The sequence below is a fragment of the Sinocyclocheilus rhinocerous genome, unplaced genomic scaffold (genome assembly GCF_001515625.1).
Source record: "Sinocyclocheilus rhinocerous isolate Xijiao unplaced genomic scaffold, SAMN03320098_v1.1 scaffold1687, whole genome shotgun sequence".
In the NCBI taxonomy this organism is placed as follows: Eukaryota; Metazoa; Chordata; class Actinopteri; order Cypriniformes; family Cyprinidae; genus Sinocyclocheilus; species Sinocyclocheilus rhinocerous.
In genome coordinates this window covers 1230243-1296559 of record NW_015660051.1, presented here as the reverse complement: position 1 = coordinate 1296559, position 66317 = coordinate 1230243, and the positions used below count along the sequence as shown (strand labels likewise).

At 37.7% G+C, this 66317-nt stretch overlaps 5 protein-coding genes and 1 non-coding gene across 9 annotated transcripts in view; 3 read left to right on the top strand and 3 right to left on the bottom strand.

Moving 5' to 3' along the window:
* Window positions 1-5938: 5938 nt before the first annotated feature.
* LOC107724841 (BCL-6 corepressor-like protein 1) lies at window positions 5939-25317 on the bottom strand. Of its 3 annotated transcripts, none has more exons than XM_016533918.1 (12): window positions 25137-25317; window positions 18536-18619; window positions 15860-18436; window positions 13699-13834; window positions 12582-13022; window positions 11877-12088; window positions 11033-11302; window positions 10334-10500; window positions 9758-9903; window positions 9550-9627; window positions 7771-7945; window positions 5939-7691 (listed from the first exon to the last, which is right to left on the bottom strand). In XM_016533918.1, the coding sequence occupies exons 2-12, from the start codon at window positions 18539-18541 to the stop codon at window positions 7382-7384; spliced, it is 4518 nt and encodes a 1505-aa protein (XP_016389404.1). In that variant the 5' UTR covers window positions 18542-18619; window positions 25137-25317; the 3' UTR covers window positions 5939-7381. The 3 variants fall into 3 exon arrangements, with proteins under 3 accessions (XP_016389404.1, XP_016389406.1, XP_016389405.1); XM_016533920.1 differs by having other exon boundaries at window positions 12594-13022; XM_016533919.1 differs by lacking the exon at window positions 25137-25317 and adding an exon at window positions 20436-20592.
* A 2011-nt stretch (window positions 25318-27328) lies between these two features.
* On the top strand, window positions 27329-27401 carry trnav-uac (transfer RNA valine (anticodon UAC)). Its single transcript has one exon. It is a non-coding gene; the product is annotated as a tRNA-Val (tRNA).
* A 3464-nt stretch (window positions 27402-30865) lies between these two features.
* On the top strand, window positions 30866-42387 carry LOC107724843 (cleavage stimulation factor subunit 2-like). The gene is made up of 14 exons (XM_016533922.1): window positions 30866-31033; window positions 31600-31678; window positions 31764-31933; window positions 32010-32146; window positions 32851-32970; window positions 33192-33314; window positions 34556-34658; window positions 34747-34809; window positions 37636-37780; window positions 39012-39169; window positions 39693-39817; window positions 41677-41715; window positions 41882-42025; window positions 42176-42387. Exons 1-13 carry the CDS (start codon window positions 30955-30957, stop codon window positions 42002-42004), a joined length of 1464 nt encoding a protein of 487 aa, XP_016389408.1. The 5' UTR covers window positions 30866-30954; the 3' UTR covers window positions 42005-42025; window positions 42176-42387.
* Window positions 42388-42506: 119 nt separating this feature from the next.
* LOC107724830 (cytochrome b-245 heavy chain-like) lies at window positions 42507-47877 on the bottom strand. The gene is made up of 13 exons (XM_016533905.1): window positions 47824-47877; window positions 47581-47676; window positions 47295-47405; window positions 47124-47208; window positions 45840-45991; window positions 45052-45233; window positions 44828-44954; window positions 44646-44738; window positions 44319-44560; window positions 43742-43904; window positions 43444-43590; window positions 43217-43341; window positions 42507-43126 (listed from the first exon to the last, which is right to left on the bottom strand). Exons 1-13 carry the CDS (start codon window positions 47866-47868, stop codon window positions 43000-43002), a joined length of 1695 nt encoding a protein of 564 aa, XP_016389391.1. The 5' UTR covers window positions 47869-47877; the 3' UTR covers window positions 42507-42999.
* Window positions 47878-50098: 2221 nt separating this feature from the next.
* Window positions 50099-59072, bottom strand: LOC107724833 (membrane transport protein XK-like). Of its 2 annotated transcripts, none has more exons than XM_016533908.1 (4): window positions 58864-59072; window positions 58291-58794; window positions 52349-52614; window positions 50099-51423 (listed from the first exon to the last, which is right to left on the bottom strand). In XM_016533908.1, the coding sequence occupies exons 2-4, from the start codon at window positions 58689-58691 to the stop codon at window positions 50627-50629; spliced, it is 1464 nt and encodes a 487-aa protein (XP_016389394.1). In that variant the 5' UTR covers window positions 58692-58794; window positions 58864-59072; the 3' UTR covers window positions 50099-50626. The 2 variants fall into 2 exon arrangements, with proteins under 2 accessions (XP_016389394.1, XP_016389395.1); XM_016533909.1 differs by having other exon boundaries at window positions 58291-58770.
* Window positions 59073-64866: 5794 nt separating this feature from the next.
* The window catches only part of LOC107724824 (ADP-ribosylation factor-like protein 13B), a 4696-nt gene continuing 3245 nt past the window's right edge, over window positions 64867-66317 (top strand). The window contains exon 1 of the mRNA XM_016533901.1: window positions 64867-65190. Coding sequence (XP_016389387.1) covers window positions 65171-65190 — 20 coding nt within the window. The 5' untranslated portion in view covers window positions 64867-65170. The remainder of the gene's footprint in view (window positions 65191-66317) is intronic.

Below are 66317 nucleotides of genomic sequence, written 5' to 3'. Positions count from 1 at the left end.
TAAAAAAAAAAAAAAAGATTGATTCAGTCAGTGTGGAAGAACTTGACTGGTCTCTGCAGAAAGCCAAGTCCTAATCCCAGCTGAACACCTCTGGTGTGACTTTAAATGCAGACCTTGAGCCAAAAACTCATCACCAAACACCAATGACATATGGGCAAATGTATTGGGACACCCCTTCTTTAGAACAGAAAAGGGCACTTCTTGGATAAACTGTCGGATATTAAGTCCACAGTACCAAAAATGCCCATATAATTAAGACAACACCTGTATATTGCAACACACTTCATACACTGGCAGTGTGAAAGTTTGCACATAGTCACACAATGGTGTGTGATCTGTCATAGATCTAGGTTCACAAGGGCCACATGCTGTGATGGCTAAAAGACATTCTATACTTAACATCCAAGAATATTTGTCCCTGGCAGACATGAGTACTTCCAGTATAGCAACAGATTATCGAGCCATGCTAGCCAGGCTATAAATAATTAGAAAGAATAGAATTAGCGGCACCAATCAGTGACGGTTCTGCTCTGTCATTACTCAGCATGCCTGGAGAGTTAAACTAATGCAAGGTCAGTGTAACAAACATCTGTTTTCACAGATGCATAAGAACAGAATGTTCTTAAGTGAATATATCTCATTTTGAAAAACTGTAAACCAAATCTGGGTTAAGTAGGACAAGGAGAATGGTATCTTAATTAACATGTAAGCAGCGCCCGCTCAGGTTGTCTGGCATTTCTAACCGTCTCTGCGTCTCCATAAAAGAGTGTTCAAAAGAATGCTAAAAAGGAAGTTCCCCAGTGCTGTTTGAGAGAAGTAAAACTGGCAGGACCGCCCCATTGTGGAAGAACTCTTACATAATGTCAGTTTGAACAAAGACGAAAACTTGTTGCCCCCCTGAACGCAGATATGTAAGAAAGGAGGGTGACAATTAGATTTAACCCTTTAAACCTCTAATGTAATCAAGTGACTTTTAGACTGTTGTGTTGGTCACATGTTTCAAGGTTTATCTGGTGAGCAACTCTGCAAAGACTTTGTCCAGCAGAGTTATCTAATAAAGATAGTCAAAACATGTGCATTATTTTAATAAATAATACTGTATTTGAAAAAAAAAGGCTTTTCCCTTTTGTTGTATTATTTTTAACAAAGCAGTTACTCCCATATGGTTGCACATGGATATTTAACTGTCAGTATGTCTTGTCTAGACGTGCCCTAGATTTAAACCAATCATGGTTTAGCTCCAAAGGGGCCAACCAATGGCAGGTAGCAGTTCTTGTGGGTTTGGTGAAGGAGTGGCTCTGAAACCTGAGTCCACATACAGTATATGATGCAACTGGAATTTTCATGGTGTTAGAGGAAAAAGTCATGACTGGTCATTTTGGGTAATTCTAACACACTTAATCCACAAGCCGAGGTTTGAAACAATAAAGATTTCTGTAAAAACCTAAATCTTCATAGTAGTTGTCTGTTTTAAAATAACGAATGTAGTGACACAAGTGAACCGGAGTAACCTTCAGTTAGTTTGCTTTGCTTTGTAAATCAATCCCTGAATGTTTGCATGCTGGATTATTAAAGAAAGTTCCCTTGTACAAGTGTTGATTTTTGTTAACTAAAACTATTAAAAATCATTTCAGTAATTGACATAAATCTGAAATAAAAATATAAATTTTAGACTTAAAACTTTAAGAACTTACTTAGCCTAAACGTACAACGTTACTATAAAAACATAATCATATAAATAATACTAAAATAACATTGTATCTTTGCAAGTTAAAGATTTCAGAGCACTATGTTCGTCCTGTGCTTGACTGACTGACTGACTGACTGAATGTATGTTTCGTTTACCGTGGCGCAGATGCAGAGCTATAGTCGAGGGGTTAACTGAAGCATTTTGCCTTTGGTTTCAGACTGTCCCCAGCGCCATCCTTAACTCATCTTTCTCTTGACTCTGTCTCACCTCACCGCTGTACCGTGCTGCGATTTCTATTCGCTCTTTTGCATATAAATGGCCTCTAGCCACTCAGCATTCTCTTCCATTCCACTGCTTCAATTCAGCACCAGGCAACCAAACGAACCAACTATTGAGAGTACTGAGTCGAGTTATGCATATTATCTTGCATTTTCTAGCTGTGGAAGGACTAAGGACTGACTAGCCATTCCAAACTAACTGACTCATGTGTTGAGATATACGTGGGTGAAAAAGCTAGGGGTATTGACTTGAAATGAATGAAAACACGTGGATTAATTCTCTTACGTGATTCATTTGGACATTCTCTGCTCACGTAACTACCGTCGTTGGTAGCGTAAGAGAGGTAAATTACAGGACTGTTTTATTGTGTAATGACATTTTTATTACTTTATAACAGTAAGGCATGTGTCCCTGTTGCAGAAGAAGGCTGACTCAGGAATTATCTGACTTGTTCCTCAGCATAACGCGAGGTCTCCTGAGGCCTTTGTCTACGCAGACAACTCTCATTTCTAAATTCTGTCTCGTCTCTTTTCCCATGAGCACTACAGTGCACTAGTTTCTCAACAAATTGATTGTCCCTTCCTCCAAAAAAACTGCATCACCTACTTTGGCTGACTTTTTACCGTTGTGAACTGCCCTCCAAACCCTTGAATTGGATGTGTAGGCATCTTTCTTAGTGATACAACTAACCAAACTACTGTTCAGATGTGTGGGTCGATAAGAATTTAGTTTCTTTGTTTTTGAAATAAGTCTCTTGTGGTCACCAGGCCTACATTTATTTGAACAAAAAATACAGCAAAACTGTAATATTGTGAAAATGTAATTTATTCCTGTAATGGCAAAGCTTTTTTTTTTTTCATCAGCCACAGTCTTCAGTGTCACATGATTCTTCAGAAATCACTCTAAATATGCTGACTTGATGCACAAGAAAGCGTTTAATATTTATTAATTCTATAATCGTTTTAATTTTACTATCAATGTTGAAAACAATTGTGCTGCTTAATATCTTTGTGAAAACTGTGATAGTTTTTAGGATACTTTGATGAATAGAAAGTTCAAACAAAATAACGTTTAAAACAGAAATCGTTTGTAACATTATTAATGTCTTTATTATCCCTTTTAATGAATTTAATGAATCCTTGCTCAATGAGTGCTAATTTCTTTCTTTAAAAAATCTTACCAATCCCAAACTTATGAATGGTAGTGTTGGTCTATATTAAGTTGAAAAGTGCAAATATATTGCTTATTTAATATAATTTAATGAGCAAAATGATTAAAATTAAATTAATCTACTTTAGCTGAAAATTTTCAATTTGATTACCTTCTCAGATCATTAGCAGATAAAGTATGGTTAGTATTTAGTGCCCCCTAGAGGGTTTCTCCAGCACAGGACTATGGACTGCGTGGTTTCAAATAGCACTTTTTAATATAAAAACAGAATGATGACATGTTTATATTGATCTTTTATCTTCCAAAATTCCTAAATGACCTTTTAATTGTTAGTGAAGTGTAGTGTGGATCAAATCTGTAGGAATTATTTAAATTAGTGCATGATGATAGAATTTGACTTGCTTGCAACTGTAAAAATATGAATATCCCTTGCGATTTTTATTAATAATAAATTAAATTGATTGAACATTGCCATCTTTGATCATACTGCAGTTGCAAACCTTTATATAAAAGCAGTAAACCACGTGAGGCTGGTGTTAAATTGGATCTAAGTGTCTATGGCTAAGTCTGGAGATTTCACCTCAACCAATGCTACAAACACACTGCAGATCACAAGCAACACTTCTGACAATCATGCTTTATTCTGGTTGATTTCTTTTAAAAAGAATCAAATGAACAGCTCTGCTCTTTGAAAAGAGATCACTGAAGCAATATGCCTTCTTCAGTCAAAACCAAATACTTTCTTGTCTCGCTGTATTTCCGTAAGTAGTGAAACTAAACTCTATCTTTACATCTCTCTCTTAATTTAAATATTTATTGGTTTCAGTTCAAACAAAACTTCATTGATTGTCAACACAAAATCTAGCTTAGCAGATGCAGAGCTATAGTCGAGGGGTTAACTGAAGCATTTTGCCTTTGGTTTCAGACTGTCCCCAGCGCCATCCTTAACTCATCTTTCTCTTGACTCTGTCTCACCTCACCGCTGTACCGTGCTGCGATTTCTATTCGCTCTTTTGCATATAAATGGCCTCTAGCCACTCAGCATTCTCTTCCATTCCACTGCTTCAATTCAGCACCAGGCAACCAAACGAACCAACTATTGAGAGTACTGAGTCGAGTTATGCATATTATCTTGCATTTTCTAGCTGTGGAAGGACTAAGGACTGACTAGCCATTCCAAACTAACTGACTCATGTGTTGAGATATACGTGGGTGAAAAAGCTAGGGGTATTGACTTGAAATGAATGAAAACACGTGGATTAATTCTCTTACGTGATTCATTTGGACATTCTCTGCTCACGTAACTACCGTCGTTGGTAGCGTAAGAGAGGTAAATTACAGGACTGTTTTATTGTGTAATGACATTTTTATTACTTTATAACAGTAAGGCATGTGTCCCTGTTGCAGAAGAAGGCTGACTCAGGAATTATCTGACTTGTTCCTCAGCATAACGCGAGGTCTCCTGAGGCCTTTGTCTACGCAGACAACTCTCATTTCTAAATTCTGTCTCGTCTCTTTTCCCATGAGCACTACAGTGCACTAGTTTCTCAACAAATTGATTGTCCCTTCCTCCAAAAAAACTGCATCACCTACTTTGGCTGACTTTTTACCGTTGTGAACTGCCCTCCAAACCCTTGAATTGGATGTGTAGGCATCTTTCTTAGTGATACAACTAACCAAACTACTGTTCAGATGTGTGGGTCGATAAGAATTTAGTTTCTTTGTTTTTGAAATAAGTCTCTTGTGGTCACCAGGCCTACATTTATTTGAACAAAAAATACAGCAAAACTGTAATATTGTGAAAATGTAATTTATTCCTGTAATGGCAAAGCTTTTTTTTTTTTCATCAGCCACAGTCTTCAGTGTCACATGATTCTTCAGAAATCACTCTAAATATGCTGACTTGATGCACAAGAAAGCGTTTAATATTTATTAATTCTATAATCGTTTTAATTTTACTATCAATGTTGAAAACAATTGTGCTGCTTAATATCTTTGTGAAAACTGTGATAGTTTTTAGGATACTTTGATGAATAGAAAGTTCAAACAAAATAACGTTTAAAACAGAAATCGTTTGTAACATTATTAATGTCTTTATTATCCCTTTTAATGAATTTAATGAATCCTTGCTCAATGAGTGCTAATTTCTTTCTTTAAAAAATCTTACCAATCCCAAACTTATGAATGGTAGTGTTGGTCTATATTAAGTTGAAAAGTGCAAATATATTGCTTATTTAATATAATTTAATGAGCAAAATGATTAAAATTAAATTAATCTACTTTAGCTGAAAATTTTCAATTTGATTACCTTCTCAGATCATTAGCAGATAAAGTATGGTTAGTATTTAGTGCCCCCTAGAGGGTTTCTCCAGCACAGGACTATGGACTGCGTGGTTTCAAATAGCACTTTTTAATATAAAAACAGAATGATGACATGTTTATATTGATCTTTTATCTTCCAAAATTCCTAAATGACCTTTTAATTGTTAGTGAAGTGTAGTGTGGATCAAATCTGTAGGAATTATTTAAATTAGTGCATGATGATAGAATTTGACTTGCTTGCAACTGTAAAAATATGAATATCCCTTGCGATTTTTATTAATAATAAATTAAATTGATTGAACATTGCCATCTTTGATCATACTGCAGTTGCAAACCTTTATATAAAAGCAGTAAACCACGTGAGGCTGGTGTTAAATTGGATCTAAGTGTCTATGGCTAAGTCTGGAGATTTCACCTCAACCAATGCTACAAACACACTGCAGATCACAAGCAACACTTCTGACAATCATGCTTTATTCTGGTTGATTTCTTTTAAAAAGAAACAAATGAACAGCTCTGCTCTTTGAAAAGAGATCACTGAAGCAATATGCCTTCTTCAGTCAAAACCAAATACTTTCTTGTCTCGCTGTATTTCCGTAAGTAGTGAAACTAAACTCTATCTTTACATCTCTCTCTTAATTTAAATATTTATTGGTTTCAGTTCAAACAAAACTTCATTGATTGTCAACACAAAATCTAGCTTAGCACCAGTACAATAAAACTGTACTTTAGCCTGTTAAAATACTGTTCGCATTGTGGGAAAACAAAACAACCTCAGGGTAAAGGGATCATTATATGTACATTGTCAAATAAAGCACCAACCGATACGAAGCAATTTTCATACATCATTTTCTGATACACACAAAAAAGGTCAAATATATTAATAACTATTAAATTAAGCACAAACAACAATCAGTGTAAATAAAACACACCACGCGCCACAAAGCACGCTGAAATCTGGTACACCAGGAAAAACTGGGAGACGACCCCTTCTCCTTCAGCACTGGAAAGCAGTTCAAGACCAAATCTAGAAAAATGGCCCTAGAAAAACCTTTAAAAAAAAAAAAAACACTCCACAGGCTTGTTGTTGTTTGTTTACCACTTAAATGGTTGATATCGGCCGATACCTGCTAATATCTTAAAAATTCTACCAGTGGATAAAACCAACAGCTCATCAACCAAAGCAAAAACGAAGCAACGTCAGATGTCACAGGAACACATCCCGTGCCTGCTACGATACAAATGAAATAAAGAGAAGGTGTAATGTTTCTGGCAGAGCTGCAGTGGTGCTGAGGAAAGGAGGGCCGGGGTGAGGAACATATGCTGTAGGTTAGGGGGCTTCTGGGATCCGAGAGAGGCTCGATGGTTTACACAGGAACCATCTGGCCCAAAGGCATTCCTGCCACTGTTAGCTTGACGTAAGCCTCTTAGCTACACACATTTAGTTTACCAAGATAAAAAAAGACTTGGATTACCACTTCTTCTAAAGGACCGTCAATAACGAACAAACATAAAACCATGTTAAGGATAAGTTACAACCAGATGCGTTCACCCTGATGTCAAGATATACATATATATTTACTTATAGGTTTATTTTAAAAAAAAAGGAATTATTGAAGAGTGAAAAAACAAAACCCTACAGAAGGAACCTGAAAGTTGCTCCCCAGTGGAGTCCGTCCCCAGCCTTTCTCCCTGGGCTAAAGGCATGGCAAAGTCGCTCCCTAGGGCCCCTTTCATTACTCAGGGGGTCTGTGAGAAGAGTGTCTGTGAGGATATAGGACCTTTCTGGCTGATTCTGAACATACAAAGTGCTGGTACTAGTAACAGGCCATCGGATGCAATGGCAAGGACCCGTGCACGACTGTGGATGGCACCTCGCTGCTCCATGGCTGCAGAGCAGGAGATGTAGGGCAGGAGTCACTATCGACTGCAAGGTCTGGCATTGGGCCCTGACTTGTCATCCTTGTCTTCTTGGAGGAGCTGTATGGAGGAGCCTAGCAGTCCCTGTAACTCTGGTACACAGCGCACCAGCTCGACCGTCTCCTCCCTCTCTTCATCGTCCGGTTGGAGCTCATCTGGAGCGATGCAGGTTTGACTGACAGAGATCTGCTTCCACAGCTCTGCCTGAGCAATGCTCGCCACCTCAAACTGAGGGTACCGAGCCCGGAAAATACGCGCTGACATCTTTAGCCGCTTCAGCACGTCTGCCAGCAAGAACCAGTTACAAAACCTGTGGAGAGGAAACAAAGAGCAGAGAGTTAGTTAGGTGCATGGTGACCGTATTTTAAAGTGCTTCCACTGTCACTTACCCCTGCATTAGTGATACTTGGACATGGTAGCAGGGTAGGAGCGGCTCGGAGGAGAACTCAAACAGAAGACAGTCTGTATCGGTGTCTCTCTCCTTCACCTGCTCACTCAAATTGTCCTCGCCTTCTTCCTCGGCCTGAGACAACAGGAAGTCCCAGCAAGGTTCCTGTTCTGTCTCTGTAAAAGTTTAAAACAAATAAAGACAAAAGCAAATATCAACCTCTAGTTACAAGACCTCACCACGGTGTGTTTATAGCGCTTGTGCTACCCTCTAGTGGGCAGCTTTGTCACCTAATAGTTGGATCACTTTCAGCATGAATTAGGGGAAGCTTCAAGAGGGTCTAGCTGCAGCCTTGCACTCTCAGACACTTGCGCTTCCGCTAGCGACGTCACTTGCAGTCTTTAATTTTTTTATTTTGTTCTATTTATTGATTACTTTTTGTTTGAATAGCTCAACATTTTACAACAGTAGCCAGCTGGTGAAGACAAGAAAAAAGAAACTAAATTACAATGTCACTTGCAATCACCACTTGCACTCTCCGATACCTGCGACGTCACTTGCAATCGACACAAATCGTGCGTGTTGCCAATGGAGACAAGACGCTGTGGTGATTAAACGATTAAAACTAATTTAGTACTATAACATACAGGGTCCTGCAAGAAAAAGACAAGACCCGCAAATCCGTAGCGGAGAGTGCAAGTGGCGATTGCAAGTGACATTGTAATTTAGTTTATTTTTTCTTGTACCACCTGGCTACTGTTGTAAAATGTTGAGAGATTCAAACAAAAAGTAATAAAAAATAGAACAAAATAAAAAATAAAGCCTGCAAGTGACGTCGCTAGCGGAAGCGCAAGTGTCTGAGAATGCAAGTCTGAGAGTACAAGTGCGAGGCTGCAGCCAGACCCTTCTCGGAAGCTTGGACAGTCGATTGTTCTTGTTATGCCACCATCATTTAGCGATTTGGAAGAAAGATGATTAAAAAAAATTAAAGGCAGCAAAAGTCTGACAATATATTTCATATCTGGGATTCAAAATCTAATTTAAACCTGGGAATAAAAAGGTTTTTAAAGAAATGTTATGAATATGAACATTACCAGTAATTTTTATGAAAAATAAATATTGAATATTCTGCACTTTTACACTAATCAAATAATTTCAGACACTGACCATGTAACAGAAAGGATCATATATTTCTGTTTCCACTGAAGAAAGATCTCTCAAAAAAAGATTTCTCAAACCATGCTGGAGAACATGATCATCAGGTTTTGCACTTGTGGGGTCATCTTAAGTACATGTTAAAGCAAATACTGAACAACATTCATGTTGATTTTTCAAATAAACATTTTACTCAAATTGATATGCTGACAGTTATGTGTAATGAGAAAATATTTAATGACAAAAATATAAGCATTTTCACTGGTGGTCTTTTTAACCCCACTTACATTACTGTTCAAAGGTTTGAGGTCGGTAAGACTTGTTTTTGAAGTCTCACCAAGGCTACATTTATTTGATCAAAAATACATTAAAACATAATTTTGTGAAATGTTAATACAATTTAAAATTATTGTTTCATATTTAAAATCTTATTTTTGAGGAAACTGTAATACTTTATCAGGATTATTTGAGAAACAAATGTTCAAAAGAACATTTACTGTTTTTAAAATCAAATTTTAATAACAATGTAAAAGTCACTTTTGATAAATTGTATACATTTATTAAAAAAAACACCTTACTGAAACCATACTTCTGAATGATAGTCAATAAACCTTCTATTTCTTACCAAATACAGAGCTACTGTAGAAATCCCACTGAAGACTAGGATCTTGGTCTGTTCGTCCCTCTAAATCTGTGAAATACTCTGGATAAACAAACACAAAGACAGTTTTAATCTAAATAATGTATCAGGTTGCTTTTGGTGACCATTCTGCAAATAAACATTAAAGTTTAGCAAACATATATGCAAGATTTTGAAAATGTAGTTGTTTTACCTTTGAGGAAAGTTTTCATCCCAGGACTCTGGGCTAGTTTAATTGCGGACTGACCAGAGTAGGTTGCCAGTGTGGGATCTGCCCCATGATTTAACAGCATCCAGACGGCAGCCAGATTATCAGCTGCTACTGCATCATGAATCGGGCTGCAAAGTTAGAAACACAAGTTAGTATACTGAAAATTCTCCATCTAAAGTTGAGCTTATTGTTACTGTAGATGGGTTGCAATGATGAAAAAGGCAAAAACTCTTACAGGAAATGGTAGGAGGAAGAATAGTTTCAGTTTTGGTAATTGGACATATTTTGTTGGACACATTGTAGCTGTGGGTGGACATACGTGATCTTATTTTGTACAGATTCTGATACTAAAAATACATCTCCCAAATTTAATGTGGCCCATTAGCTACCTACCATAAAACTGTCATTATGTCATTACACAATTAAAAAAGCAGTAGCCCAAAGCTGTCTATGGGGATGAACAAAACTTGGTGCCTTTCAGTTGTAATGAATATTTCAAGTAATAAATGAACCGTTGATTCTGTCTATATCATATCCTCAATGTAACCCGCTGCTCACCGCGTTCCATCCTGTGCACTGCAGTTAACATCTGCTCCATGCTTCAGCAGCACCTGTACGATGTGCGTCCAGCCACGTGCACAGGCCTCATGTAGTGCCGTGTAACCCGCGTTGTCACGACGGTTCACCTCTCTTACATCCTTTTCCAAGCAATATAAAACTACATCCTGAAAATAAACATTTATATATGTAAAATGAGCAATTGATCAAACAGTCAGTTACACCAACATCAGCAGATGTTGATGTAATGCAAAAAAGCTGCGTCACGCGGATACTTTTTTTCCTTCAAATCAAAGCATAAACAACGTAGAAAACATATCCGCATAATGCAGCTGACACTTCTGAGAGCCCTCAGAATTCATCAAAAATATCTTAATTTGTGTTCCGAAGATGAACGGAGGTCTTACGGGTTTAGGATGACGTGAGGGTGAGTAATTAATGACAGAATTTTCATTTTTGGGTGAACTAACCCTTTAAGGCTGTTAATCAAATTATTTACAAATTCCTAAACTGGGGTTTGCAAGGGAACTACAAGGGGTTTGTGAACTGATGAAAAGCTATTAACTAATTAAATCCTAAAAAATAATAATAAAACTTTTTTTTTTTATTACAAAAAATATTTATAATTATTATTATTTATTTTGTTATAATTAACATTACAAAGTCAGCTAGCAAACAAAAGGGCTATGAATGCTTTACCTGGTAACCTAATCTAGCAGCTCTCTGTAACAGCGTCTCTCCTGCATTCTTATTGACAATCAGTCGACGGACTTCTGGAGGCACTGGACGGCTTGGAGTAGATTCAGGGATTCCTGATTTCCCGGCTGTTCCTTTTTTACCAGACAGTGGTGAGTTTGAATGCTTGGGAAAAGCATAAGGAGTAGTTGGGGTTTTCTTGGCAGCTGGACCATCCTCACCTGACATGAGGGGCCCTGTGCGTTTACCCAAGCTGCCTTTTTTAGTCTTGAGCTGAAACAAAGACAAAGACAAAGAGAGTCATGCATGAGGGATGTGAGATTGAGGGCAGGGCAACTGTTACATGGTCCCACCTAATAAAAACAGCTGTTTTAACAAAGTGGTTTACAGTGACTCGAAATGCCACTAGGGGGCAGCATAAGACTAATTGAAAAGATGTATAGCTTTAAAGCCTGGCTCACACTATAGGTAATTTTTAGCCTGATTTAGCCCCGATTTCCCCGTCCCGAGAATCGGAGCAAAAATCTTGTCGAGCCCCTCGATCGGTCCCGATGATCGGCGCGGATTATCTGGTAATGTAAGGCGTTCACCGATCGAATCTTGCAACTCCCGATCTGCTCGCACACAAATCGGGGCCGCCCTAATCATATCAAACATGTGAGGGAAGATAATCTGCAAAGATTCTCCTTATGTGTGTGCTGCAACCAGATTTCATAATCGGTTAGGATTTTAAAACTCCTATAGTGTGAGCCTGGCTTAAGAGGGAAAAATCCCTAGAAATCACAATTTTCAGTTCAAGTGTTCTAGTTTCAAATGCTTGAAAGTTTGAAAAGATGCTTCAGCTAACCTTTTTCTGGTTGTCAGTGTCACATAAGTGTTTACTTTTGAACTTCCTCTTCCCTGAGGGTTTGTGGTCGTTAGGCTGTGCGACGGGTGGACTCTCTTGAGGTCGTGCCGAGCCCGAACGTGTGAACAGGGTCCGCCTAGGGCTGATGTCTGGACTGGGCACTTCGCCGGTCAGTGTGGCACTGAGACAAGGGTACACACCCATCTTCTCATCTGCAATGGCATAGACTGACATTTCAACACCAACCTTTATTACATCATTCCTAACACAGCATAGATAGATGGACATATAACTCCATTAAATAAATTGTTTGCAATCAAAAACAAGCTTCTGCTAAATAAGACTTGTCTACCTAAGCCCTATTCGGACAGGACTATTTTTCCCCCCAAAGAGGTAAGTGTTTCACAGACATACTTTCACCTTCAGACCTTTGGTAACGCCCACATCCAGACATTGGACACTCCCAATTTAGTAAAAACTGCACAGATCTGGATCATTTTCAGTATTAATAATTGTAACTAGAAGGTTTTTTGGAAGTTTAAATTGTGTGAGATATTGTTCCCCAATGGGAAATTCATTCAACATTTATTTTAATTATGCTACCCTCAACTGTAGCCCACGGACTAAATATCAAGACCAGGAAAGGCAAAGAGAGAATGACGTTCTCAGCAAAATGTTCATCAAGCCTCAGACATCTTTACTCACTAGTGGCCTCACAGTCTTCCACACCCAGCTTCTCCTCCTCTCCATCTGCCACCTTATCTTTCTCTGTGATGTATTCCCCGTTCTGATATTTACGATTCTTGCAGCGTTTCCTTTTCTTTATTGAAGAGGTGTCTCCACGCTTAGTGGGCCTATTCTTGTCCGCATCCACCTCCTCAGGCAGAGGATTGATTCGAGGCCTGCCGCGGGGCCGGCGGACTGGTACAGGGGGTGGTGTAGAGGGGGGATCGAGAGGGGGAGGAGTAGGTGGAGTAGCGAAGCTCCAGTCTCGGAGCAACGCTTCATCAGTCCGTCTGCGCCCTCGTCTCAGCCGCGGAGAGGCCTCCTCCTGGGAATCTGATTCCTTACTAGGCCAGCTCGGACTGCTGAGAGAGCTTGAATCTCTGTCAACCTGAGGACTTCTGCATGGACTGTTCTCTAAATCTGTGATTGGTGACAGAATTCAGAATTATCCATGAGAAATACTCTTGATATTTAGGAAACCATTCCATTGTCTTAAATATGACACAGAAGAAAAAAACCATTGTTAATAGATTAATTCAACCAAATAATGTAAAATCGGTCATTATTACTCACTCCTTTGTCACTTCAAACCTGTATTTTGGTATACTGTGGTGGAATCTTTTATGCAGGTCTTTTCCATACAAGTTTACAGTGACCACAGCTGTTAAGCTCCAAAAACGACACCCAAAAATAAACCCACCAAAATCCTACGCTAGTTGTGTGCTATATTCCAAAATTATGCAGTCGATCATTGAGTTAACGAGCTGAACTTGAGAAGTGGATAAGTGCATGAATTCTTTTGAGCTGGTTCTTGGCAATTTAGATCACACATTGGACTGAACGATTCATTCAAGTATCAAACTGATTAATTCAAAAATTAGAGTTCACCTCACTGAGTCTTCTTTTATTCGTTCTTTTTTTTTGGCCTTTTTTTGCCACTTTTGGAGATTAACAACCAGGGTCACTTTAACCCATCGTTGTAAGAAAAAACCTGCATGAAAATATCATTTTCTTTTAATACAGAAGATAGGTATGGAACGACATGAGGATGAGTAAATGACCAACCTTTTACTTTAACTACAAGCTGGGTCAGTACCTATTTTGTTTGAGTCGGAGTGCTCCATATTAGCTGGACAGTTCTTCCCTTTGCGAGTCTTTCCCCGTACTTTAGGGGCTGAGCTTGTTCCATCTTTCAGCACACTATTTCCAACTCCAGGCAACGCATCTTTCTTCTGATGAAGTACAATAAAATGTGTTGAACAAAATTATAACTGAACATTTTGTCTTTCAATATAACATGCATATTTGTAATTTAGATTAATGGCCATTTAAGCAAAGCAAAAATTTCACAGGAAAATCTAATTGTCTATAAACCCATCACTAGCTCATAGTGGTAATGCCATCATTTCTCACCAAGCGCTTTCACAGGGCTTAGACTCACGCAGCTCATTTACACAGTAGAACGCACGTCACTAGGCTACTCCCACAATAATCGCATGTTAACTTCATTAATTTAGTCAGCTCAGATTAAAAACAGAATAATATAAATCCTTGTAATTAAACAAAACGACAACCTTCCCATTTCTGCTTCAAAATCCTCTAGCAATGTCTTGTCCACTCTAGCAATGTCTTGTCCACTCTAGAGCAAACTGAATGAAAAATCAAAATGATTGTCTGTGGTACGAGATTCTGTTAATGTAGGCTTATTTTGAATAGCCTGTTAAAGCAGAGGTGGCCAAATTGAGGGCCTTGAACTGAGGATCATGGGCGAAAAGCAAATGTTTCCTTATATTCACCTCAGGGCTGGACAATAATTCAATATCAATATATATATATATATATATATCATTTTTTCAATAATGGTGATATGATTTTTAAACACATTTCCAATATTTCAATATACATTACCAGTATTTCCCATACATTGATTTATTTGTGGCGGCCCGTCACAATATCAAAACTGACTGCCACAAACACATTTTGCAAAAGGCTTTGACAGTTTGACTTCGTTGAATAAACATGAGCATTGCTGTTTCAAAACAAAGCTCTGCTTTGTTTACAGCCGTTACCGGGGAAACCGTGTTTCTGCCATGCCAAAAGCGCCTCCTGCTGGCAGAGAATTAATTTGCATTTTCAATAAGCCTGTCTCCAGCATCAAGTTTTTGTTGTTGCTCACTCTTTTTTTCTGTTTTCTGCAGCAAATCTGAGCACTTTTGTTTCAATCTATAAGAATAATCAGCCTATGTCATAGTTTAAAGTTAAATATATTAATATTAATAAGGTGAGTCAGAGAGTCTTATGTTTATTTGACGGTGATTTCATATTTCTTGTTTGTATGAAGGCTAAATACAAATAAAAGATGAACATTAATTTATTTGTGCCATTTTTATTTCAAAAATATTATATAATTTTATAGGAGGAGGTTTCATAGACTTGACAAATTAATTTTTCAGAAGTTTGTAGGTACAGACATCCATTATGGGCTTTCTTTGCAGTTTTTCTGAGGCTTTTTTTAATATTGTTCATTTTGATATCAGAATTATATTGTATCTACCGAAATTAAGAAATGTATCATGATTTAAATTTTGGCCATATCATCCAGCCCTAATTCAACTATATTATATTAACATTTACTTTCTTTAAATCCAATTCATTTGTATTCTCTACATTCTAATGCAGACATAATATATTTCTCCCCCCTCTTGTGATATGACATGGCAGGCCTAATTCAAAGGTCATCAGGGGTCAACTTTGGCCAGCAGGCCCTGTTTTGGGCATCTCTGCTTTACAGTTATCTTGACATTAGACTGCATGAGGGCTGAGCAGCATGATGATATATACAGAATGGTTGAATGTGGCTCAAACAATCAGAGCTCAATTAGACTGAACTCAAATGTTAGTTAATGTGAATCCGTTTCTCACTTATACCTTTTGCACTTTTTCCATCAAGTACCAAATAAAAGAGAAAATAATCAAATGAAATAAATTACCTTTTATTTTTCAAGTATTCAATTGACTGGACTGTGCAAACATTATCACATGGTTTTAAATCATTTTTTCTTTGCTTAATTTCCAGTGGAAATTATTATATTGTCATATATTTTGCTTGTGACATAAAAATCACACATGTTGTGATATCAGATTTTGGTCATATTCCCACCCTTAGACTGAATTAAGGAACATTTTTAATGTAATCAGTCATGGCTTATGCAACTGACGCCGATATTACACAACTGTCCAGAATAAATAAATCTTACCTTTTTATGGGAGGGGCCTTGCTTGACTGATTGACTGTCTTTATCTTTTTGCTTCTTAGTAACTCTCATAGCCTTTTTTTGCACTTCAGAAGGTGTCTTCTCCTTGGCAGGCTTTTTCAGGTTCTTCTGTTTGGTGGCAGATACTTTTCCTTTGGATGGTATCTCCTCTTTGGCTCCATTAACTTTTGCCTCTCCTTCTGCTTCTATGGTCTGGCTCTGAAGGAGGGATAAGGCTATCCCTTCAACCTTAACATGAGAAGAAAGCTTCTTCTCTAATGCCTTCTCCTCTTTTGCCGTCTCATTCTCTAACTGTTGAGCCAATTTCCTTTCCTTCCATTCTCCTTTAACACTGGGAGCACTCCTTTTACTAAGGGTACCAGATTTCATTTTTTGTCTACCATCAGATGCTAGATTTTCTGTCTGTTTTGCCTGTTTCTCTCGTCCCTTATCCTTGGGCACAGAAACCTCCGGTCTGCTTAGAGCTGCTATGTTGTCCGTTTGTGGAGAGGTTCTATCTGACTTGATGACCTGTCCTTCTATGGCCCTGAACAGGGAAGAACCAGTGGTAAGGGTCTGCTGCAACGTGGACTCCTGACACCTGTTCTGCACGCTGACTACCTCAGGCCTCTTGGATCCCACAGAAGACAGATTACAGTAGTTCTCACCAGTAAGTGCAGTGGTCTCGAGAGTTTTCTGCTTCACTATCGACTCCAGGTTAGACAGGGGGGATTTGGCCTTCTCCCACTTTTCATCCTCTACTTTAGTTGGACTTAAGTGGGAGTTATGGAACAGGGCTCTCTCACAACCGAGGGTGCTCTTCGTCTTTGGGGCTTGAGTCGGACTTGGTCTCTTCTGCAGGGATGTTCCTTGAGAAAGAACACAGGGTGGTTGCCACATGGATTTAACTGGAGGTGTAAACAGGGAGCCTCCCTTTCCACGAACAGATTTCCGGTGGGGCTGTGAATTTGATGTAGCACATAATTGGGTGGATAAAAAACCTTGTTGAGTACCTGTCAAGAGCTTTCCACCTTTATTATGCTGGGCACATTTAACAGCAAATGGCGCTTGCCTCTCTCTACAGACCGGCTGCTCTCCTTGGTCAATGATGGAGATGGTTTCCTGTTTGGCAAATGTCTGAAGATCCTCAACAAAAGCAGCACTTTTTCCATCTTTGCTGCGTAAAGTAGATGCTAGAATGGGGCTTGCCACACCTACATATGTACCAGGGAGATTATTCAAGGAACTAGGAGATGAGCCTTTGGCCCACGATGCGTTGGGTTCCAAAGCATGGTGATTAGTTAGTTTTGAAGATGATTTCTGAGTTGCACCATTTCTTTGGGTGTCATATGTACTGGATGATCCAAAAGAGGCAGAGTGAACCTTTTTTGAACCAGCAACATTTTTCTGAGACTCAGCAGAATGATGTTCCGTGGCCACTAATGGGCTATTCTGAGCCTCTTTAATGCTTTTTTGTCGCTTGGACTTTGCAGACAGATCAAGGGGCACGTCCCTGGACTCAACGGGGCAGGTAACATTGTGATCCTCTGGAGTCGACAGAGTTTTTGGTTTCAGAAATGTCAACGAGGTTTTTTCTGACCCTCGGTACATTGAACCTCTTTCTACAAGGCTAAGCAGCTGATTTTGAGTGGTGATATTCGCCAGAGCCGGGCTGCAGCAGATGGCAGCATTGGGAGAGATGGTGTACCGGGATGGTGGAGCCGAGCCCTGCGTGGCTTGCTGTACTGGAAGGGCTAGAGCTGGGGCTGCTACAGAAGACATTGTGGCTTTATGCTCAGCCCCACCTTGAAAGCCCTTGGACAGAGAGTCACACCTGACTTTGGATCCTGAAGACTGAGGCTTCTTATCAGCACCAGGTCCTCTCCCCACGGAAAAATGATACGGGTATGTTTTGATCATAGGTGTCACACTTGAACAAGAGCTTTGTGCTGTGCAGTCCTTTTGAAACTGGCTAGCAGTGGCTTCTCTCAGTGCTGCAATCTGACCTAACCCTGGTGGCAATGTGATCTTACAGAGAGGAGAAGAAAAATTGGAGGGGGGAAGGAAAGCAACAGGCTGCCCGGGTTTAAACAGTGTGGAGCACTGGAACCCCAGAGGAACGCTTATCACAGGCTGGGTTGGTGCTGGTGCGTTAGTCTTCTTGTTTAGGTTTATACTAGAGTGAACAGAGTTCACAGGGTCCTCTGCTGTGACCTTTTTTCCACAAGGCCACTGGTGAGTGGAGTAGATGCCAGCACTGTCAATCTTGCTTTTGGGAACCTCAGTCCGATCGGGCAATGGTGTGCTCACGGGATCAGTGCTGAACACATTGCTGAGAGGTTGGGAGGGGGGAACTGGGGGACAATGATTTGAATTGCTGGCTTCTGAGCAGACGTCGGGCGTTTTGCAGTCTGTGGTCGCCCTCAGTTTGTTCTGCTGACTTTGAGGTATGTCACCTCTAAGTTCAAGAGGCAGTGTCTGCTGTGGATTCCCCACCATGCTCTCAGACACCTGGGTAGGGGCACCGCTCTCTCTGCTCACCGTCCCTCCATCCCCTACATTCATTGGTGAGGGATCCACCTGATCAGAAAAACAGTGAGTTAAGTTTGACTTAGGGTGAACGCCAAAATGATCATGAAAGAGTCAGAGGGGGGACTATAACAATGAAATATATGTTACCTGCATAGGCGTTTTCTCAACACATTACTCAGTGTGTGTGGACAAGTGATTTTTATGGGATTCTCCTCTGGGTATTGTACAGTTCTGTAGTAGAAATAGATAATTTTCAGCTTTAAAAAATGCACTAATTAAGCATACAGAATTATTTCAAACAGAAAGTCAAAACTTGGAACATTAAAATTACAGTTTTAAATGTTTAAAAGCCTTAAATCTTTCATTAAACAACAACATACCTAAGCCATGATGTTGATTTTATACTTATTTTCAATTGATTCTTTTTTCTTTAATATACTTATAATTGATTGCAGAAGATAAATGTTGTGTTGTTCAGCCAAGGTCAACTCAAACCTCATTCACTAAATTAAATGTAAAATATATATTGCCATCTACATTACACATTGCAAAGATGTATTTGAACTAAGCGGCAACTGTAATCTTGTTAGCACATTAATTAAAAATGGTTCAGTTGGTAATACATTCACCTGACATTCTTACAACTGATAATCCCTATTAGTAGTGCAGAACTACATGTACCTGCACATTACTTCAAGAACTTCCAAATTATTTTGAGTGATATGAAATATTTCTAGTCACCAAGTTAGGGTTTTCAAAAATCCTTCCCATTTGTCAGAAAAAGAATCCAACCGATTCGACTCAAAATGACAGAAATGAACACTTCTAGAATTTTAACAAAAGATGGACATGGATGAGCTTTAATTATGATCGATGAGAACGTTTTCATGTTTTATGTCTCTTTTCCTGTAATCTAACAAAACACTAACCGTGAGGCCACAACATCACTTCTCTTGCTACAGTCAGTGATTTGAGACAGGCTGGAAACTTCCTGTGAGTAACAGAGGTTTCCTTAGTCAAGATGTCACAATTTCCTACAGACAACAGCTTGAGTAGGAATAGATATTATACTTAAGAGTGTTCAGATTTAAATAACAGATTTTAAAAGAATACAATGATCTGATTCCAGCGATTTCCATTTTGAATTATACGTTTGCAAATGCATGTTGCCATCTTCTGCTGTAGGGGAGACTAAATTGTGAAAATGTTAAGTGTGACCCGTGACTCTCTCTGAGTTTGTGAGTTAGTCAATTTTGAGTATGCAAGGGAGTGCCTGAAAAATCAGTTAAAACTGAAACGAGCAAAAACCTCAGCTCCCACGGCTGAAGGAATCCTCTTAACCCACACTGCATATGACAACAGGGTGGTCAAAGTCTGCATACTCTAATACCCCACCTTTTTAAAGAAGCAGAGCACCCACGATCAGATCCCAAAACCTCACACAGGTGGGAATGGTTGAGTGCACGAGAGGCCACAAATGCCAAAGGTTGAGGATAAAGGATGGAAGGCCATGCAAAAGTTGATGCTGGTTTTACTGCCTCATTACCTCAGTTGGACAAACTGCTGTAGATCAAGACAGCATCAACAGTGCAGAAAAAAACAGAGCAAGCATTAATGGGATGCTGTGTCTAACACAGGCGCTTTACCCTTTACAGACATTAGATAAAGGCAAAGTATCTCATGTCCAGTCACAGAGTGTGCATTACTAAAATGTTTGCTTATAATGAGGTGGTCAAGCTGTGATTTAATCTAATTCCAATAGCGCTGTGTGTCTGGCCTTGCAAAACTCCTATCAGAGACCAACAGATCAAATCATATACAGGGTTTACACTTTTTCACAAATTAATTTTCATGACCTTTCCAGTCATCCATTATTAGTTTTTTACTAATTACGATTTTTAAAGATTGTGGTGGTAGACTCCCATTTCTATGTCAGATAACAGCTTTTCAAATTAATAGATCAAATTAATGATCATAATTCTGGTTTTACTACATATAAAGCCTAGGCAATGTAATATTTTAGAGCAGAGCATAAACTTAAACTCACTATAGAAATGTCCATGACTTTGCCATATATCTGGAAATATCAATACAAAAATCCTTGGTATTTTCTGGATTTTTATGTTGGTGGAAACCCTGAATACAAAATCAAACCGAATGATCTGAACCCGAATTAAAGTTGCACATTGTTGCATTCGAGACGAAATCACCCCGATGTCTCTCGAGGTTATGTTCTTGATTTAAAAAGAATGACATGAATAAGACCAGATATTACTTCAGAAAATCAAACTGCATACATAACCATCACACTTAACCAAATCTAAATACCTAAGTCTCAAATGCAAACATCACAAACACCGTAAACTCCTGTTTCGCATCAGAATGCAGGTGAGCGCAGCAGCTCCACGTTGTCGATACAGGTGACAGCTGTCTTAAAATACGAACAGCTCATCTTTCGGACTTCAAATGAGATGTCTAGCATAACCGAGCCGTACAGGCCTTTAGCGAAAGTCTGATGATTGGAAAGTTTATGTGTTATATACGTGATTATATCTGCTGCTAAAGATAGAACCGATCATTTTCGTGCAGACATTTTTCATCTTGAGGCATCTCAATTATTGAAAACGCAGGATCAGTAGGAGTGGGACTGCGTGTTTTTCTTCAGCCCTCTTTCGTTTGAATGGGGTTACCAGCGCAATGATAAACGGAGACGAGGAAATAAGCATCGTCTCTCTTCTCTAGACTGGAGCTCAGCACACCCGCGGTCTCCCAGTCAGTCTGTCGGAGCTCCGCAGCCCGGAGCTCATATCTGCACAAAGGGTGATGCAGAAAAGCAGTCGATGACCAGCCAATGTCACGTATCCACAGCAAGCTTAATATTAGGTTAGAGCATCGTCCTAAAACAGAGCAAAATGTTTGTTTCTCTGACCAACCCACTCGCTCGTTCTAGCTGGAGCTACTAAAAACCATATCACACAATACAAGAGACTCTCAGGTGACACGAAACGCCTCAAAATGAAATGGGAGTCAGTGATAAATATCGCCGATGTTCACACAAAAAAACAACCAAATGTAGGTCCCGCGATCGGGGATTAGCCGAAACAGACGTTTTCTTTCGGAGAAAGAACCGAAAGCCTACACGGTCCGTGTGGCCACAATGTAGTTAAACTAACCGACGCGTTCGTACTGGCCGAATCCTGTCAAACTATAAAGTGACCGTTGGTTTTTCGCCAAGCGCGAGCCGAGCTGTGACGTCTGAATTAGAACTCGAGACAAAATACACGGGCAGAGAAATGTCACGCGCACATTTAGGTTGGATGAGATCTGCTTCGCGAGGAAACATCGTACTTTGGCTGTCTCTCCCCACACTGCCCTCGAGGAGTGTTTGGAAACTAATAGGGTCGCCGAGTTTCCCGTACGCTCCTTATTATTATCGTCACTTGTGCTGCGTGACACGCGGGGACAGCGTTATTTCGTATGGAGCAAGGTGTACGAAACTGAAGGAGCGATTTTCAGATCCCTGCGCAGCGAAGTCTCCCCTCAACTCGGTCTGCATTACTCTGCTACCGTACGACACGAAATGTTTCCATAGGGTTGTAGTGCTCCGCCAGCCACGCCCTGATCGCGTTCCCCCTGAGAAGGGAGGAGCGAAGACTGCAGGTCCCAGCATGCACCGCGAGAATCCAGCCGCTCAAGGGGAAAGGAGATCGCAACGGTGCGCTAAACTGCAAACCCTACCCGAGTAACAAAGTGAAAATACACACCCTCTCTCTCTCTCTCAATTAAACCGTTGCTCTCGGACCCAACACGCGAGGGTCGCCGAGTAGCACGTGCATGTTTGTATGATCTCGCTTTCAAATTCGCACACGTGGGCTGGCACAAACAGAGTTGAGACAAACATTGCAGAGGAATTAATAAAAACCCCTGCTCGGTCTCGAACTATTTCAATAGAGCCACGAGACTGATGTCCACTACATCGATCATCAATAGTAGATGCACATGAAGGTCCACACTAAAGGTGCACACTGATGGGTCGAGATGTTTATATTTTCAACCTAAATTAAACGGATTCTCAATATGAGAAGCCTTGACTTCTTTGTTAAAACGTGCTGCATCTACAAGAAGATCTTTAACGCATAAGTTAAATGTAAACAATATCATGTAGCCAAATCTGTCTACGGTGAACGGGAAAGATTTTGGGATCCTCAGGTGGATTTACTTTTTTTAACTTCTCAAAAAGCCTCAAAAGACCTTCATTATTATTTTTATTTTTTCCAGGTGGCAACTTAGCATCAGCTGTTGCAAAATATCTCTGGAGCTTCAATAGTACTGGACTGTTACTCTTCAGATGAAGTTGAGCAAATGTTATTGTTATTTTTCCTGAAACATCTGCGAATCCATTGAGTAACTTCAATTTTCCTCGTTTGAAGGCTAAATCATGTCGCTTATAAAAATGAACAGTGAAAAGTTTTGTTTAATTATTTAATGCAAAAAAGACCTGGTGACAATACAAGAACCTTGACATAACATAATTTGAAATAAGTTCATAAGATTTGGTTCAGCTCATTAAAATGGCCTGGCTTTCAATCTATTTTTGACATTCAACTAGGATGAATGCAAGATTTATTTCTAATTATTGCTATTCTTTAAAGTTTCATGCTTTATGAATAGTGAAAACAAGAAAATGTATCATATCGGTTTTCATTTTAAGTAAAAACGCAGGCTCTGATAACTAAATAATACAAACATCATTCCCCTGTGGATCTATAAAGTCAGTTCTTGTCTTATTTCAAAATTAGGTCAATTTAAGATATTTTTTTCTGCCTGTCGTGCTTATCTCAAAATAATCAGTCACTTTTTCAGCAGTGATGCACAAACAATCTGGGGTTATCTTCCTTGTATCAAGACAAGACAATGAGCATGATGATAGCTAAATCAGGTCCATCAGCTGTCCAGTAGCCATTCGCTGGCTTCTTTGATCTTGGATTTAACAAGCAACCCTTACTTTTCAGCCTCAGACACTGTGCATTGTAGGCCTACACAGTTTGATTCAACCTGTCAGCCAAACAGCCTGTCAGCTTTATTCAACATTGTGGCATTCGCACAATTGCTTATTCACAATAATATTCACAAAATATTTTTAAAAAATTGCACCAACACCATGAACCTGCAACCCATAGGCCTATATTCCACAGTTTGACCTTATATTCCAACAAACAAAACGATAACATCTTCCCAATAGGTTGAGCATCTTTCAGAGCAACAGTCAGTTGGTGAAACTGACAGAATATTCATCACTTGTGGTCCAACTTTTTTCTGTTTAAGCCTGATCTTGTCTGTAAATCACAATGACCATACAGACATAATGTTCAGAAACCAATGTATTGTAATGAATATCTCAAGAACAAATCATTGTCACTGACACTGTCTCAGTCATTTCTTCAGATGAAGCCTTACTGAGCAGGACAAGATTACACATTGACTCGCGAAGTTACCTCAAGCTGATATTTGAATGCATTTGGCACCGGAGATTCGCCAGACCATGACATTATGATTGAATGACTGCGTATGTAATATAGCAATCCGGTGAAGTTCTGTTCAATTAGAGGACGCACATTCGTTTGATGATTAGCATAAGAATAAATAGGCTTTTATTCCACAGAAAAACGCAGAGAATCATCATCATCGGACTATAATGTAACACAAATTGTCCGTATTGCTCCTCCTGAAACACATCTAGCCTACGTAAACGGATGTGAATTTTAACATTTTGAGCCGATGACCTATTTTTGTCATATCTGCTCCGATGCAAACTGACCCCATAGACTGCGCTGAGAGCATCACGTCCTCTTGAGGCTCTAACATTGATGTTGCCGTAAAAATACAGGGTATTAATTGTGACTGCAACATATGAGTAAGACATTATCAGACAGGCGCAGTCACTGCAACGACGACTAATTGCATTATTAAAAGCTAAAATATTGTAAACAAGACGAACGTGCCACACATGCTCCTCTACACGTGAATGCACCCATATCTATCTATCTATCTATCTATCTATACTTGAAAGCTGACACATTAACGCGTTAAAGGCCTATTGAGAGACACTGAAAAGTTTTACTTGATTAGTCTCAATTTCCAGCCACCATTAGCTGCTTTAAACAGGCCTGAGGTGACTGCAATTGAGCGTCACCGCTTGGGCAACATTTACAACTTAGTTTCAAAACACAATTAAAAAGAAGTGGCATGGGAAATGACAACAGAAAGGCCGTGCAACAGTGCAAACTGGGGTGTCGGACCGGTACATGCTCCACTGCATGACTGAGGTAATGTCGCAAGGGTGGGAGAGAGCACATGAAGTGGGCAGGTTGAGAGGGGATGCAAAAGATATCCAAACTTATTGCACCAGGAATTAACGCGCTTTTGCGCGATGCATCACTTTCGTAGGCCTTAACGCACATAATGACATTGGCTCTTGTGATCGCGTGCGGTCAGTTTAGGACAAAATATTATCCATATATTTTCAAATGTTGCCGCATGTTGTCTTTGCACTGTATTAATACACCCACCGTTTCGGATAGTTAGATCTCATTATGACAGGATGTTAGGACTTTGATGCACTCATGTACAAGTGCAAAGTTTAGAGAGTTGACTGTCGCCCTCCATTGCGTTGTGCAATGCCCCCTTTAATGCCCCCTCGCTCGCCAGGCGCCTTTGTTATTAATCGCATGGAATCGCGCCGCCTTACCTTAACGGCCCCAAACTGTATTCCTATGCCTCTGAACTTGACGTATTCATCCAAAGGCAAGGGGAAGTGCCTGTGCCTGTTGTTTTCGTTACCGTCCGATAGTATGATTCAGTGAAGGATTTAACACTGTGAATTTTGGGTTTCTCCCCGCGATCTTCCCTCATCGCCGCAGCAGCTGGAGAGGAAATTCGCGCACGCTGGGTCCTAAAGCCGGCTGTGTTCCCACAGGTGACCAGGCTCCGTAGCAGCGTGCACTGGTTACAAGCTACGCTCTTCTGGCTTCCTCCGAAGTCATATCTGGTCAGTGCTCGTACAGACAGGTAAAAAGCATTAGCTATAAGGTTAGACACGATTTTTTGATTGAAAAAATCTCTACGATTTTCATGTACAACCATTTGTAAATATATTTATCTGATAAAAGGCTTGGATATTTAGACACTTTTTTTCCCTCATAAGATTTGAACGTGAAATACACATGTAAGTAACTGCACTGTGGTTTACTCAACAGTGGATACGGTATATTATGGACTGGGCCTATAGGGCCCTAGACTGCCAGGGCCGGGCCTTGAACTGAGCTAGATAAAACAGATAGACAAGGTGAAATAAATGAAGAAATCTGTTCATGGCCCAGAACAGAACACTTTATTGCAGCTTTAATGTTGTTGTGGAACCTTGTTGCAATGTTTTATATACATTATGCATTCATCTTGTATTTGCAGCGTTATTTCTCTTATTTACAGTGTAATTTCTCATTATTTGGACATTTCATCATCTCACATCTGTAACAAGAGGGGCCTTACAAAGAGACTTGTTTTTAATGGAACTGTACCTGCTGGTACTTGCATTGATATAAATCGCAGTGGCAATTAAATAGTGTGGTTATTTATTTAGAACTAACAATAGCAGAGACTTAGTTCCAGGTGGGGAAAGCAATTAGTTACTAATTGTCAATTTCTGTGTGTGTGTCCCGCACTATCTTAGCCGCACTTAGTTTTTTGGTTGTGCTAAAAAATCATAGAGCATGCAGGATCACATTAAGGGGAGTGAAACCAATGAGAAAACGTTGCACATTACACGGCCCTGTGGTGGTAATTGCTTATCTTTCAGAAACTGAGAGGCGTTAAAGAATTCAAACACTTGGGGTGTAAATTCAAGAAATTGCCATGATTGAGTGACTGTCTTTTGCAGGTTTTCACTGTTTCTTCACTCTGGTCTACCAACTTTTTCATCTTTTATGCAGTGCCCCCAATGCTTCAATAAACAACATTTTGTTTTTTACAATAACCTGGACAAAAGTGCAGTTACATCCCTTGTCAAACTCTTCAAACATAAAATCTTGTTTGACACAGATGAGCCAAAATAACAGCAGTCTAAGCTTTCACAAGAATGCTTATTGTAAAATTAGGAACAGTGATGCGATTTTAATTAAAATGTGCATCAAGCTTTATGCACCCATTTTGCCCAAAGCAATGTAAAGTAGAGAATATATTGAGCTGTTTGCATATTAACCCCACAATGTCATTGAAAAAATGCTTCATATCTGAATAATTTGATGTCAACTGATATTTTCACTAAATCCTGATAGATAGATAGATAGATAGATCGATCGATCAGCAACCACAGGCCTAACAAAGTATCTAGTGTTTTATTTAATTTCACATAATGGCCTTTGGATCGAGCGTTTTGTACGTCATAGTTAAAATTATTATTAAGTAAGAGAAGAAACATTTACAATTAAATACAATTATACAACAAAGTTGTCTTCTACTTGGGTCAGGATGATTTTGGTTCCAACATTGTGGACGCATGTCGCTGACCCAAGCAAGTAGCCTAACCAACGATAGCAAGTGACAAAGTGTCAGCTGATAAGAAAACACAGCCAACAACACGTCCAAACAACTAAATTAGCCTACTCTTATGCTTTGTTAAATTCTGGGTTGAATTCCCAGTCCATTCCATAGGATTCCCATATTATATCCCAATGGTTCCATAGTGTAGTGGTTATCACCATGTCGCTGACCCAAGCAAGTAGCCTAACCAACGATAGCAAGTGACAAAGTGTCAGCTGATAAGAAAACACAGCCAACAACACGTCCAAACAACTAAATTAGCCTACTCTTATGCTTTGTTAAATTCTGGGTTGAATTCCCAGTCCATTCCTAGTCCACGATAGAACCATATCATATCCGAATGGTTCCATCGTGTAGTGGTTATCACGTCTGCTTTACACGCAGAAGGTCCTGGGTTCGAGCCCCAGTGGAACCACGCGTTTTTCGTGTTACAGTTGTAGATATTTGGTACTCTCAACGACGTCGTGGCACCTGAAGTATCGTAGTGTTTCCTGGTGAGCTGGTTTCAATCTGCATTCTGTGTCTGTGACGCGTAACCTATATTATGCAGAAAAAGGCTGGTGGAACGCTGATTGCTATAAATCATATTGTGTATCATTTAGTAGAAAAATGAGGCAAATTGCAACGTCATAGCTCAACTGTAAATAAAATAATTTGGTTAATGACGGTGACAGGCAACATACTAGCGACGTGCTAGCGTGAAATCAAAAATAGTGTTTGTGCGACACCTACTGTTAGCTGTAAAGCGACCCGGCTTCAAACATTTCTGCTTGATTGCCGTTTCTACAAATTCAGTCACCAATTAAAGTAGACTTCAACTTCGCCCAGTGCTATACTTATAGCTCACATTGTAGAGCATGGTGCTGCAATGCCAAGATCATGTTCATACAGGAGAAGCACAAACTGATCAAATATAGGCTATACCATGAATGCACTGTAAGATGAGTTGGATAAAAAAACGTATCAAACAAACCTATATTTAAAGAGCAGAGCAGAGACAAAACTTTTTTGGTACAACACAATGGTACCCTTTCAAAAGGTACCAATAGCCTAGATATACAAAATTTAGGCACTAATATATTTTTAAACTACTAATATTTAATTTTTAAAGTACTAATAGCCCTTAATGTACTGATATGTACTATTTAGGGAATATTTGTATTTATCTTTTTTAGTAAGGTATTTTTACCTTTTTATCTTTTTGTACCTTAGATTACCTCCCAGTAACAGCTCTAAAATATGTTATCAGCTGAAGATCTCTTTAAAATGATAACTAGGGATAGAAAGGCTGAAAAAAAGCAAATTCACTGGTGATGTATCAAGAGCTCATTTTATTGCATATGCACATTGTCTTATGTTCATAACATTTCTCAATACAATTTCCTTTGACCAGTATTAGTAATGACATAAAAACATAAAACTGTCGAAAGTCGAAATTGGGTTTGTTCATATGACACCCTATATGCTACAATGTGCATTCATTTATAGGTTAAATATGAAGCTTTCTATATGTGACAATTTCCAGACAAATCAAATGGCAACTAACAACAAGGTTTGAAGGTTTTCTGGCAATTGAGGACAGAATATGTTTTGTTCAAAACCTCTTTTATGCCAATAAAATAAGATGAAACACCATTTAAAATAATCGAATATAGCACTTCTGGAAAGAGGTTGCTCTAATCCACATTTATAAGCATTACTGCTATGTTGTGATTAATTTGTATATAGTATCAAATTTTTACTTCCCATAATGATGAGCAAAATAACTGCTGAACAGTAAACAATTTTCTGCTTTTCATTTGTGGTTTATAAACAAGAAATGGGATGAGATTGTCCTCACTAAACATATTTACCGAAAACATTAATTATTGCTTATCATGTCATTGCGATTATTTAATTAGGATTGGAGCTGTCCAAGGTTCTGAAGGAACATATATTACATGATTTTCAGTGCTAGTAAATAAAAAAACAAAACAACAACATGTTCTTGGTGACTATATCTGTAATAATAAGATCAAATATCTTAACATAAAAACTATTGGATCTGCTGATTAACTAGAACTATGCAAATTCTCCAAACAAAGCCCTGACTGACTGTTTGAGGTTGACACTCAAATGGCAAAATCAGTTAACTGTATATTGTGGGAACAAGTTAAAATCCTCCTGTGGTCGCAACACTAAATGCATGTAGTGAGATTCTTTTTTTTATTTTTTTTATTTCACAAACAATACTTGATTAACAGAAAGTTCTTGATCAGTCAAGTTGTAAAACAGCAAATAGACTCATGCATACCTCTCAACCAGCTCACCAGATGTTTGTAAGGAAAAGTTCACCCACATTTCCACATTATTTTTGTGGTACAAAATACAGGATTTTTTGAGAAATGCTCATGCTGCTATTTCAATACAGTGAAAGTGGATAGGGACCAGAGGCTGTCAGACTGCAAAAAGGGCACAAAAGTACCATGAAAGCATTATAAAAAGAGTGTTTGATTTATGCATTATATTTCATGTCTTCTGAAGTCATACAATAGCTTTGAATTGAAAGTCTGTGTGTTTTGTATAGTGTACAACAAAAGAAGACCATTCAGGATTCGTAAAACATTGGAATAAGTTGATTATTTTTATTTTTGAGTAATGTATTCATTTTAAATGATTTAAAATAAAATATGTTCAAATAAATTAATTAAAAGCAGCTAAAAAAAAGTTACAAATCAAGATATAGTGCAACATGTGAAACGTTTCTTTATCTGCATGGAGAAACATCCTGAACTTTAATGTACATTTTAAATTTCAATTAATTAATATTTCAATATACAGTTTATTTAGAGCTTTTATAATACATACTGTTCTAAAGAAGCTTTACAGACATTAGAAAAGAAAACAAAAGGAAATGAAAAGAAAATAGTGTCGTAACCCCCTAGTGAGCAAGCTAAGGTGGCAGGGTTGAGAAAAAATTATCTGAGATATTTAGGTTGATGTTAGGTCGGGCCCCCTACATGCACTACTGAGCTCTCACTGTGAACATTTTTTAATTTGTTGTCAAAACAATTGTCAGTGGATATAAAACATGTGTACTGGGCTGGCATATTGTATGATGATTCTCACTCTTCAGAGAAAATTACTCTTGTTGTGTTTTCTTAAAAAAAATCTTAACATAAGCTATGAAGGATGTTTACAGCAATTCTGCATCCGGAGAACCTGTGGCATCAAGAAAACTGCTCTGTTACCTATGTGTTTTGTTGTCTTTTTTTTTTAAATTAAAGAATGCATTAACATGTTAACACAAAATCTTAAGTTATTTTACGGCACTGACACTGAAATGTATTAAATAGAACATTCAAGACCTGCATATAGTGGGAAAATTTACTTCTTGACTTCACAAGTTATTCTAAGGAAGATAAAAAATAGCAGATTACTTGAATTAATATTAATGTTGGCTAAACCCCAACCAGGCAGTACATTGACAAGATTCTATGAATAAAATAAAATAATATAAAATAAAATAAAAATGATTGTGATCTTTACCAAGTATTTCATTTGAATTATTTATCTTGAGTATTTTATTTTCTTTTTTCTTGTTTATTTTCTATTGTTCGTTGTTTATAATGTTATATAATCTTGTTGTGTAATAATAATAATAATAATAATAATAATATCTACTCTCAGTGAGAGACTGCAGCAGTTTAGCATAAATGCAGGATAAAGCACGACTTCGGACTCTTGTAGATTGGGGAGCTACTAGACGTTCTCTTAACTCCATCCCAGTAGGTGGCGGAATATGCACCAAAAGCTGGTTTGCCAACCGCCATTAAACATCATAAGAAGAAGAAGAAGAAGAACTTCGGACTCTTATTTTGAAATATCGGTCGTGTAGCGCCATCTATATTTTTACTACACGGTCTCTGGCTTCTCATCGCTCTGTGCTGGTCTCTTATCGTGTTAACTGTGACTTTATCACCGAATATATGGCGAATTTAGCAATTGCTGCGGCAGCTGCAGCTGCTAGAGATCCTGCTGTGGACCGCTCGTTACGTTCGGTGTTCGGTATGTATGAAGAGACTGGGTTAGTCTGTTTCTTGCATCTACTAATTCATTAGTTTCATTAGCTGCTAAGCTAAACCTCACTCACCTACGGTTAGTGACAACTAAAACTCTGGAATACGATTATGTAACGCCTTATTTCAAAGTCTACATTTAGGTATAGGTACTTATATAGTATTATTATAATAGGTATTATTATTTGCAAATCGTGCATACATGTAAACGTATACACAATCATTAGGTCTAGAACAGGGCTGTCCAAACTCGTCCTGGAGGGCCGGTGTCCTGCAGAGTTTAGCTCCAACTTGCCTCAACACACCTGACTGGAAGTTTCTATGCCTAGTAAGAGCTTGATTAGCTGGTTCAGGTGTGTTTAATTAGGGTTGGAGCTAAACTCTGCAGGACACCGGCCCTCCAGGACCGAGTTTGGACAGCCCTGGTCTAGAACTAACGTTACTGCATATATGGATGGACTGATGCAGTGGTGTAACGTTAAACCGATTCTGCAACAGTAGATCAGTTTGCAACATGTTTCCTTGTTTCCCTTATTGTTTGTATTTTGGTAACAGTGGGAAACATCCCATATGAGGCCACAGAGGAGCAGCTGAAAGACATCTTCTCAGAGGTTGGACTTGTCGTTAGTTTTAGGTATGTACAATAATGCCTGAAACAACATGCTGTGGTCACTTAAAGGAAACCTGGTGTTGATCAGGAAAAAAAAAACTTCTTGCAGGTTGGTGTATGACAGAGAAACAGGTAAGCCAAAGGGATATGGCTTTTGTGAGTACCAGGATCAGGAGACTGCGCTCAGTGCCATGCGCAACCTGAATGGCCGAGAGTTCAGCGGCAGAGCCCTCCGCGTCGACAACGCTGCTAGTGAGAAGAATAAAGAGGAGCTAAAAAGTAAGTTTGAGTTTTGAAGTGTAATATTCTATACACAGGGAGAAATCTTGTTTGACCTGCATGCTTTTTTCCACAGGTCTGGGCACTGGCGCTCCCATTATTGAGTCCCCTTATGGAGACGGCTGCACACCAGAAGAAGCTCCAGAGTCCATCAGCAGGGCAGTAGCCAGCCTGCCTCCTGAACAGATGTTTGAGCTAATGAAACAGATGAAAGTGAGTATAGGAAAGTGGTCTGTTAAATTTAAGACTGACATTTCAGATCAAGGGGGTCCAGAATACCTGAAGAAACAAGTTACTTAAAGGATTAGTTCACCCAAAAATAAAATTCTGTCATCATTTGCTCACCCTCATGTTGTTCCAGATTCATAAGACTTTTGCTCATCTCTGAATCACAAATATTTTTAATGAAACCTGAGAGATTTCTGTTCCTCCATTGAAAGTTTGTTGAAGACATTGTAGAATAAATCTGTAAGTCTGTGTTGATTTAATAGATATAAGTGAATAAAACTTTAAATTATGTATTTTCATCATGAAAAGCGATCATTTCTCTTCAGAAAACTTGGATTAAACACCTCGATACATAAGGATTGATTTTATGGTGTCTTCATGAATGTTTGAAGTGTGAAAGTTATTGACTTTTAATGGAGGGAGAGAAATCTCTTAGGTTTGATTAAAAATTTTTTGTTAAAAATATATCTTGATTTGTGTTTAGAAGATAAGCTAAAGTATTACAGATTTGGAATGACTTAAGTGCAAATAAATGATGACATTTTCTATTTTGGGGTGAATTATACATTTTAATTGATTGTAATTCTATTGATCCAAGAAATTGGATATGAAATGAATTTGTTATTTGAAGCCTTGTGAATCTGAAAAATGTGATTGTTTGATGTATCATCCTGTTCTTGCTTGTACAGCTGTGTGTGCAGAATAGTCCCCAGGAGGCCAGGAACATGCTCCTGCAGAACCCTCAGCTCGCTTATGCCCTGCTGCAGGCTCAGGTGGTCATGAGGATTGTGGACCCTGAAATCGCTCTGGTAAGATCATGAAATGCCTCTAAAGGAATGCACTACTTTGAAAAATTGAAAGTGTCTTAGTACGTGGATGGTAAAAACTGAGAATATCTGATTAATCTCCTTCAATAAGTATTGTTGTAAATATCAAGGATTGTGACAATGTTTTCAACCAGTTGTTTAATATGTGACATTTTAAACCATGTAAAGATAATCAAATGAAAAATCGTCCCTCATTCTCACAGAAAATGCTCCACCGTCCAGCTGTGGTTCTGCCCATAAACCCAAGTCCTCAGCCTGGAGCGGTACCGGTACCTAACCAGCCCCTCCCTCAGCCCAATGTACCTGTCTCTCAGCCTCAACCAATGGTCAGTATTACTCCATTCATATCTTTCTGAAAACTTGTATCACGTGATGCATTAAATAGTAGTACTGTTTTGGTTTAATACAGGACTGTTCAAAAGCTTATGCTTTTAATGTTTTTGAAAAAAAGACTTATGCTCACCAAGGCTGCATTTATTTGATCAAAAATACAGTAAAACAGATTATTGTGAAATATTATTACAATTTAAAATAACTTTATTCTGTTTTAATATATTTAATGTAATTTATTAATGTGAATTTTCAGCAGCCATTACTCCCGTCTTTAGTGTCACATGATCCTTCAAAAATCATTCTAATATTCTGATTTGGTGCTCAAGAAACACTTCTTATCAATGTTGAAAACTGTTTTGCTGCTTAAAATCTTTAATAAATGTCTTTACTGTCCTTTTTGATCAATTTAATGCAAATTTGATAAAATAATGCAATTCCTTGCTAAATAAAAGTATTAATTTCTTAACAAAATCTTGCTGACCTCAAGCTATTGATTGGTAGTGTATTTGGTATTTTTGTTCTTTTACATAGACAAGTTTTCATGAAGCTTACTTAATATCCCGGCATGTGTGGGTAGTGAAGTGACATGTGGTCAAGTATGGTGACCCATACTCGGAATCTGCCAGAATTTCTCCCTCCCCATCTGACAGAGCTTCCAGTCCTGTGAGTCAGTATTCATGGCACGTGGTCAATGAGTGGTCCCCGGCTGCCTTTGACGGAGAGCATTTCCATGAAAGACAGCAGGTGAGAGTGAAGTGACGTGACATGTGGCCAAGTATGGTGACCCATACTTGGAATTAGTGCTCTGTATTTATCCCATCCAAAGTGCACACACACAGCAGTGAACACACACCCGGAGCAGTGGGCAGCCATTTTTTGCTGCTGCACTCGCGGAGCATTTGGGGGTTTGGTGCCTTGCTCAAGGGCACCTCAGTCGTGGTATTGAAGGTGGGAGAGAGCGCTGTACATTCACTCCCTCCACATATCATAACAGTTTAAGTTAAACCCAATTAATGCACTTTGCATGTAAAATGTAGTTTGTGTTTTCATTATGACCCGATAGTTATCAGCATTTGGTAAAATCATTCTTTGCCTCATCATTGTCAGAGGTGCACTGTAGTTTTTCCTTGAACAAAAAAAAAATTGCGGTCTCAGTTGGGTTCATGGACAGACGAGCCGTTCTCCTCGATCACGGCGCTAATGAGTAATCTTCTGTTGATCCTGTGACTCACAGCCAGGTATGCATGTGAACGGAGCCCCTCAGATGATGCAGCCTCCACAGATGGGGGGTGGGGTACCCGGACCAATGCCAGGACAGGGACCCATGGGACCAGCTGGTAAGCTCAGTTGTCCTTGGATTACTTTGGTGCTTGTGTATCTGTGTGCATAGCCATAGTGGTTTACCTCCGGTCTCTCCCTCTACAGGAGGGATGCAGCCTCAGATAGGGATCCCTCCAGGAGGCCCTGTGCCCATGGATAGAGGACCAGGTATTAATTTTTAGGCATTCATAATTCTTTATTTAGAATTCTTTATTCAGAATTTAGAAGTATTACCATTGTTGTTTTATATCATGTAGGATATTACAAGTCATTGTGAGAAAATTATAGGGCTGCCCCCTGATAGTCAACTAACCTTTAGTCAACGAGAAGAGTCTTGGTCGACCAAAATTGTATTAGTCGCAGAAAAAAAACTTGCTCTTAAAATACTCCGTCATTTTGGTCATACAGATAAGAGTATTACATCTTTCGAATCTGTAAAGCGTCTACATTTGTTTGTGTGCACTCAGTATAACAACAAAACACTGCGCTTTTGTAATATAATGAAAGCAAACAGGATGCGCTTTCTGCTGTCTCAGCCTCTGTGAACTTGAGCGCGAAACTCTGTGTATACTTGCCTTACAGTCATGAAAAATATATCTATAGCTAGTGAAATGTCTACTTTCAAATGAAACAATTAAAATCTGAAAAAACAAATATTCTCAGATTATGTAATCCGTATGAAATTTGCATGCAGGTGCATCCACTACTGCAGAGAAGACGAGTCTGTGTCGCCAAATTCATCTCTTAAGCCGAAAACACTAGTTTATTAATAGATTATTAAAATGTTAATGCAGTTTAATCTAACAGTTTTTCCCTGACACATTCATCATCATTACTTCTGCTGGTGTGCTGTAGCAAGCTTTATGTGTGCGCTTGAGTGCTTATTAGGCTATGTAGGCAATTAAAGGCTCATTAGCATGATTTAAATGGTTTATTAATAAACGTGCAATTAGTCGACTAATGCTTAAAATGAATGACTACTAGTTGACCAGAAAAATCTTTAGTCGAAGGCAGCCCTAGAAAATTATGATATCACTATGATTTCTTTCTACTTCCTTAACACCATTACCAAACCTGTCCACAAGTGAGCAGTATTGGCCAACAAGTCTGCTGCACTAACATTGGCTTTTATGTAGTGATTTCATTTTCATTCACACCTCTTCAAGCTGTAGTAGTGTGTAATTTCTACATCACTAGTGTCACCTAGTAGAATTTCATAAACCATTTTCTCAAACATTTGGTTGAGTCAGTGTTGTTGTGTCGGGATACTCAACCATACATTTTTTGATGGCACTATAGTGCATAATCAGAAATAATTACATACTTCACCTTAATAATAACTATATTTTTGTTTAATAAAAATAAGCATTAAATAGAGTAAGTGCTAGAATGATTTTACCAGTGTTTATATAAATATATAATTTTGTACTTATTTTTGTGTGTGCGCTACTGATAAAAGTTTTTTGGTCAGTAACTTTTTTTTAAAATATTTAATCTTTATATTATACATCCTTTAGCAAGGATGCATTAAATGAATCAAAAGTGACAGTAAAAGAATCTTGAAAAATATAGCACATTTCCACAAAACTATTAAGCAGCACCGTTTTCTACTGTGGTAATAATAAGAACTGTTAATTGAGCAGCAAATTCAATCAAATCCTGTGACGCTGAAGTCTGGAATAATGGCTGCTGAAAGTTCACAGGAATAATTTACATATTTATGTTATAATTTTTTTATTGTAATATTTCACAATATTACTGTTTTTACTGTAGTTTTGATCAAATAGATTTGAGCTTTGGTGAGCATAAGAGACTTTTTTCAAAAACATTTTTCAAAAATTCTTACCGACCCCATGTATATACTTTTGCTTTTATATGTAGTTTTATATAGTGGTACAATTATATAATGATATACATTATATAGGACACTTTGATTCCTAGATATTTGTATCTGCATTAGCCAGTTAAAAACCCATATCGACCACTACTCTAGCCCATGTCCATTAACATCAGTACAATCATCCCTGGGTAATATCAGTAAGTGCGCTGTCTCAGTTCTCTCTCCTGTTCTCTTCACTTAATGCTGACCCAGGAAACCTTCAGGACTCTCCTGTGGGAGCAGCTGGGCTGGCTGCTATCGAGCGGCCTCAAGGTATCATGGGTATAACTCTGGTCTGTTCAGAACAGGCCTGTCAATAGTCTCAACTGCTCATTGTCTTACCTCTACATGCACCTTTTTTTAGTCTACTTATCTCTGCATACCCCTAAACATCACACCTGAACCATTTGAAGGCAGTACGCAGTTTGCAAGGAAAAAGTGGAACTTTCATTTACTTCAGAGAGAGAGTGAAAAGTACCACGTAGATGTCTAGAGAGAAAAGTGAAACCGCTCAAACAAATGACCCCAAAAACTAATCGCTGATTAGTGCGATGGTCGTGAATACTGTTGAAACGTAGGTGTGTCTCTGAAACAAAAGTGCTTGAGGAATAAGGACAACACATTGTAAACAGTTTTAACCTTTTATTGTAACATTTCCAAAACCTGAACAATGAAGTCTTGTTGCCTAATGGAATGTGCCAATGTAGCAGAATAGAGCATTGATGAGTTTCACTTTGTAAAGATGTTGAAATCCTCTTTGTTAGCATTGTCACTTTGACAGGTAAAACGATATTCTTTTGTTCGTGAAGTGGAAACTTTTTGTTTCCTTCAGTCTAATTTTCTTGACACTTCAGGAATTGCCTTGGTGTATCATAACGATGTCATACCTGTGAAATGGGCTTGACAGTACAACCTTATATAGCACATGTTCTTTGGTAGCACAAAAGGACATGTCCAAGTTTTGAAATGTTTGTGTAATGCACTTTGACACTAGTTTCTTTCATCATTGTGATTCTATAGCCAGTTCTTTTTTTGTAAATTTTTTTTGATATTCTTGTCGAAGTGGCAAAGCATGCACATTTTTTTAAAATCAGTTTTCATCTTTCTTTTCACAGTGCCGATAGTAGACCCACGTGCCTCAATGCGAGGGGCCCCTCAAGGCCCTCCAGGGATCCCACCCAGAGGCCTTCTTGGCGATGGTCCGAACGACCCGCGAGGTGGATCATTGGTCAATGTCACAGGAGAAATGGTGGAGCCAGGGTAATGCTTACTAAAAAGTTTGTTGCAATGACATTTAGGTGATCACAGCTGATCTTAAAATATTCCCATTAGTCTCATGAGTATTTTAGGAAGCTTATATTGACACATCTTTTCCTTTATGCAGTTGTGATTTACTTTGTAAAGCCTGACATTAAATAAAATAAAATAAATGTTTGAAGTCAAACTGTGTAGAACCATTATATAAAATGTTTAAAGGGATAGTTCACCCAAAAATGAAAATTACCCCACGATTTACTCCCTCTCAAGCCATCCTAGGTGTATATGACTTTCTTCTTTCAGACGAATATAGTCAAGAGTTATATTCAAAAATGCCCTGGCTCTTCCGAACTTTATAATGGCAGTGAATGGCTGTTGAGATTCAATAGTGTAATAGAAGTCCAATAAAGTGCATCCATCCATCATAAAAAGTGCTCCACACTGCTCCAGGGAGTTAATAAAGGCCTTCTGAAGCGAATCAATCTGTTTGTATAAGAAAAATATCCATATTTAAAACTTTATAAACCGTAATCTCTAGCTTCTGCTAACTGTCATACGCACGTTTACTAGAGAGTGGCGATCCGGCGGATGATGTAGAACTTAGGCGTAGCATAAGCTCTGGTGACAATATGCTAGTATCGCGAGAACCAAGTTTTGTTTACAGCAAAGGAAAACCAGTCTCCTCTTGGCTCATTTTGAAGCCTTTACAAATCCTTGTTTTGTACTTCTAATTCATGATCAGTGTTTTATTTTGCTCTCTCCTTTGTGCTTCCATGTTCGTCACTTCTTACCAGAGCTTACACTACGCCTACGTCATCCGCTGGAACGCCACTCTCTAGTGAACGCACGTACGATAGTTAGCGGAAGCTAGAGATTACGGTTTATAAAGTTATAAATATGGATATTTTTCTTACACAAACGCATTGCTCTGCTTCAGAAGGTCTTTATTAACCCCCCGGAGCCTTGTGGAGTGCATTTTATGATGGATGGATGCACTTTATTGAACTTCCATTGAACTATTGAATCTCAATCATTCACTGCCATTATAAAGCTTGGAAGAGCCAAGACATTTTTTAATATAACTCCGATTGTATTTGTCTGAAAGAAGAAAGTCATATACACCTAGGATGGCTTGAGAGGGAATTTTGATTTTTGGGTGAACTATCCCTATTGATTTGTTTCTTTTTTTAGTTTGTAACAAAAGCTATTTATTTTGTTTTTTGTTCACTTAAAGGCATGGTTACATTGGAGGCCCTCCACAACATCAGGGGCCGCCCATGCATATGGCTCCCCCAGACATGCGTGGCCCTCATGACATGAGAGGAGGACCCATGATGGGAGAACCTAGAGGTCCTATGATGGAGCAGCGGGGTCCACCCATGGAGGCAAGAGGTACTTAAAGATGTGGTTTCACGTTATTTGTTGACTTGGCTTGGATAACTGTATGGACCCTTTTCTCAGACTGTGATGATGCATTTCAGTGGTCATCAGCATTGTAAATCCTGCAAAGTTTTTCTCTTTTCTTTTTTATTATATTACCTTTGCATCAAACTACAAAAAACTAATGCTGCTGTGAGGGTGTTTCTAATACAGTGGCTATGGGAGTGACAATAAATTTGACATGGTTCTCTCTTTTGACTGCTGTTATCAATCGCTCTCCATTTCTTTTCCTCTTTTTGAAAGTCGTGAAAACACTATCATGGAGTTTTTCTTTTGCTATTTGTGCAAATGAGAATGCAAATAGAACACATTTGCTGTAGTCTCCCGAAGTTTACCCAACTATGATGACTTCCACTTCTGAGAAACTCGGAAATGTGAAAAGGGTCTATTACCCGTTTTACTTCTTTCTGAAATAACACTATTTGAAGGATACTCTTACAGATAAGATTTAAAATATTTTTCTTAATTTCTCAAGGTCGTGATCCAAGGGCTGTTGATGCTCGGGGTCCGATATCCGGCCAGAGGGTTCCTGTAGCTGGTGGAATGCAGGGTCCTCCCCCCCACGGCATGGGACAAAGTGCACCTCCATCAGCAAGACCAGTAAGATTTCCAGACTCCTGTAGAATTGTCTTTTTTCTTTTAGCAGAGCTTTTCAAATGTTTTAATGTCTAGGACCCCCAAATTTAACCATGCCATTGTAAAGGGACCCTCTTTCTGAAATATAAAGGCAGCTGTCTAAAAATCCTAAATGTGATATTTAAGGAAAGCAGATTTGGAGATTTTGAATTGGCTTTTTTATTTTTTGTCTTTAGTGCAATAAGTTATTAAAATGATCTGGAAATGTTTACCATGTATTAAGTTATGAGCTTTATTTCCTATTCAATATTAGAATATTAGAGAACATTTTCTATTCAATTCAGATTTATTTGTATGGCAAAAATGTATGTACACTAATGTTCAGGGACGGTGGGATTTTTTAAAATTTATTTACGCTTCTAAAAGAAGTCCCTTAGGCTCACCAAGGCTGCATTTGTAACCTGTGCTGGCAAAATGAGTCGCGATGAGCAAATTTTCAAAAGTGAGTTCTTTTTATTTTCAAAATCTCCATTTAAAAAAAACTTCAAAATTATGTATGATTGTTGGAATCGACCCAATAATCTGTTTGAAGTCAATAGTCAGCAGTCAATTTTGAGAAAAATGGAGTTTAAGTTTTCTGACGTTTCCAAAGCAAAATCAGCTAGCAATCTTTTCCTCCACTTCCTTTCTTAACCCTCAGATTGTGTTCAGGTCATTTTGACCCGGAGAGGATTTTCTTTCTCCTGAAAATGTTAGTTAATGTTATTGCATTGACTTTGCTCACACACGGCATAACTACTTCCTCCAAAAATGTGATACTTTTTTTTTTTTATTGCACCTTGTTACACTTGAGGTGTTCCCAGTCAAAAATGACTGGCCTACAAAAAATTGCTTATAAATCTCTTGTTGTGCTATATTATCACCAAATATAGGATTAAATCTTTTTGTCAACTTGTTTTCTTTCAATTAGGAGTTTTTTTTTTTTTTTTTTTTTTTTGAAACTGATTGATCGTAGGCCTCATTAATCTGGTATAGCTTTACGACTATACCAAAGTTGTTCTGAGGGGAAGCACCAGTCATCAAGAAGCGAGCAGAGAAAAAGGTAGACCTCTCAGAAAACATGCAAATAAAGATAATTTTAGATGTTTAATTACTATTTGGAGCATTTGGGCCGCTAGACGAGGGCTTGATTAACTCATATTTGTGAAAACCTCAAATTCGACAAATTATTTCTCAAATTTCTCACTTTTTTTTCCCCTGTAGCTCAAAAATAGCCCATGCACATTCCGACTCATTTTGCAAGTACGGGTCACATTTACTTGATGAATAACAGTATTTGAGTAATATTGGGAAATATTACAATTTTAAGATAACTGTTTTCTATTTTAATGTATTTTAAATGGTAACTTATTCCTGTGTTGTCAAAGCTGACTTTTCAGATCCTTCAGAAAGCATTCTAATATACTGACTTACTGCTCAAGAAACATTTATTATAATCATTATTGGGAAAAAAAAGTTGTGCTGCTGAAAATTTCATACATTTCTTTTTCAAAATTCTTTGATTAATATAAGAACAGGATTTATTTATTTTTATTATTTCTTTTGTAACAATGTCATTGTCTTTGTTACTTTTAATCAATTTAATGTCTTGTTGAATAAAAGTATACTTTTGAACAGTTTCCATTGCAAATAATGAGAAATAAAGAAATCTTTTCCCCAAAAAAAACTATATGCATCTTTCATGTTCACATTTCGTAATTTTTTTCTCTCAATTTGACCCCTTTGCAACCCTGTTTGAACAGCCCTGTCAGAGAACACTATTTAGCTTGCAGTATTTAATTTAAATGTCCACATGTTTTAATCCCATTTATGTCTTTTAACAGGGTCCTACATCAGATGTGTCATCACAAGACCATGAGAAAGTGAGTGTCTTTTTCCTTACAGTGACCAGATTTTCCAGAATTACCAGTTACTTGTTGACATGTTGATTTAAATGTTGACGGGGTTATCACACTCATTAATTTGAATCGATGTAACCATGCTTATGCTTTGTAGATACTAATCTGTATGCTGTTTCCACATTCCCAGGCTGCTTTGATTATGCAGGTCCTGCAGCTGACCCCAGAACAGATCGCCATGCTGCCACCAGAACAGAGACAGAGTATCCTGATACTGAAGGAGCAGATTCAGAAGACGGCAGGCGCACCCTGAAGACTCATCTTGTGACGCAAGGTCTTTTCTTTCTTTTGCATCCATCCTAAAACAACTTATGATCATTACAGGCTCTGCGAAAAAACGGAACATGGGTTTTCTTATGTAACAGGGATTAATTTGGGTTAGTGCAAGTCTGAAAAATCTGACTCTATAACTTTGTGATTGCAGGAACATACGCATCCGATCAGACAACCATCCCTAGCTACTCTTGTATTGGTCTGTAGGACATCCACATCTGTAACTTTGTTGTTGTTGTTTTTTTTTTATAGTGGCATTTTCTTATTTCAAGTAAGAAGTGAAGTGAGATCAGTTGTATATGAATAATAGTAGTTCACAATTTACTGCTTATGAAAAAATAAACAACTGTGTTTTGAAATAAACAACTGGACATTTTTTTCAACGCAGAAAATAATTCCTGCCTTAATTTATTATAAAAACAATTTTAAAAAGACATATATAATGTACATTATTAATTTATATTTTGAATGATAAAGTTGGTTTGATTCTTTAAAGGTTACGAAACCAGTGACTAACCATGTGATGTTACATCAGATAATATGTGTGGTTTTAAAGAAAAACATTTTTCCTTTTTCACCTTTTGCAAAGAGGTGAAATTCCAAAATCCTTTTCAGCAACTAATTTTAGAGCACTTATTTACACAAGGAGGCACTTATAAAAACACAATACATTCTGGTGTATGTCTGGTTTCCTTGATTCTTGGTGATTCATTTCAAACCAGGAACTTGGAAAGCCAAACTTTGAAGAAAAAAAATAAAAATACAATGAGTGGACTTTTGACTCAGACACGGAATTAGTCCCTTCCAGCAATTTGTTCACTTTTCAGGATGAAGGGTGTCATTTTTCTTGTCACAGCAATGCAGAATCATTAGATGTAAAGATTCCATAAATGGCAAATCATGATACTGCTGAGGAGCACAATCCCTAGTGCACAAATTCTTCAAGAGAATTAGGTTTCCTGCAAAAAAATTTCCTCAGAAGTTCTCTTTGTTGAAGTAAAATGTGGTTTTCCGTGGATCCACGTCAGAGTATCTCACACATTTCTTCTCCAAGTCCTTTGCTAAGGCTTGTGGGCCACACAAGAAAGTTCCAACCACAGACCTGTGCATATTTAAAAAAAAAACTTTTAGTGTTGGGGTATTTTTGTTACGTGTGGGAATCCGTAACATCGTGAAAAGTTTTGAAACTTACGATGGGTTCTCTTGCCGAACTTGTTCAAATTCTCTATCCCAGTTCGGTCGGCCATAATGAGTCTTTTGTTTTAGACCAGTGATGATATCTGTATCTTTATCAAAATGTACCATTGCATGGTTTACCTATAAATGCAAGATTACATGTTCTGTGATTTTATGCACATTACTCCTATTTCAATTTAGGCCAACTTGCTTTTCAGATCACAACAGTTTTATTGCACGTACATGACTCTGGTCCCATCCGGTGAGGTAGAGTTTGTATGTGAGGAAGTCCCTCATTCCTCGTTCCTCCATGTCTTTCTCAAGGACCTGTAGGAGATCTGCAAACCACTCAAAGGCATATGTCTCTCTACACAGCCAGTAGAAGTAAATCTAAACGGAAAAGTCAGAAATGAAGAGGAAACGGAGTTTCATGGAATCCCAGACTTTGTTATCTAGGACATGAAGGACACCTTTGTAATACCACAGTAACAACAAGAGTGATTGCAGCCAACTTCCTTATTTTTGTCCCACATGTTCTTACCCTCTTTGTTCGTAGTTTGGGGTCAGAGTCTTTAAACTTGTACCAAATGGACTTCAGGATAGAGGCAAATGGGGTCACTCCAATCCCAGCACCCACCAACATGCTGACCTCATAATCAAATACATCCTCACTCGCAGTTCCAAACGGGCCATCCACAGCCATCCTGAGACACAAATAAAAAAATTTCTTGATATATTACTGCTCCTGTGTGTCATTTTCCATATTTTGAAATATCTTTTCCATACGCTGAAATTGAGAACTGCAGTTTGAAGAATACGTTAATATTTTATGCCCTACATGCTTAAAAATAAAGCTTCTTTACTGGCATCTATGGTTCCAATAAGAACCTTTAAAATGTCCCACTACAAAGAACCTTTTGTGGAATGGAAAGATTCCATGGATATTAAAGGTCCTTCATGGAACTATAAATGGCAATAAAGAACCTTTATTTTTAAGAGTGCATTTCACCGAAAGCTTCTTTGGGAAACCCAAATGCTTCTTCTATGGAACTGCTGTGAGAAACTCCTTTTGGAACCTTTATTTTTAGAGAATAAGTAAAATGGCAAAAAGTACATACTTGGGTCCTTGCCCACCCTCTGGTAGGTTTTCGACCATCTTGATGAGCTTTTCAGTCCAATCTCCAACTGAGCGGATGTGCACACTAAAGAAGTCCTCTTCCGGGGCTGATGTCATGGTAAATGGGTGCCACTCCAGCTGAGAGATGGCTGGACAATTGAGGAACACATACTGGCCGACTTCCATCTTGAATCCAGGCTTCACCAGCTGTAGTTCCAACACCTTGGATGGACGGATTACAATCTAAAATGCAAGAATGGAAACAGTTTGTCATTACAGAACAACTGTACTGGGGTTTAGATGAACAATGTAGTCCACGAAGACTCACCTTCCTATAACTGACAGGCTGCATGTAACGAATGAAACGTAGCAGCCGCTCACAAAGATAAATTATCATTGGTCCAATTACCCACATCCAGGTCTGCAACCGAGGATTCAGCAAATTGAAATCAGTAAGCACTCAAATAAATCCGTCATAGCCTGTGTAACTGTAAATGTGACCACTTTTACCTGAGGAAACCCTCCTGCAAACTGCGGAACTGGACATTCAGGAATTTTCCCCCAGTTCTCAGGCTGATCTTTGCAGAAGGAATTATTGTGAGGTGGATTAGTCACTTGCTGACTTCGCACGATGCGTCTGGACAGAAACCAAACAGAATGTTTTAATTACTCTTATTCTCCTACAAATCGTTTTTTTTTTTTTAAATTGGGCTCACCCAGTTAATAGATCTTACCCTGCACCATGGAAAACTAAGCCAGCAAAGAAAATGATGAAGAGGTGATGCGTGTACCAAAAGACCTCAAAATAGCTTCTGCGAATGACTTCCATTGATGAAGTGATTATGAGGATGAGGGCAAGAGTAATGACGACTCCTGTGAGACCCGCAATAGTGGTGAATACGAAAATCGTTGGAGTCTGGAGTAAAGGAAACAAGATTAGAGCAGGCATATCATACCTCGGAAGCAGTATAGTAATGAGCTCAATTGTAAACTACCATTCAAGTTTGTGGTTAGAAAGATTTTTTTTAAACATTTTAAAAAGCAGTCTTATGATAGCTAAGGCAGCATTTGTTTGATCGAAAATACTATAAAAAATAGTAATATTGTGAAATATTACAATAAAAAAAATGCTTTTAGTTTTAATATATTTGAAAATGTAATTTATTCCTGTGATGCAAAGCTGAATTTTCAGCAGTCATTACTCCAGTCTTCAGTGTCACATGATCCTTCAGAAATCATTCTAATATAATTTTGTGGAAACATAATACTGTTTACAGGATTCTTTGATGAATAGAAAGTTCAAAAGAACATCATTTATTTGAAATAGAAACCTTTTGTAACATACATGATTTTACTGTCTCCCTTGATCAATTTAATGAAACCATGCTGAATAAAAGTATTAATTAAATGTGAGGAAAAAAACTCACTGACCCCAAACGTTTGAATGGTAGTATATATAAAATCAAAATTATAGGAAAATGTAAAAATCTTAATAAAAGCCATTAAAAGTTCAGTAACTCACCGTGGAATTGGAGCGAATGGGATTCAGGTAAGTGGTATTTAATTCACGAGAGTCACCGAGCATGGACAGTTTACTGGCAAGAGGCCCATATCGACCTTGGAAACTGTTTGTGTACCAGTCCGCATTAAGCAAATGAGCGACAGTGTGAACCGCTGCATCAAAGAATGATTTCATATGGTCAAAATCAGACATTGTGTCAATGAAAGAAATGTGAGAACGTAAAATGGCTGTTACAACGGTTATAATTATTGTTTCCTTGCAAATATATTCTATAACTCAATCCGGGGACCGTGAATTATAGATTGTTTAGCAAATTATTAGTCAGAAATGTCAAGAAAATTTAAGCTCTGATGATTTATATATTTATGCAGACGCCTTTGAGTACCTTCAGGTTGGAGACTTTCTCTAACCCATGACATTGTTTAATGGAACTTGAAAATACAGCATTTTGGACAAGAGCATCTTTGGATGGTTCTCTAAAGTTATTTTTTAGCTTTTCTCTTAGAATTATGCTTTCTCTGTCTTTATGCATTGACATGTTGTAACATAAAAACAAACAAACAAACAAACAAAAAACCTAACATGTCCTGATAGATGAAATAGGCTAGATTTCAAATCGTTATACAGTCCCAAACACATTAAATACAAGAATCAGTTTCTTACACATTCGAAACTTGGAGCCCGGTCTCATGAAAATGCATATAAATAGTACGCCAAATAAAAACGAAAACTTATGGTATTGATACGCAAAAATGGACTTTGGCGTGTATATGCTACGCACGTGTTTGGCGTAATACGCAGTTTTCGCGTGCATATGATACAAAATTTGTTGGCGTGCATATGATACGCAGTTTTCGCGTACATATGATACGCATCTACCCCACAACCCTAACTATCGCGTAGCATATACACGCCAAAGTCCATTTTTTCATCAATACCCCGAGTTTTTTTTTTTTTTTTTTTGATTTGGCGTAGGCCTACTATTTATACACACTTTCATGAGATCGGGTTAGAACTTGGTCAATGTTTATCCAGGCCAAGAAGAAGAACTATCTGCAACGCTAGAGTTATCAGTCGTGAAATACTTAGTCTAAGGCTCAAACTGTAAGTGAGAACGTTTGATTAAGTATACTATTGCATAACGGCACGCCAGTGTGATTATTTGCAATAGCTATCGCACATGTGCCCTTTTTCTGTAAAACGCACTGTAGCCTATCACTCAGGTGCAAGCTTAACCTACTTTGTACAACAACTTCCTGTTCATTTTTCAAAGAACATGTTTACCTGTCATTAGGGCAATCATGTAAGCAACCAACTTGTGGAAAGTCAGATTTTTGTCCAGCTGTTTCCTCATTGATCTGCCACAGCACTAAAACATGCACAGGAGAGCAAAATACTTAGAAAGGTTCACATATACTCTCTCAGACACAAAGGTGCAAGTGTGCAGCAACTCACTATAAAGGAGCCGCGGAGCAGAGACAGCAGGTTTCGGCACACTGGCAACAGAATCAGCATGCAGTTGAAGTTGAGTACAGCAGCTGGAGCTCTGGCCCAAGGTAATGCAGACTGAAAGAAACAGTAATACATTCACTTTCACTACGTTTACTCTGCCTATATCTCTTTTTACTAAATGAAACCTAACTTTGGATGTCATAAAATAAAACATCTCCTTCCTTAGGTGCCTTCTTTTGTCTTAGTAAATGCTTTGCAAAATGCCTATATTTTTTATGCAATAACTTACCCCTAAAAGTTCACGAGTGTACTCAAATTGTGGTCCGAGATCATAGAATAAGTAGTAGTAGACAAACAGAAAGATGTTGATGCCCATCCACACCACCTACAAATACAGACACATCAATACCTTAAATATAATAGTAAAAAACCTATGGACAAATATGACTTATTTTAACTTAAGTTTTATAGCTAACTGTATTAGCCAATTTTATTTAACGTAAATAGTCAGCAAAATAATCTGGTCTCTTACCAAGATGAAGGCGCTGAGCCCTTGATTGATGATCCAGTTGCTCATCTTCACTCTCTAGCGCTGCATAAATGAATGAACACTCCTCAGATGAGCGCTCCTATATTAAACACCTGTCCTGTTCGCGACTCCGCCCTCTACTGTCATCATCGACCAGGAAATGGGTTGTGAATAGCCTATATGATTTTGTTGATGTTGCATGTATGAAGAAATTCCAGGAAGGAAGCAACCAGAACAAGTTTAATGTGGCTGTAAAAAAGCGTGTCTTGGTATGTTTGACAGGAAACTATTACATAAACGATGGGCGTGGACGTTTCGACTGTTATAAAATGTCAACCAATTTTCCCAGTTAAATTAAGATTGAGCCACTTGGCTAATAAGCTGTTTGATATAGGCCTACTTTTAAATGTTATGGCAATTAAGCAACAGATTTGTGAACAATAGTTGAGAGAAATAGGCCTTTTGTGTACATAGAAAAAGTCTTAGCTCTTTGAGCTCAGCTCATGAAAAATGGGGGCAAAAACAAAAGTGTTGCGTTTATAATTTTGTTCAGTGTAATATAGAACAGACACACCTTAAGAAAAAATGTTCTTTTTACTACGCCCATAATGCATGATTGCAGAAGATACATCTATAGCTATATGTTTGTATTGAACATGGAACAACAGATTTTGTGTGAAAATAAATCATACAAGTGTTATGATGCTCTACACCTTCTTTGAAGGACAGCTCCAAACGGCATAAAACACAAATTTCATGAAGCTTTTAAAACCATATAAAATCAATTGTTCCTTCACACTAAGGATAGTAGATATAGCAGAGTTCATCATCTAAATATAATACTCCTCATACATGTGTTGTTGTAAAAATATTATAAATGTATTAGGTGGCAAGAGGGGCCTTTTACCCCACACACAGGGTAAGGCTCAACATGGGGCAAAAGGCACACAGTAGCTATTGATACAAATACTTTAGCTAAAATAATGTTAATACTTGTTCAAAACAATCACTTTAGCAAAGTTTGTAGCCTACTATTTTCTACTTATTTTGATAAATAATATAATTACATTTGTTCTACATATCTACATATGTTAATATAAAAATATATTTAAAAATTCAGAAACAAAATTATTTAAACAAGTAAAGATTCTGAAAGCATTGAATGAGATCCCATATTAATTTAACATATACAGTATTTACAGTAGTAACAACAAATTATATTTTATTATATGATATGATATGATTAATATCATATTTTTAAATATGATGGTTTCATTATAAAGCATGGTGATTATCTCTATGGTGGACAGCCAACTTAATATATGATATTTACCATCTGAATTTAACCATGTCATGGCAACAATTGGAAAAATCAGCTAGCTATTTATTATCATGTTAATTATTGTGCCTTTAGCTCCAACAGCAGGGGCGCTTTTTACCCCAAATACCATACTTTTACATATTCTTCCGTTATTGAAAAACTGTTGCTTTAATTACCTTAAACAAAACTGAAAATCATTAAAAAGTCCTTTGTCCCAAAATATATTCAATAATTTTAGCGATTCTCATTTGCTACTTAAATCTACAACATTTTTAAAAACATCAAATATTAGATCAAATGATCAACTTTGCGCTTCGTGCATCTTGAAAAGCAGATGTTTTGGAAAGTGCTACGCCAAGTTTTTGTGCCATCTAGTGGTTGAGAGGAAAATAAAATCAAAGGCGCCTTTTACCCAGTCCCCTTACATAAAAAGCACCATTTGTATTTATTTTACCCTTATGTATATGACTATTTTAATAATGTATTACAATATGTAATGTAAAAAAGTTTCCCCCCACATTACAGTATTAACTAATTTATGTAAAATATTTATGTAATGTAGATATGTAAAGTATTTTTCTTTTGATTTAAAATATGATCTAGGCATGTTCTGAACAGGTTTCATGTGATTCACCTTAAAATCTTTATATTAATAGACAAACACTTTTGTAAAGGCATGCTTTAGTTCAGAATCATGATTATCAGGCACAAATCAGATATTCAATGTGTCTTTATTCATATATTCCAACACAGTAGTGAAGAGGCACATAATTCAGGCAAAAATATTTCCATACAAAATAAACAAACAAACATCTCTTTTTTGCAGTGGAAAATTAAGAACATTAGTCTATTCAGGCACACAATTACAATCACACAATATTAAGGCAAATGCGAGTTCAATTGACAACATTAAAGAAAGTTCTCTAAATCTAAAGGTTAAAAAAACAAACAAAAAAAAAAGCACAGGACTCTTGACGCAAGCTTAAGAAAAGTTCAGAAGGCTCTTTGGCTTGTTGAGTCACAGTTCCCTGGAAAATGTTAGTGCAACAGGTGCCTTTCATCGCTCCAATATTGGCACAATTCCCACACACCTGGCCTACAGACTGGCCATGCAGCTCTCTACTGAAAGCTGCCTTTGTAAATCATCACAGCATAACTCAACCGAGGGCATTTTTTGGTCTTCAATGGCCAACAAAAAGAAATAGCTCAGCGCTCTACAATTAATAAATGATGAGCTACCCTCTCCACATCACCGTAATAAGGTTATCATGCTCTACACCTTCTTTGAAGGACAGCTCCAAATGGCATAAAACACAAATTTCATGAAGCTTTTAAAACCATATAAAATCAATTGTTCCTTCACACTAAGGATAGTAGATATAGCAGAGTTCATCATCTAAATATAATACTCCTGAGTCAGGATATGTGCAAATATGCCTAGCATGGCCCCAAACAGCGCTACAATAACAGAACAGAGGATGCTTTTCATGCTGCCTCCATGATTTCATCCACAACATCGGTTTCTCGATCTATCAGGTGGTTGGTGAGGTCAGGAGGTGCATGTGGGCCATGTGCATGGTCTTCAGGTGGCTGCGATTGCTTTTTCTTCCAGCAGCAAGCACAACGTAGACAGTCCTCGACGTTGTAGTGGAAAAGTCTGCGGCACGGATGGCAGAACTGATGGAAGATCAGCATGAAGAGTACAGCCAGGCTGTAGCACACGATAAGTTGCACCACCAGCAACGGCGTGCAAACGTATTCATAGAAGTCCGACTTGAAGTGGTACCACAAAACGATAAGGGTCACATTCTCCATGAAGCGCAGGGTGTAGTAGACAGCCAAGCTTCTCCAGCGGGGCTGTTTCTCCACCAGGTCGTGGTCAGCTAGGTCCAGCTGCACGGCGGACCAGCAGAAAATATTGATGCAGGCGTAGAGAAATGTGACCATGCAGAGCACCACAGTGGTGCCAAGTTTACTGAAGTTCTTCTCTATGTTCTCAGGCAGTGATGCCTTCCTGGCCCAGAACTCAACCCATGGCTGGAAAAAGAAGATGAACAGGTTGGTCAGTCCCACCAGGACCACCCAGACTGTTAAGGTTGTGCTGAAGAGCACCAAGGTGGTGATCCGCGTGGCGATCTCTAACCCTCGCCAGAGGATCATGCACAGGTAGGCAGTAGGTTTCATTCGCACTTTGTAGTCATCGTACTTGATCTGTATGGCCAGAACACTGCAAACTAAAGCTCCGTATACGATCGATATCATGGAAATGATCATCAGGGCAACTGTAAACACAAATATGATGAGCATTAGTGTAAAAATATAGAAAATACAAATATTATGGTAACACTTTACAATGATGTTACATTTGTTAACATTAGTTAACTACATTAGGTAACATGAACTAATAATAAAAATATGGTCACAATTCATTTTTAGGTGTCCTTGTTATAAGTGTGAATATACATTTATGTAGTGAGTAATATGGATTAACATTTAGAGTTAGTTGCATGTAATAATGGTTATTACTATAGTTAGTACATGTAAAGTATAACAAGAAATAAATACTTCTAAAGCATTTATTAATCTTAGATCATGTTAATTTAAACTTTTACCAATACATTATTAAAATCAAATGTTGTGTCTGTAAATATTATATAAGGGACCTCAGCTAACAATGAACAGTTGTACTTTTATTAACTAAAGATTATTAAATATTGTAACAAATGTAATTCTTATTGTTTGTTAAAAGGAATAGTTCACCCAATAATGAGAATTTACTCACCCTTAGGCCATATCATATGTAGATGAGTTTGTTTCTTCATTACAAGTTTTGGAGAAATTTTGCATTACATCATTTGCTCACTAATGGATCCTCTGCAGTGAATGGGTGCTATCAGAATGAGAGTCCAAACAGCTGATTAAAATGTAACTTAGGAAATACTGTGATGTTTTTATCAGCTCTTTAGACTCTTATTTTGACCCATTCACTCCAGAGGATCCATTGATGATAAAGTGATGTAAAATCTGTTCTGATGAACAAACAAACTCATCTACATCTTGGACGGTCTGAGGATAAGTACATTTTCATTTTTAGGTAAACTATTCCTTTCATGTTAGTTAATGCATCAACTGCCATTATCTAATGGGACCTTACTGTAAAGTGTTACCAATATTACATTTGGTATCTGGTAAAGAATTCAGACTTACGCCGTGTGGGAAGGACATATTTTTCCTGAATGGTGGCATAGAGCTGTAGTGTGAGCTGTGGAGAGGAGCCTAGGAAGGCCTGGATGACAGCTGTGCGTTTGAAGGCATTGCGGTGGACGGCTAGTTTGCGCTCCGAATGTCCGATCTCACATTCGAAGGCTGGGCCTAAGCCTCTGCCATGCTTTAGCTTGACCTTTCTTGAAATCGTAACATATGGTTCCTCCTTTTTTCCCGCCTGACAGTAAACAACAAGAGCTTCAATGCACCTGAAAGGAAAAAGGAATCAGGCAGATACTAAAAAACGGATTCTGTTGCTTACAATGGATTTTGAGGATATGGCAACTGATTTATAAACAAAACAAAAAAGTAATAAAACTTTGAATTCTAACATGATTGACCAATTTGAGCAAACAAAACAGACTTTCACTACTCATACAGTTAGTTTCCACAAGGTGGCAGCAAAATCTTAGAGATCAAACTATTTCAAACCAGTTTATCAGCTTGCAATTTGCTGAAATATGAGAAGTGTGCTGTCAGTGCTCATTCTGGGTGAAAACTTCACAACAGTGGTGTTTGCATTTCACTCTTAATTTGAATAAAGCATTGCCTTTAAACTGCAATCAAATTAAATTTACCACATGAGTGAACATGCTTAACATTATTACAATCACAGAAAACAAGTCATTTCAGCCCAACACTGATGTGAACTATAATATGCATCTATAAACAAGATTTTATAAAATTATGTACATGCCACCATTCAAAATTTGCAGTCAGTAAATTTATTTATTTTTTTTAATAAATTAATACTTGTATTCAGCAAGGATGCATAAAATTGATCAAAAGTCACAGTAAAGACATGAATATATTAAAAATATATTTCTATTTCAAATAAATGCTGCTCTTTTCATCTTTTTATTCATCAAACAATTTGTATAAAAAATGTCGAATGGTTTGCACAAAAACGTTAAGCAGCGCAATTATGACAATAAGACAATGATGATAAGAAAATTACAACTGGAGTAATAGCTGCTGAAATTTCAGCTTTGCCATCACAGGAATTAATTATATTTTTAAATATATTAAAATAGAAAACAGTTATTTTACATATTAATAATATTTCACATATTAATAATATTTCACAATAATACTGTTTTGCAGTATTGCAGCCTTGGTGAGCATAAAAGATTCCTGAATAGTTTACTGTATACAAATGCTTTGCTGAAGTCCCCAGTGGGCTGTGTTATGAAATCGTTTTATTTTACGCAACCCTTTATGCAATGCTTTTCTTTGTATAAATTCATTGAGTGTGACTCACTATATATGATCACAAAACATAACAGCAATATTCTTAAAGGGACAGTTCACCCAAAAATGACACGTCATCATTTTCTTTCTTCGGTGGAACATAAAAGAAGAAGTTCTCCATACAATAGAAGACAATTGCAACCACAATTGTTTGGTTACCAACATTTTTCAAAATATTATCTCTTGGGTTCCACATAAGAAAAAAAGTTGTACAGGTTTAGAATGACCCGAGGGTAAATAAAAGATCCCAGAGTTTTGATTTTTGGGTTAACAATCAATTTAAATGCAATTCACACTAACTGCATGATTATATTGTGTAAGTTTGTTATGTTTCTGTGTGGTTGGTTGGCAATAGGCACTCCTACTCAATTGCTGCATGTAAAGCATCAGATGACAGATCACGTGAGTTTCTCTGCTCACACTGTCCCTTCACCAAATGACTCTGTCACTCATGTCGCCTCGAATCGAACCCGAGCTTTAACTCTAAATGAACATAAATGACTTCCACTCATTTTATCACAGCGAATGTCATTGTGAACACCTCTTTAGCTGTAAAATGAAAAGGATGCTCTGAGCAAGAATGTTAACACTTATCTGCACAGCATGCAGAAGAGGCTGTTCCAGTCTGCACGAGTGGCCATGTTTATTCAAAAGCATGTAAATTAAGTCTACAACCCAAACACTAATATAAAATGTTTGATTGTCAGTGTTTGTTTAACATGATACTATTTTGTGAGCTTATACATTTGTATAAGAAACACAGAAAAAATATCAAATCCATTCAAAGCACCTAGAAATATTATATATATAAAAAATAAAGCTATTTAAGGCTTGTTACACTTTGGCATAATCTGATGCACAACATTATGGCATCTACAAAGTGTGGGTCACTTATAATCTAATAAAGTGAAAGCTGTCTGCCATTTTAGAACTCTTGGCCTGTGCTGCACAAAGAAACCAGAGCCTGTTATAAGGCTATTATTCAGAGCTTGGTAAAATGATTACTAAAGACAGTATTTGGTTTCTGCACAGCAACTACAGGCCCTGTTTTTATATAAGGAGATGATGAAGGTGGCTATTTTGTTCTTGATACTTAATACTTGCCAATGGTGAATGCTTTTTTCTATCCGAAGGATACAGTGGGATTACTTTATCAGGATTCAACATACAACTTTTGTGTTTTCAGCCCAAATTTGGTAAACCACAAAACCCTAACAAATGTGACAAACCCATGTAGAACTGTATGCCAAATACCAACAGGAACAAATATTCACATAAATCCACAGTCACTTCAAAAAGAATCACCCTTCAATAGCTCTTCTCCCAAGAAATACAATGAGATGATTGCTGTATAAACAGGAAGATCTGAGTTTAGTAAGATAAGACATTTCCTCTTCAAGAGAATGATTTTATGACACTGTGTCAGATATTTATAGAGGTGACCCAGACCCTCATATTTTCTTACAGCCTACTGACTGCTTACTGACCTCAGAACAGTACACCAAAGAAGGACTTAGTCCACAACTTGGACCTGCACAATGCATTCCTCTTTCGTTTTTCTTTTTCTTGTTCAGACTTGACAATACGCAGCAAAACAGATGTGCCATGTTGTATGTGTACAGTCAATCATAGATCAGTATTTTATAGAAATCAACTTAAAACAAAAACTTCTTGCAGATCTGAAGACTTAATGTGAATCCACAAGCTATTTGTTTGGTAGGAAATCATAAGCAAATGCATTTTTAATATAAGCAGCTTAGCATTTTGGCATAAGACAATTGTAAATATAATTTTTAATTACATAAAAAGCAAGTGTAGTGCACTGCTAAGAGTATAAATCTGTACACCAGTTGTAAGACTTGACATTGATTTCTGCTGTACAGTCAACAGCCTCTGAAGATATTTATGACCACGACCTAGATATTAACTGTCCTTGTGTTACCTGCCACATATTCCCAGATAGCAGTATTGTTTAAACAGAGTACAATAACAGACGGTAGACAGAAAAAATTATGGTAGTTTTGTTTATGTGTGGCAACACACACCCTTAGATTTCAATTCCAACCAATAAGGTTCAATCGCACTGCAAACTTTTGGTTTTACTCTCGAAACACCTCCTAGACTCCACCATAATAACACGGAAAACATGTCAAGGTTTGCTCAACAAGACTGAACACATTTTGAAATTTGTAACATGGATGCCAGAAGCAAGGGGAGTACTGTATCTAAAATATTTTTGGGAGACACCCAACATTTTAAGTAGGGGTGCGCCGATCCGATACTCAAGATCGGTATCGCTCCGATACTGGCATTTTCTGCTGGATCGGGGATATCGGTCAGACGAGACCAATCCAAATCCTTTAGGCTATTGTGCGTATACTATTCGGTGTTATTGTTAAGCCTCACGAAAGGGACAAAATCATTATAAAGCACCACAAAGTTTCCTTGCACTTTATTTCAGGTGTTCTGAGACGAAGTGTGAAGTACAGATGAGTATTTAAGTCGTTAAATACAAGTTCACGTAAACTCTTCTCTCCGCTGCGGCTGTCAGTCATCCTCCATTCAGTATTCAATCTGCGCGTCGCGTTCGGTTACGACAGTCAAGACGATTAAACTCTCTCCAAGATGATTCACTGTTCCTATTATTATACTTGATCTGTAGATAAAGATCAGTGGTTTTGTATAAAAGGACTTTATCTTGCTGGAGTTTAGTGCTGTTTCGAAAGCATGCTAACGTTACTTTCTACCGGGTGTCTTGTTAGATCATGGAGTAGAGAGCACTATGAATTGTTCTTCATGCGCACAGTAACTGAAATTTAAAACGGTTAAAAGAAAAGGCTCAATAGACTATCGCACAGATATAATACACTACACATCAAAATCATCTTCCCTTTTTTGTGCTTTGAACTTTTCTTTGCTGCGCGCTGTGACTCTGTTGCTTCAAGCACATAATTCTGCGCACGGGATGCGCATAAGCGCTTTGTGTCGCTCCATATAGGAGCCTTTCATCATGTTATAATACTTTTGCGCAATGAAAGATTATTAATAGCTTTTCTTGTTGTCTTATCTATCATATGTTGCTGCCTCATTACTGTGCTATACATTTAAAAGAAATGTCTTTTAATTTTATTGTATATTAATTAATATAAATATATTAGGCTACTTGTTTTTCATGAATGTATTTTACAACAATACAAAGAGCAATGTTTAACATTTTACCAAATTTAGCCCTACACTTATTCACTTTTATTTGTTCCCCACCAAATAATGTTTTTTTCCCCACTAAATATTTAGATTTTATAAAATTATTGTGCACTCATGATTTTTTCTAGAATAACTTTTGCTACTGAATTATCCACTAGTTTATAGTAGTATTTTTATCATAGATTATGATTATATATTTATTCATTTGTTGTTTTTCTTTTTACAATGAAGTTGTCTATATGTGGTAGATTGTGTTTATCACACAAAAGAGTGATGATCAGGTCACACATTGAGGTATAGTAATTCTACACTGATTTAAAAAAATAAACTGCGCTGTATCGGATCGGTATCGGCAGATACTCAGAATTTCTGGTATCAGATCGGGATCGGTTCTAAAAAAGTGGTATCGAGCCAGCCCTAATTTTAAGTAGTGGTTTGAACTCTGAGCATTCTTAATAACACTGACTTGTGTAATTTCATAATATACTGTAAGAGGATATCTAAGTAAAGTTCCAGGAGTTGTAGTTTTGTTCTGTGCTGTTACTTGAACTATTACTAAGCCTGCCTGGCATTTGGGAAGTGGAAACTTCTGGGGGAAAGATCCTCACTACTTAAAAACTGAACAGTTGAAACTGCCATTTACCAGTCAAAAATGTGAATACATCAACTCATTCTTGATCATTACTTAAGTGTTGTGATTTTTCCACATTTTAGGATAATAGTAAAGTCATCAAATGATGAAATAATACAAATGGGTGGAAATTAAGTGCCCTTTTTTGAGTGGTACTATATACTGTAAATACACAGCCAAAAGTTATATATGTATAACTTAATGAAGACTTGATGTGAATCCACAAGCTATTTGTATGTATATTAAAATGTAATAGAAAGAATAGAAAGTTTAAAATATAAATGTTTTAACTGTCACTTTTTATCAAATTAAGGCATCCTTGCAGAAGAAACGTGTATATAGATATACACATATGAGGTCCAAAATACTGTTCCTACTGTATATACATACAAAATAAAAAATACTTATCGGAAGGCCAAATAATGGTTTGATGTGTTTATACGTTGCGGTTTAAATTTGTGCAATTTCATTAGTTATCTTGTATTTCATAACCATTTAAAGTTTAACTATAGTTGAAAGCTTATACTGCTATTTAATGTCAGTTTCTATTGTGACATTTTACCTCATATACTGTGATAACATGACTCACAACACACTGCCACAAAACGTCAATGTGTGTTCAGTAAACTCTCTTTTATTCTTGGGCAATAATTGTGGAAATGCTCAACTTTTTTGTATCCCAGAGTGAAACTAACCTACCATGATTAACATTCACACCTGTGTATTAACATGCTGAAGTATGTTGGCCCGTATGTGTTTGTCAATATTGTATCAAGTGTCTTCTCACTCAAGCTCATACCTTATAATAGGCCCCATCTGAAGCAGATGCATGAAGAGCACAAAGGGTCGGTCTCTCCCCAAGTCCCGGTGTACGAACGTCAGCGTGAGCTGGGTCAGAACCGACGGAACCAGCATGAATGTAATAGTTAGTCCCGTCCACACAACGTCGTCAGACTTATGGTACGTGCTGCTGAGCACCGAGGCACATATGAACTCCGCGCAGTACAGGACGGTCGCCCACAGCACGCTGAAGGGTGGATGAACTTTACAGTGGTTGATCACCATCATGACGCCGTTCTCACTCGGGTTCGCGGCGGACTGCTGCGCCACCACCTCCGTGATGTCATGCTCTTTCGGCTTGTTGTTTTCCATCTTCCACTTCTCGTGCGCTTTATATGGCTCGATCCGAGCAGCATTCATGCCATTGTTCAGGAAACTTCATCGTCGGTGATTTGGATCTCAAATTAACCGTCTGCGTGCTCCATATGTGAAATCGACTCTGCACAATGCCACATATGCAGTTCTGTGAAAGAAAGTAACCGAAGTATATAGTATGAAGTGATCTTCTGTTGTTTTAAAACATGCTACGTACCCATCTAGACATTACGATGCCGCCAACTTCGATTTATTAACCTTTCAGTTAATTTCCATTTCGCAGAGAGACTTTCAACGGACTTGTCTCGGATCAGAAAGCCAGGTGTGTCCTGACCATAGACTGTAAAAAAAAAAAACAGGTCCTGACATGCAGTGACTGAAAGCCTGCACTGTCTCTGGCTGCTGGAATCCCCCGGGTCCTAGTGCACTCCGGTTGTAGTTAACCAAGTTGGTTGTGTCTTGGCATTGCATATTGCAGGCACTTAATAGGTCTTCTTCTTCCGTTTTTTGGCGTGTTACATCCTGTGTGCATATCGCCACCTACTTTTGTTGTTATGCAGTCATGGTTTATTTATTATCAATTTATTCCTTGTTTTTCTTTTCCTGTTCTTACACACGTATATACACAAATATTCCTACTTATTACAGCATTTTAGTCCATTCACCTCTGTACATTTGTCATATTCGTGTTCTCCTCCACATTTTACACATCTTACTTTCCCCCTACACACTGCAGCCACATGTCCAATTCGTTGACATTTAAAACATCTTAATGGCATTGGTACATACACTCTTACTGGATAACTAATATATCCCATTTGTACCTTTTCAGGCATTTTCCCTTCAAATGTCAGCAAGATATTCATACTTTCCTGTCGTTGTCCTTCCTTGTTTTTATACAGTCTTCTCACATTAACAATTTTCCCTCCTTTTATATTTTCATGAATTTCATCAGTGGTTATATATGTTGGAATTCCATATATTACCCCCTTTTCAACCTTAGCTACTCCAATCTCTTTGGATGTAATCTTTTCCCCATTCATTTCTTTCATCTTTAGTAGTTTGTTTTTTTGTCCAACATCTTTCACTATTATCAGAACTCTCCCTTGTCCTAAACATTTAGCCAAAACAACTGTTCCAATGATTTTATCGATCGCTTTGGATAGTCCTATTGGATGCAAATGCTTTCCTGAACTCTTTTCAAATGTCAACATAACTTTGAAACCATTCTCCTCAGTATTTTGTACAATTTGTTCTCTTGGATTTTCCTGATTTGCTTTGTTCTTTTTTTTAATTGTATCTTGTGTAGTTACCACCATATCCCCACTATCTTCTTGGTCCTTAGAAGATTTCTTACGTTTTGAGTTTTTCTTTCTTGAGTATACCTCCGTAAATCCTGACCTGTCCTCCATTATCGATTCTTCAGAATCTTCATCCATGACTGCACAACAGCAAACTTTTGTTCTCTGCTCTACCTGTCAGAACTTTTCCCCTTCTGCCGACGCAGTTGTTCCTAGGCGCTTTTCTGAACTTCACTGTTTATTTTAATCCGTACTTGAATACTGTAAAACCAGCGATGTCCAACCGGACCAGTGGTTTCTGCCCAGCGCGCCCAGGTCGTACACTTAATAGGTCTATGTTCTGTATCTTCTTTTCACTGCAGTTGAATAAGAGGGCAAACTTATGGCAGCAATTACAGTATCAAGTGGGTCAAGTGTTCAGATGGCAGTATCCTTGAGGCTTTAAAGGGATAGTTCACCTTCAGTTGCTCGTTCCCACTGGCTTGCATATTCCATACTATATCTTTAATATTAGCATTTCTTTTTTTGGTTGTCTATTTATTCACATGAAATGCAAGGGTAGGGACAGTAGAGAGGCTTAAAAACATACTGCTTAGAGATTTATGGACAAATATCTTATAAAAAAGAATAATGCAGGAGTACAAATATAGCCAGCTGTTACTTACCAGTACTTAATAAATATATAAATATATGTATATGTGCTGAAAGTGAAATTCATTTGCTTAGAAACATTACCTGAATCACACCAGCGTCAGAAATGTATTTTTTTTTAATTAAGTGCAAAATTTGCCCTCTCAAAATGATTTTCAAGCATATTATTACCTATATAAGGGCATTTTTTAACCTTTATAAGGGCATATTTTCATTCTAACCTCATAAACACACTTAAATATGTAATTTATAATATATAGTATTTTGCTTGTCTTGCAGATCTTAATGAATTTTCTTATGAACAGCAGAGCAAAAATGATCATCAGCACAACACGATCTGATGCTTTTCAAAAATTTAAGTATTGTTTTTTTTTTCATATAACCAATTATACTTTCATACAAGTAATCTAGACACTCCTTTTCTGTAATATTCTTTAATAATATTAATCATGCTAATACAAGATAAACGGTTCTTGAAACAACAAATGTTTAAAGCCTGAATTCCTTGATTTCTGCTCAAACCGCAATGCAAATAATGATTGCTTTTGTATGTTCAGTTGTTCATGAGAAAATGGCTTTAGCTTGCCATCTGTCCAGTTGTACATATTACATTTGTATAGTCAAGGACATATTACTTACCAGGCCAATGGGTCTCTGACCGCAGGGGCCTTGAATTGAGTACCACTATGTCCTGACACCCAGAATCAAACTACTGCAGGTGTAAAATGATACACAGACAGACTAACACCGCTTGAATTTGTAGCAGTGAACATTAGCAAAATAAGGGGTGGGTCACTGTTTTTTTTTCTAGGCTTGATTGTGTTTATGGGGTGCAGTCTAACATGTGTTAATGCTTCGTTTAAAAAAAAAAAACACATTATTTTTCACATAATTTACCTTTATTCCACACCGCTCTGTCCCTTTTCTGAGTAACGGGCTGATCATTTCCTGCTTTTATGAAGCCCCGCCCTCAGAAATAGGCGATGGGCTCTGATTGGTTAGCTAGCCCAGTGTGTTGTGATTGGCTCAACCGCCTCTAGTGCGTGTCTAAATGTCCCGCCCCTCACCTCAGCAGCATGTATTGTATTGTATTGTAAACAACAGCGTCATTAATAATATCGCTTATCAGTTTGAGCCGGATTTAGAAGCAGAGGATATTATTGAAGAGGATCGTGCTGAGAGAGAGATGCAGAGCGTGTGCAGAGCAGGAGGACGCGAGGAACAGTATTAAAGGGGTGGTTGATGTTACAAACCCGGGAAGTAACTTGTTGTAGTCCCTACCAGCCATTTTTGTAGGCATTAGACTGCCAGATTTTGAAAAGACGATATGTGCGCGACAGTCGTCCGCGAGGGGCTGTTGCACTATTTTGTGTTTATTTTATTATTAAAGTTTTGTTCAAATGTTCGCCGGTTCCCGCCTCCTTCCCGTGACTACGAACTACACAGATATTGTTTATGCTCATACAGCAACATTACACACTAACTAACGTTAAAAAAGTGAAATCGCAATCAACCACCCTTTTAAATAAATGTAGAAATTATAAATATTATCTCCTTTTAGAGCTTTGATGTTTTATATAGTCACGTTACATTGGTGTTGCTTTTAAAATACATTACACATGTGGTGGTTCTCACAATTGCAACTCTCTTGTACTTGTACCTCAATTTAGAAATTCAAGAGAGAGCCTGGTGCCCCAGGGGCCTCACATGGTCATAAACCACCCTTGTAAATACTCCCATTGCAAACAGCCATTGCCTATGGCTGCCACATGGTAAAAAACTAACAATGGCTATTTGAAAGCACCTGCATCCAAGAATGTTTATTGCTTTTTTAAATCTAATTATCACTATATAGATTTAGCATTTCAGTTGAATATCTTTAGTACATGAGGAGTGGCACACAGTAGTGCTGTTGCTGTTGTTCCGCTTTCCCACCCCCACAGATTCATCCTCAACTGAACTAGCAATGATCAGTAAACAAATGCATTTGGCCTGCTCTGACTCAGGTCCACAGTCGTCAAACTCACAAATGCCCAGTCAATCATAGGATAATGCAGCGATTAGTAAAACTCATGAGCTTGTGGAATTCTTGGATCTTAGATAATGTGGTATATGCAGTTGTCCAGCTTGTGATTAATGGAATCTAGTGTATTAAATGAGCCGCTGTAAGGACAGGCAACATGACCACTGAGCTGTTTCCATTTGTGTCATGGCCAGCTGACAAGGGGTTGTATCTGCGTTCAAGGCTCCACATGAGTTTAGTCAGCAGATGAAGTAAGCACCTGCCAGTAATGACTTAATCAGATCAGACTAGAGAGGAGTAAAGAGGATGTTGCTTTTGTTTTGTTTCGGGCAGTTGCCTCACATCCGGTTTTAAGTGGTAGAAACTAGCTTCAGTAAATTGATCTTTCAGAGAATAACTCGAATTGATAGATGTGGACGCATGCCTAAAGTGTTTTTTTTATTCTTAACAATACACTGGAAAAAGGAATGATCAAAGTTATATATAAAAACTAAGATTATTGGAGTATGAGAAAATACTATTTCAGTCTTTCTACTTTCAAAATGCATGTGTTACTTGCCGTTTCTTTGCAATTATTTGTGAAACTTGCAAGCAATTTCTGAGTGAAAACTGTTTCACCACCAAATATGTTTCAAGTGTAGATCCTGAAATGACTAAACAGAAAAATAAATGTCTTGAATTGGACCCCTGGTGGTCAAAATTATATCATACACCTCAGGAAACTCCATACTGCAGCTTATCAGACCCTCCCAGTGACTCTTATCAGAAGTAAACACTATGTTCTCAGCTGTAATTCTAAAATTCTTGGAAAATGAAAAGCAGCTGATAAAACAGGAAGTGATTAGAGCAGATAATCATTCCTAACGCCTATGTCACATATTTGTTTATTCAAATTTAGCTGATTTAGATAAAGGTTGAGATTCAGCGCAGTTTGTGTATTGTGCTCGGAACAACCTTTGATTTGGAATCTTGTGACAGTGACAGATATAGATGCAGACTTTGATGTGGGTTGAGACTGAAACTACATGTTGTTATCATAATTACAGTCTTCCTGACATGAATTAAGGGCACAAAGATAGACATGGTAAGGTCACTGAAGTTTCATCTGAAATTGATTGTGGTATACTGTGATGCTGTTAGACTTCCTGTAAAATGTATCACTGATGATATACAATGGCTCCAAAAAATTGGCCACACTTAAAAATTAATGAATGCCATTGAATTAACAAAATATCAAACCAAGTGCCATTTATTTTAAAGACATTTTTTAAAACAATACTATTCAAAATTGAGACAAAAAGTATTTAGATGATAATTGTTAATGTGATGAACTTGCTATGAACTCTCTTGGCTTCATACATCGACTAAAAATGACAATGAAATTTCATATAAAAAAATTCAGGCTAAAAGCCGTTCACACGAAGAACGAAAACTATGCACATGACTATTTATATTTATATTATTCACATTATTTATATTTATATTAAAGAGGTTTTGTTGTCTTTACAAGCTTAAGTTCTTTAAAGGTGGATTTTGATTGGCTGTCTCGTTATCATTATTGCTGTGATGTGGAATTAGAATGAGTTAAAACTTTATAGTTATCATTATCATTATAGTTACCATCCTTGGTTTGAACAGGCCTTTCTAGTTTTCTGTAATAATGTCAGCATGAAATGAAAGTTAGGAATGTCTTTTTTCCCTATTGTGATGTATATCTGAGTGAAACGGCTTCTCAAACAAGAAAAAAAACGTAGGGTGGGAAATTCCCCCACTGGGAATCCATCAGGATTTAATTGGATCGTTGTTGTCTGCTAATTGCTGTGACCTCATATGAGTGACAGGTTGGTGGACAGGACAGGATGGATTACTGGCCAGTTCTTACGCCGTTGATGCACACGTCATCAGAGAATAGATGTTGTTTCAAGGGGAAGGGGAAGTTAATGTTTTTGATGAAAGATTAAGAGGGGACATGAATGAAAAAATAGTGATGTGCACGGATAAATAATTTACAATAGCCTACTGCAGTATTCCATAAAAAATAAGACTTGTCCATTTTAATCTAATGTTGATTTTAACTCTGGTTAAGCAGCAGCAATAGTCTTCAGAAGGTGGAGATTTTAGAAGCACGTACAAGTGAGCCTGCGTCCCTTGGATTATTTATCTGCCAGTGGTGTGTAAATGTCATCACGCTATGATGCTCCACAATAATGTGTATTAGACTGAGTAGTAGATAAAATATTTCTCATTTACCTCAAAGCAGATGTCTATGGACTTTTCATATAACTCATATAGCTAAAATTCTAAATATTTGTGAGGATGTTTACGTATATTTGGCCTATAATAACCTGGCAGATGTCTACATTTAGCCCAGATAAAACCATTCAGAATGGCAGCTGTCACCTGTCTCCCATATGATTGGTTATAAGGATTTGATGGTGTTCCTTCTAAGCTCCTCCCACATGAGGTGACAGGATTAGAGGAATAAGTAGAGCCTGATTAGTTTTTAGCAGACTTGTGCAAAATGTCTCTGGAGAGACGAACAAAAACGCATGGAGTCTGACATACTACTGTGAGTAATGTATGATAGTTTTATTTATTTTTTCACTGACTATTCTCTATATATATGATTGCTGTATTATCTGCTCTGCATATGTCTGTATACTCATTAATGTTGTTTATGATCACATGTGATCGTGCAGAGGACTACACTGAATATTATAGTGGTCTCCAAACACTCTGAAACTTTTCAGAGTTTTTGGTCCTATAATCAGTTTACAGTCTGTATTATAATCCACACTAGCATGTTGATGCCCTGTATCTATAGTCAAATATGCAGTTTAGAACTGACATTTGTAGCATCCTTAATTATAGGTATCAGTCGGAAAGTTTTATTATGTAGAAAAAATGTTTACACTTATTTTACATTTCCAAATATAGAGAGTAATTGATCGGTGGGCTACAGCAGCACATGCTGCTTGGGTAAAGGGGTCAAGTGTTCAGAAGGAGAACAGCGTAATTGACTCAGACTACTCTTTAAAGGCTTATGGGACTGAACAGATGTACATTGATGGACCAAGCACAGAGATCGCAAATCTTCCTACATCTCAGGCACCTGTAAATGTAATTAGACTACTGTGTGACTACATCTGAGGACAGGCAGCTGCTATCTGAATATGACCTGGTTATTTTGCCATGAAACAGCTTATTCTGCTAGTTGGCTCAAAAACAAAGCCTAATCAGCTCTTTTGCAGTGTTTTGATCTTTTAAAGCCATGAATTTATAAAGGCCAAATGCTGAAAAATGTTGGCTTATGCTGATTCTTAAGTATGAAAAGAAGACTAGAGGTTTTGTTATTTAGCTTTGTTGTAAAATGAAGTGTGTTATAACCTTAAATAAAAAAACTGATCCTATATTTTACCATGCTGTTAATTTTCAAGCATTCCAGGTATTACGGGGTAGGTGTGGGTGTCAGAAATTCATGTAACTAATGAATCCCTAATTCTTAAGGTTAATGCCTGTCGAGACACAACAGCTGAGGTTTACATGTATTCTGAGGCCATGAGTACAAATGTGACATAAGGGTCCATTTTTTGAAATTGGGATTTATACATCATCTAAAAGCTGAATAAATAAGCTTTCCATTGATGTATGGTTTGTTAGGGTATGACAATATGTATCTTTGGCCGAGATACAACT

What these genes read in the sequence shown, in the direction of transcription:
- LOC107724830 (XM_016533905.1), bottom strand. Translation starts at nt 47,868, where the DNA reads ATGAGCAACTGGATCATCAATCAAGGGCTCAGCGCCTTCATCTTG. An exon ending in GGCTCAGCGCCTTCATCTTG is followed by an intron (nt 47,677 to 47,823) that starts GTAAGAGACCAG and finishes CTGTATTTGTAG; the next exon opens with GTGGTGTGGATGGGCATCAA. An exon ending in GAGGGTGGGCAAGGACCCAA is followed by an intron (nt 43,905 to 44,318) that starts GTATGTACTTTT and finishes TTTGTGTCTCAG; the next exon opens with GATGGCTGTGGATGGCCCGT.
- LOC107724841 (XM_016533918.1), bottom strand. An exon ending in AAGGCCCCTCCCATAAAAAG is followed by an intron (nt 13,835 to 15,859) that starts GTAAGATTTATT and finishes GTACTTCATCAG; the next exon opens with AAGAAAGATGCGTTGCCTGG. An exon ending in CTACAGTAGCTCTGTATTTG is followed by an intron (nt 7,946 to 9,549) that starts GTAAGAAATAGA and finishes AAACTTTTACAG; the next exon opens with AGACAGAACAGGAACCTTGC.
- LOC107724843 (XM_016533922.1), top strand. Translation starts at nt 30,955, where the DNA reads ATGGCGAATTTAGCAATTGCTGCGGCAGCTGCAGCTGCTAGAGATCCT. An exon ending in GGACTTGTCGTTAGTTTTAG is followed by an intron (nt 31,679 to 31,763) that starts GTATGTACAATA and finishes AACTTCTTGCAG; the next exon opens with GTTGGTGTATGACAGAGAAA. An exon ending in AGCTAATGAAACAGATGAAA is followed by an intron (nt 32,147 to 32,850) that starts GTGAGTATAGGA and finishes TTGCTTGTACAG; the next exon opens with CTGTGTGTGCAGAATAGTCC.
- LOC107724833 (XM_016533908.1), bottom strand. Translation starts at nt 58,691, where the DNA reads ATGAATGCTGCTCGGATCGAGCCATATAAAGCGCACGAGAAGTGGAAG. An exon ending in CAGATGGGGCCTATTATAAG is followed by an intron (nt 52,615 to 58,290) that starts GTATGAGCTTGA and finishes TTTTCCTTTCAG; the next exon opens with GTGCATTGAAGCTCTTGTTG. An exon ending in ATATGTCCTTCCCACACGGC is followed by an intron (nt 51,424 to 52,348) that starts GTAAGTCTGAAT and finishes TTGTGTTTACAG; the next exon opens with TTGCCCTGATGATCATTTCC.